This window comes from Lissotriton vulgaris, chromosome 3_1 (assembly GCF_964263255.1).
Source record: "Lissotriton vulgaris chromosome 3_1, aLisVul1.2, whole genome shotgun sequence".
NCBI classification, from domain to species: domain Eukaryota; kingdom Metazoa; phylum Chordata; class Amphibia; order Caudata; family Salamandridae; genus Lissotriton; species Lissotriton vulgaris.
The window spans coordinates 89,527,294-89,599,382 of record NC_141689.1 but is presented as its reverse complement, the minus strand read 5'-3'; the positions used below and the strand labels follow the sequence as shown (position 1 = coordinate 89,599,382).

General features: G+C 46.5%; 1 protein-coding gene across 1 annotated transcript; it reads left to right on the top strand.

Annotated features, from left to right (window-relative positions):
- The first annotated feature begins 12,512 nt into the window (after positions 1 to 12,512).
- On the top strand, positions 12,513 to 67,672 carry TEX261 (testis expressed 261). The gene is made up of 6 exons (XM_086960127.1): positions 12,513 to 12,774; positions 45,821 to 45,900; positions 60,342 to 60,495; positions 64,938 to 65,005; positions 66,525 to 66,627; positions 67,301 to 67,672. The coding sequence occupies exons 1-6, from the start codon at positions 12,705 to 12,707 to the stop codon at positions 67,414 to 67,416; spliced, it is 591 nt and encodes a 196-aa protein (XP_086816253.1). The 5' UTR covers positions 12,513 to 12,704; the 3' UTR covers positions 67,417 to 67,672.
- The last annotated feature ends 4,417 nt before the right edge of the window (positions 67,673 to 72,089 follow it).

Below are 72,089 nucleotides of genomic sequence, written 5' to 3'. Positions count from 1 at the left end.
CCACCAGTAGGAATCCTTCTCCCACGCCCCGTCAAAAACACCAGAGAAAACCCTACACTCGCCCCGTCTCCATCCAGATTCCCTGCTTCCATGCTTCCCTTCGGCATAGGAGTGTCCAGGCACACCACGGCTGCCACAGGTGAGTGCGGCCTACACATAAACAAGCTGAAAGCTGAGACCTGGGGAGCAGTCACCAGCGGCTGCGACTTCCCCAGAACCTCTGTTCGCGCCTGCCGAGTGGAGTGAGTTTGGCCCCTAGCATCAACCTACTACCTGGTTATGGTAGTGTGGGGCAGCAAGAATGGTGCCGGTCCAACTTTCAGTGCATCACTTAAGAGCCTGGTCCTTGGAGTAGATCTGTGGCAGCCGCAGCCTGTTGGTGTGATCTGGTGCTGCAGGGTAGGGCAGGTAGTGGCTCACCGATCGGGGCAGACACCTGCTCAGCTGCATTGCTCAGTAATCATTTTTATTAGGGTCGACTAATCAGTACTGTCTTGGAAATAAACAGCATCCTGGCTGGCTATAATGTGTGCACCTCACTTTTCAGAGGCTTGCCAATGCCCCTTCTGCTGCCTGCGGTGGCTCCCGAGTACTAGGTTAGTGCCCTTCCATTTCTGGTGCTTTGCAATAGTTTTAAGATCTTCTTAGAGTTTCTCGTTGCTGAAATGGGAGTAATTTCTGATGTTTATATGCTGCCCTCATCTGTATTGCTTCTCTCATAGTTGTTGAAATGTCACTCATAATTACCCTGAAATTATGAAAATGTCATACAAAGCAATCTGAAATCTTGGCAGCTAAGCTGCTAAGCCAGAACGTCCGCCTCCCCCTCTTCCGCTCCAATGCCACCAAGATCATCTGCATTGTACCCCAGGTCTCCTTCCTCAGCCCGACACTGTTCAACATCTACATGGCACCCTTGGCCCACATCACCCAACAGCACGACCTCAACATCATCTCCTACGCCAACGACACCCAGCTGATCCTCTCCCTCACCAAACACCCTCAAACCGCCAAAACCAACCTCCATGAAGGAATGAAGACCATCTTCGAATGGATGAGGAACAGCTGACTGAAGCTGAACTCGGACAAGGCGGAGGTCCTCATCCTCGGCTCCACCCCTTCAGCCTGGGACGACTCCTGGTGGCCGACAACACTGGGAACAGCCTTGACACCCACCGACCATGAACGCAACCTGGGGGTCATCCTCGACCCCACCCTCTCCATGACTAAGCAGGTCAACCGCGTCTCCTCATCCTGCTTTAACACCCTCTGTATGCTCCACAGGATCTTCAAGTGGATCCCGACCGAAACAAGAAGAACAGTCACCCAGGCCCTCGTCACCAGCAGGCTGGACTACGGAAACGCCCTCTATGCAGGAACATCGGTCAAGCTCCTGAGACGGCTGCAACATATCCAGAATGTTAGACGGACCGGGAGGGTCGGCCGAGGATAAAGGGAGAGGTCTCCGGGGAGAGCCGTCTCCAGCGAGCGTACAGACAAGTAACTTCCCCCCCACAGACGGACACCACACCCGGATAAGGATTAACGATACTTTATAAGCAATTCTTTAAGTACGGTGAAATGGTACAAGGAGGTCTGGACTCAGGGGTCCCCTCGATTCTGGTCTCTGGGTTGGGAAAAGGGTAGCGGGACAGTCTTGTTACCAAATGGATGGAATAGCTCTCAATCCTCGAGCTCGGCGTTCTAGATGGACGGGCCGCGGCGGAGCCAGCAGGTCCCGAGATGATTGAAGGAAGCGACGGTCCGCGGCGGAGCCAGCTGGTCCCGATGAAGATGGTGGTTACAAACGGTCCGCGGCCACGCCAGCAGGTCCCGACGACGATGAAGGTTCACGAAGGTTGCGGCAGCGCCAGCAGGCAGGACGATAGTTCGCAAGGCAGAGCTACGGCAGCGCCAATAGCCCGTCAAGGATGAGTTCTTCTTTGCGTCTCTCGACTCCAAGATACAACTGCCCTCCTGCTCTGGCGCTGCCCCAGTTATAGGGCTGGTGCCCTTTGATGTCCGGACCCTCGCACTTGGAGGTCGGGGGGTCCGGGATGGAGGAGTCCAGACACCCAGCAGGGGGGTGGAGCCAGCGCCCGGGGAGGTCATGGGCGAGCGGTACCTGGCGGGGGAGAGCCATCGACACCTCTTTCTCCCATTGACCTGCCAAGTAGTCCGCTCACCTCCTGGGTGGATGGTGGTGCCGGGATGTCTGAGGCCTGGCCAGGCCCAGGGTTGGGGTCGACCGGGGGCCACGCGGCCTCGTGGTGGAGGGTCCAAGATGGCGCCCAGGCTGGGGGCGCGGGCCGGTAGTGGATCGGGCCCACGAGGTCGATAGGTTCAGAAGCAAGGGTCCCGGAGGGGACGGAAAACGTGAAGTGGTGGTGTGTGACACTGGAGGGACCGGGCTCGGGCCTGGTCGGGCAGAGGGGGAGCGGCCCTTCACTTGGCCTGTCCAACATGCGTCCCCCCCAGCTGAAGGCGGGGAGAGTCACCCATCCTCTTGGGGACTCTCCTCGTCGAGGCGGAAAAAGCGGGACAGGCCATCCGCGTTGGCGTGATCTGGCCCAGGCCGGTGTTCGACAGTGAAGTCCATCCCTTGTAGGGAGATGGACCAACGTAGTAGTTTTGGGTTCTCCCCCCGCATCTGCATCAGCCACTGCAGGGGTCGATGGTCGGTCTGCACCCGGAAGTGTGTGCCAAAGAGGTAGGGCCGGAGCTTCTTGAGGGCCCATACCACAGCGAAGGCCTCCCTCTCGATGGTGCTCCAGCGTTGTTCTCGAGGTAGGAGTCGCCTGCTGATGAAGGCCACTGGCTGATCAAGGCCTTCAGTGTTCAATTGAGACAGGACCGCCCCAATGCCGTGGTCGGAGGCATCCGTCTGGACGACGAATTCCCGGCTGTAGTCGGGGGCCTGGAGCACAGGGGCGGAGCACATGGCGGCCTTCAGTTGTTCGAAGGCTGTTTGACAATCCGGGGTCCAGTTGACCTTCTTGGGTTGATTTTTGGACGTGAGTTCGGGGAGGGGCCCCACTATGGTACCATAGTCTTTCACGAACCGTCTGTAATAGCCCGTGAGTCCCAGAAAGGCGCGTACCTCGGTCTGGGTGATGGGGGGCTGCCAGGACTGGATGGCGGCAATCTTGAGCTGCAAAGGGGCCACCAGGCCGCTTCCCACCTGGTGTCCGAGGTAGGTTACGGACCCCTGTCCAATTTGGCATTTGCTGGCCTTGATCGTGAGGCCAGCTCGTTGAAGGGCCTGTAGCACCGCTCGGAGGTGGTGGAGGTGGTCGGACCAGTGGTGGCTGTACACAGCGATGTCGTCTAGGTAGGCGGCGCTGAATCCTTCGAGCCCGGCCAAGACCTGATTGACGAGCCGCTGAAATGTTGCTGGAGCATTCTTCATGCCGAAGGGCATGACCTTGAAATGATAATGGCCATCAGGAGTGGAAAATGCAGATCGTTCTTGGGCCCGGGGTGTGAGGCCGATCTGCCAATAGCCCGCCGTCAGGTCGAAAATACTGAGGTAGCGGGCAGCCCCCATGCGGTCGATTAGCTCGTCGGCCCGGGGAATGGGGTGTGCGTCCGTTTTAGTGACCGCATTCAAGCCCCGGTAGTCGACGCAGAACCGGAGTTCAGGTGTGGTGCCGGGAGGGGCTGCTTTGGGGACCAGTACTACTGGGCTGGCCCAGGGGCTGTCCGAGTGCTCAATGACCCCGAGCGTGAGCATTTTGGTTATTTCTTCCTGGATGCAGGCCCGTACCCGATCAGGTACGCGGTAGGCCCGGTGGCGGATAGGGGGGCTGTCCCCCGTGTCCACGTCGTGCACACACCAGGAAGTGACACCTGGGGTGAGGGAAAACAGGCCGGCGAACTGCAACAGAAGGTTCCGACATTCTTGGCGTTGTTCCCGGGTGAGGGTCTCCGAGAGTCGGACCCCATCCACAGAGCCATCTTTCTCCCCAGTCCGTAGGAGGTCAGGGAGGGGTTCGGAGTCTCCTTCGGCTCCATTGTCTGTGGCCATCAGGAGGCTGAGTTCTGAACGTACAAAGTGGGGTTTCAGTCTGTTAGCGTGGAGGACTCGGAGGGGGTTCCGTGAAGATTCCATGTCGATGAGATAGGTGACAGGACCCTTGCGCTCGACCACTTTGAAGGGCCCCGTCCACCTGTCTTGCAAGGCGCAGGGTTCGGTGGGGGACATCACCCATACTTGTTGTCCGGGTTCAAATTCGATGGAGGAGGCATTTTGGTCATACCACCTTTTCATGTCCTCTTGGCTGGCCTCCAAGTTTACTTTTGCCAGCTCTCTGAACCGTCGGGTCTGGTTGCGGAGGGTTAGGAGGTATTTGAAGACATCTGGAGGGTTCTTCAGAGGGGGCATTTCCCAACCTTCTTTGACTAGGCTGAGCGGCCCTCGCACAGGGTGTCCATATAAGAGTTCGAACGGGCTGAAGCCGAGGGACTTCTGGGGGACTTCTCGATAGGCAAAGAGGAGGCACGGCAGTAGCACATCCCACTGGCGACGGAGGGGCTCTTCCAACCCCCCAATCATCCCTTTGAGCGTGCGGTTGAACCGCTCAACGAGTCCGTTTCCTTGAGGGTGATAGGGGGTCGTGAATCGGTAGGTGACCCCACACTGTTGCCAGAGGGACTTCATATACTTAGAGATAAAGTTTGTGCCTCTGTCGCTGACGACTTCTCGGGGGAAGCCCACACGGGAGAAGATCCCCATCAGGGCCCGGCCGACTACCGGGGCTGTCACAGTTCGCAGGGGAACAGCCTCGGGGTAGCGGGTGGCGTGGTCCACCAGGACCAGGATGAACCGATGTCCTTGTCTTGTACGGGGGTCCAGGGGCCCCACAATGTCTATCCCGACCCTCTCGAACGGGGGGGTGACCACGGGAAATGGTTGCAGGGGGGCTTTTAGTTTGCGGCCGTTCTTTCCACTGGCTTGGCACGTGGAGCAAGATCGGCAATGCTGGAGTACATCATTCCTCATTTTTGGCCAGAAGAAGTGGGTCACTAGGCGGCTGTAGGTTTTATCCTGACCCAGGTGTCCAGCCAGGGGGACATCGTGGGCCAGGTTTAGCAAGAAGTCTCTAAAGCGGAGGGGCACCACTAGCACTCGACTGGCCCCCAACTCCGCGATCCTTTGCTCACTGTATAGCAGATCATTGTCCCAGTAAATCCAATGTGTTCCGGAGGTATCCCCTGCGCTCTGGGCGAGGGCTTGTTGGCGGAGTCCCTCGAGGGAGGGACAGGTCTTCTGCTCTTGTCGAAACTGCTCCTGAGTGGGCCCCCCCTCTTGATGCCACTGGTCGAGGCCAGCGAGGTCCAGAGGTGGAGCTGGTTCTGGGGGGACGGCACGGTCGGTGTCTTCGACTGGGGCGACTGGGGGAGGAGGCGCCGGCCACTCGGGTTCCTCCGGTCGGGGATTGGCACGGGTGGCCATGGACCGGGTGGTGACGCACGCCCAGTCCGGGATGCCCAACATCCCCAGGTGTTCTCTTCGTTCTACGGCTGCCCACGGAGAGCTTTCAAGGTCATTTCCCAGGAGGCAGTCTACGGGGGCATCATCCCGGACCGTCACTTTCAACATGCCGGAGACCCCTCCCCATTCGAAAGGGACGCAGGCCATCCGACACAGACTTTCTGAGTTATCGGCTGAACGGACAGGGCAGAGAATGTTTGGTAGGAACTGTTCTGGGGTCACCAGGTGACAGCGGACGGCTGTTACACTGGCCCCGGTGTCACGGAGAGCTTCGGCCTGGCGTCCATTGATGCTCACCCATTGGCTGTACTTCCGGGTGTTAGCGGGTAGGGGGACCCGCGGGACCATGTCTTTCCCCCCTAAGCATGCTAGAGCCATGGCGGCTGGCTCCCATTCTTGATGCTCTTGCTCATATTCTTCCTGTTCCTCAGAGATCTGTTCTTCCCCCAGAGCAGCAGCGGCCACTTGGCGGGGTCTTGGGCTCTGGTACTGCGGGCAATTTGGGTCGTTTGCATAGTGGCCGACTCGTTGGCATCGGTGACACGTGACATTGGCTCTGTATCCCGGACGCGCCGGGGTGCTGCCCCGGTTGGCCGGGGGGGTGGTGCTGGTAGCGGGGGCGGCCGGAGCGTTGTCTCTTCCTCGTCCTTGGCCCCCTCCTCCTCCTCGGGGACGGTGCTGGCCGTTGTTATTCCGGTTCTGTTCATAGGATCCATTTCGGCCCACTCTGGTGATTTCCCACCGGTCAGCCTCGGCTGCGAGCTGCCGTGGATCAGTCAATTTGCTGTTGAGGAGGTGCTGCCGGAGCTCAATGAAGCAATTGTTTGATAGATGCTCCCACACCATGAGGTTGAAGAGCTGTTCGTAAGTTGTGACATTGCTTCCTTTGATCCAGCCCTCGAAGGCTCGGCTAAAATAGTTCACGTAGTCCACCCAAGTTGTACCCGGGATGCGGGTGCAGTCTCGGAACCTCTGACGGTACATCTCGGGTGTGAGCCCATAGCGGGTGAGGAGGGCAGCTTTCATGTGGTCATAGGAGGTCATCTGGTGGTCCGGGAGCTGTAGCAGGGCATCGCGGCCCTCATTGAGGAATCTCCCCCATAGACCGGCTCCCCAGTCGCTTCGATCGATCCGGTGGGCGGTCATAGCGATTTCGTAGGCCTTGAACCATTGCTGGATGTCGTCCTCTCGGAAGTATTCTCGAACGACATCCTTGGGGATGTGTACCTTCTTATCTGTTGTCCCTGGGGTGGGGGGTTGCTCGGGCACCCCTAATTCTTTGTTCTGCTTGCGTAAGTCTATCTCCGCTAACTTGCGCTCGTGTTCATATGCCAGTCTCTTTTCCTCGAGCTCCCTTTGTCTCTGTTTTTCCTCTCTTTCTTCTCGGAGACGCAGGTGCTCTAAGCTCAGTTTTTGTTCGGCCAACTTAAGTTCAATATCCATTTTGAGCCGGGCCATTTCTAGCTCATGTAGCCGTGTTTTTTCTCGTTCCTGGATCTCGTCTTGCGAGAGACCCTTTCTTTGCTCCTCGGGGGCCGTGGTGTTTTTTTTTACTGCTGCAATGCTTTGGTCGGTGGTTCCGACGGCCCCGGTTTCTGCCCAGGACTCTAGGGCATGCTTAAAATCGTCTTTGGTACTTAGACCGGTGGTAGCGATACCTAGTTCGATGCAGAATTGTTTTAATTCACGATGGCTGTACTCGTCCAATTTCTCCATCTGAAATTTCTCGGTGGATCCGCTTTCTTTGGTTGTCATCGTGATTTCGTCGTGGGGTGAGCTACTTTCTGTACGATTATGCGGTGATTCGGATCGCGCCGCTGGCCACCAATGTTAGACGGACCGGGAGGGTCGGCCGAGGATAAAGGGAGAGGTCTCCGGGGAGAGCCGTCTCCAGCGAGCGTACAGACAAGTAACTTCCCCCCCACAGACGGACACCACACCCGGATAAGGATTAACGATACTTTATAAGCAATTCTTTAAGTACGGTGAAATGGTACAAGGAGGTCTGGACTCAGGGGTCCCCTCGATTCTGGTCTCTGGGTTGGGAAAAGGGTAGCGGGACAGTCTTGTTACCAAATGGATGGAATAGCTCTCAATCCTCGAGCTCGGCGTTCTAGATGGACGGGCCGCGGCGGAGCCAGCAGGTCCCGAGATGATTGAAGGAAGCGACGGTCCGCGGCGGAGCCAGCTGGTCCCGATGAAGATGGTGGTTACAAACGGTCCGCGGCCACGCCAGCAGGTCCCGACGACGATGAAGGTTCACGAAGGTTGCGGCAGCGCCAGCAGGCAGGACGATAGTTCGCAAGGCAGAGCTACGGCAGCGCCAATAGCCCGTCAAGGATGAGTTCTTCTTTGCGTCTCTCGACTCCAAGATACAACTGCCCTCCTGCTCTGGCGCTGCCCCAGTTATAGGGCTGGTGCCCTTTGATGTCCGGACCCTCGCACTTGGAGGTCGGGGGGTCCGGGATGGAGGAGTCCAGACACCCAGCAGGGGGGTGGAGCCAGCGCCCGGGGAGGTCATGGGCGAGCGGTACCTGGCGGGGGAGAGCCATCGACACCTCTTTCTCCCATTGACCTGCCAAGTAGTCCGCTCACCTCCTGGGTGGATGGTGGTGCCGGGATGTCTGAGGCCTGGCCAGGCCCAGGGTTGGGGTCGACCGGGGGCCACGCGGCCTCGTGGTGGAGGGTCCAAGATGGCGCCCAGGCTGGGGGCGCGGGCCGGTAGTGGATCGGGCCCACGAGGTCGATAGGTTCAGAAGCAAGGGTCCCGGAGGGGACGGAAAACGTGAAGTGGTGGTGTGTGACACTGGAGGGACCGGGCTCGGGCCTGGTCGGGCAGAGGGGGAGCGGCCCTTCACTTGGCCTGTCCAACACAGAATGCCTCCGCAATTCTCATCCTCGACATCCCCCGCCGCAGCCACATCACACCCCACCTTAGAGACCTGCACTGGCTCCCCATCAACAAAAGGATAACCTTCAAGCTCCTCATCCACGCACACAAAGCACTCCACAACACCGGACCAGCATACCTCAACAGACGACTCAGCTTCTACACCCTCACCCGCCACCTCCGATCCACTGGACTCGCCCTTGCCACAACCACCTGCATGCGGAAAAAGACCGCCACCGGCAGATCTTTCACCCGCCTTGCCGCCAAGACCTGGAACACCCTCCCCACCAACCTACAGCAGACTCAAGGCCTACTGGCCTTCAGAAGACTCCTCAAGACCTGGCTCTTCGATCAGTAGCAGCCATAGCTGCCAAGGTTTCAGATTGCCATGTGTGACATTTTCATAATTTCAGTGTAATTATGAGTGACATTTCAACGACTATGAGTGACACTTTATCACAAGCAAAATCAAGCAATGAAGCGGAGCGAAATATTTAAATTACACACATTTGAGCAACTATAAACTCAACAATGTTAAAACTGCCTCAAAGCAAGCACCAGAAATGAAAGGGCAATGCCTGCACTTGTGTGTCCAGGGAAGGAAGTTGAACCCAGGTGTCGATCTTCCTGGAATTTAACACAGCCAGCACTGGGCGGCAGCAGCAAGTCATAAGGACAATTCTGTCGATAAAGGTACCAGAATGTTAAAAGCAACTATTTGCCACATATTAATGGGGAACAGGTACCAGTGCTGGAACTGCACGCTAGTGCTACTGAGGGCCCCTAATACACGGATTTTCTCTGCTGACTTAACTGATGACAGCTGCCTAAATATCACGAATTAATTCCTTGTAGTTTGTTTTTAATACATATTAGATCATAAATGAAAGAGGCAGTAGTCAGATGACTCGCAAGCCGCCGCAGACAGCAAGGGCATTGGCAAGCCTCAAGAGAGTGAGTATGGGCACCAGTGCAATCAGGACGCTGTAACTTTCTGAATACAGTTGACTTCAGCAATGCACTGCTCAAGCCTAATACAAATCATTCACGAGTCGTGAGTGGTGTCCGCCCTGGTCAGCGCACCGCAACCCAACCTGCCCAGACCCAGATTACATCAACAGACTGTCACAGAGCAAATTAATACTTAACTGCGACGGTGGCCGCGCTGACAGTAATGTGTTGGATGGCACCAGTATTGTGATCCTGCGCTAGCGCCATTCAGTGAAAGCACATTTGTAGGTCAAGCAGAGTGAGAGAGAGTTCACACTCCAGGCTGCACCCACTTTGCTTCGAGGCGAGCGGCAATTATTTGCACATGCCGCCTCATCATGGCATCAACACTCCGCAATGATTCTGAGGCTGAGCAGCTTCGTGAAGAGGCTGGTGTCCTCCTCTGTGCTCAGCAACTTCACAACACATGACTACACGTACGGCATTGGCAGCTGCCTGGCCATTTATTACTTACTTCTATCTGTCTGTCTCACAGTCACACTGCCGGCGGTGAGCCTCACGGGGTTTCCAGACTCTCCCGCAATCATCTCTGGAGGATCACGAAGCCTGAGGCGCGGGCCCATTGCTGAAACTGTAGTGACATCAGTCACCTGTGAGGGTCGCGGCCGGGGGTGGTAATAATATTTAAATGCATCCGCAGACTGAGAGGCAACAGGCACTCAACTCGCTTGTCTCTCTCGAATACGCCGCCGCTTCTAACAACTAGGGACCTCACTTCCTGTGCAGGCAGCCGGACGTAACGAGGTCATATCCGATTAATAAATCATTCACGAGTCGTGAGTGGTGTCCGCCCTGGTCAGCGCACCGCAACCCAACCTGCCCAGACCCAGATTACATCAACAGACCGTCACAGAGCAAATTAATACTTAACTGCGACGGTGGCCGCGCTGACAGTAATGTGTTGGATGGCACCAGTATTGTGATCCTGCGCTAGCGCCATTCAGTGAAAGCACATTTGTAGGTCAAGCAGAGTGAGAGAGAGTTCACACTCCAGGCTGCACCCACTTTGCTTCGAGGCGAGCGGCAATTATTTGCACATGCCGCCTCATCATGGCATCAACACTCCGCAATGATTCTGAGGCTGAGCAGCTTCGTGAAGAGGCTGGTGTCCTCCTCTGTGCTCAGCAACTTCACAACACATGACTACACGTACGGCATTGGCAGCTGCCTGGCCATTTATTACTTACTTCTATCTGTCTGTCTCACAGTCACACTGCCGGCGGTGAGCCTCACGGGGTTTCCAGACTCTCCCGCAATCATCTCTGGAGGATCACGAAGCCTGAGGCGCGGGCCCATTGCTGAAACTGTAGTGACATCAGTCACCTGTGAGGGTCGCGGCCGGGGGGTGGTAATAATATTTAAATGCATCCGCAGACTGAGAGGCAACAGGCACTCAACTCGCTTGTCTCTCTCGAATACCCCGCCGCTTCTAACAACTAGGGACCTCACTTCCTGTGCAGGCAGCCGGACGTAACGAGCTCATATCCGATTAATAAATCCCCCCCCCCCCCCCCCCCCCTCGGCGCCACAGCAGCCAATAGAAAACTCTTCTGAGCTGAGTGAGGGCAGGCCCCCACCCGGGTGTAGTCTCCGACACTGAATCACTCAGTGTGTGTCTTCAGTGATTGACAGCCGCGCAGCGGGCGCGCAGAGGGAATGGGAATTAAAGCCAGGGCAGTCGCAGATTGTAACATTTGTAGCACCTCACGTACTCTAGGAGCCAGAGAGACAGATTTAACTGTTTAACTATCAGAGCCAGCTCTGCTGGCAAGTGAGTCTACAAGGCTGCGCCGGGAAGCAGAGCCTGAACACAACTAGAACGACTTTCTTAGTAGCATTAAAATGCGTGACATTGCATTTCAGTGCGGTGATGCGGAGCACCGCACTGAAATGCGTGGGTGTCACACCTGATGCGTGATACTTGACAGGACTGAGCAGCACCCCCACCCCAGTGCCTTCAGACCATCACGGGTATGTAGTGCGCTTTACAAGTGACTTGATTGATTGATTGACGCCACCAGTGGCAATTAGTGGTTGAGGGTTCACTCTCCTTTGATTAATAAACATACTCCAAGGCACGCAAGACCAGTCCCTGTTGGAAGAAGTCTCCCGAGGAACTGGGCTTTTGCATGCAGGAATGAGGAGGCGGGAGACTAGCCTTGAAATCAATATTCTACTGTCTGAATCAGCAGAGTTGGCATGTCTGGATATATATAATTTTAGTAAAATGAAAAGTTCCTGCTTAACACCAAACTTAAAAACAGAAGCATGTTACTTACAAAATTCATTACAGCTTTTAGAAATTTAGAAATACAGAAATGTCTATTCTCCATGACTATGGAAGTGCCTTCCCAGTGTGTTACTGTGGTTTGAGAGTCTGCCATTTATTGCAGTACTACCCTTTTACCTGTGTTTGGTACTCTTTTGTAACATGCACACGTCACTTTTCTCTACCTCTTACATTTTGTTTGCTTTCGATACTTGTACAAGTGCCACCATTGCTTAAGTAACGTTTGTTCTTGTGTTTGAGTGTCCTCCATTTATTGCATTATTATACCTCTATTTGTACATTGTACGCTTTTGTAACCTGCACACATGTCACTTTTCCTCCTGTAATCCACCGTTTGCTACCTCGTGTATTTTGTTTGCTCAGGATTGTCACTTTTGCCTCATGTAACTTAGCGTTTGCTTTTGTAATTTGTTCACCTGTAATGTTCTCATGTATCAGTTCTGTTCCCATTGTAAAGCGCTCTGACACCTTCGGGTAAAGTCCACGCTATATAAAAACGCATAAAAAATAAATAAAGACATTTAAAAAAATGGTCAAGTGAGTTAATAATTTGATTAACTTGTTAAAAGTAAAATGTATAAATTGGATATTTTGTTATTTTAGTCCAATTAAAAACAAATGTAAAAAAATATGAAAACATTTGAATTACGTGTACGAGTGAAAAACTATTGAAAATGTGTCATGTAACTTCATCAAGTTCGGCTAGCTAGTTTCCTAAATTTATGATTCAGGCATATGAGTATGACTATATACCCCTGTGCTGCTGGGGCGACGGGGTCAGTTTCTTCTATAAGTACACCAGTCCTGCTGTCTAGCCTCCCGCCTGCAGGTGGCGCTGTGGCCTCTCACGGACGCTCTATCGGCGCTGGTCTGGCTCCGGAAGGGCAGCGGCGGCTCTCTGGTTCCGGTGCGAGTTGCACAGCGCCGCAGCGGGAGCCCGGCGGCCGCTTCCAGCTTTGCACGGCGGGGGCGGGAAGGGCGGCCCGGGCCAGGCGCCCGAAGCCTCTGCCGGCTGCAGCATGTGGTTCATCTACCTGCTCAGCTGGCTGTCCCTGCTCATACAGGTGGCCTTCGTGACGCTGGCGATCGGTGAGTGCCCCGGTTCTTTGGGGTCTTGTTCCCCTCTCTTGTTCGGGTTCGTGGAGTATTGTGCCCATGCGTGCCCCAACCCTTTTATGAACCCCCCCTCTTCATTTAAAGCCGGCTCATTACGGCCCCCTTTTTTCTAAACCCCAGCCTCCTCCTCTTTATTGGCGTCCATGTAAGTATAGGTAATTTTGATTTGTTTGAAGTCTTCTTGGAGGTCATTGGAAACCTTTCGACCCCTAAAGTTTACATTCTTTAAAAGCTCTTTATCGGGTCATAGAAGTAACCCTTTATTTTGTCATTTGATTTGGAAGATTAGTATCTCCTTCCCCGCTCATGGTGACGTTTCTCGTGTTCGCCCAGTCATGTTTTTGCTTCGCATTCTGGAACTTTTAGTTCTGAATTTGTAATGGAACACACAGGATTGCAAGTCCCAGAATGAAATGTTGGTAATTAGACTGGGTGAACTACACACGGGTGCACCTGGGAAACTTGAAGTTCTGCTTCCTTGCTGTCCTGGCCTCCAGCCCACCGCAGACAGTGGCGTCGCTACTACGAAACGACGCCCTTCACTTTTCTAGTTTGGTGAGCCCTCTTCCCAGGCCTTCAAAACTAACTTCAAAGTTCTCCTCCTTCAATGACACTTCAAAATTTAATTCACGCCCTTTCCATTATCTGAAGGAAGTCCTTCCATTATAAGAAATTCTATTCTCCATGATTATGGAAGTGCCTTCCCAGTGTGTTCTTGTGGTTTGAGTAACTGCCATTTATTGCAGTATTATCCTGCTACTTGTATTTTGTACTCTTTTGTAACATGCACACTTCACTTTCCCTCTCGAAATGTATCTTTGGCTACCTCTTGCATTTTGTTTGCTTTTGATACTTGCACAAGTGCCACCATTGACCACGTAATGTTTGTTACTGTGTTTTGAGTCTATTTATTGCAGTATTATACCTCTACTTGTATTTTGTACGCTTTTGTAACTTGCACTCATGTCACTTTTTTCTCCTGTAATGTACGGTTTGCTACCTCTTGTATTTTGGTTGCTCACAATTGTCACTATTGCCTCATGTAACGCAACGTTTGCTTTTGTAATTTGTTCACTTGTAATGTTCTCCTCGTGTGTCATTACTGTTCCCATTGTGAAGCGCTCTGACACCTTCCACGCTGTATAAAAATGCAAAAAATAAATAAAATAAAGACCATAAGAAGGCTGGCATCGCGGTAGGGTGGCCTATATCCTGTTCCTTACCCCGCACTCCTGATGTCCTAGAATTGTTCTGCTTGTGGGCTTTTTTTAATCGCCGCTCTGATGCCTGAGGTGCCCCCCCCCCCCCCTCCTCTTTCTGCATTTTCCCTGGTACGAACACCGCCTTCAATGGAGTTTACATAGCCGAAGAATTCCAGTTGCTATTTTTTCCAGCGAGTAACACCCTACTTTCGCTTTCTTTGAGCTCCAGCCCTCCCTTGCTAACTGCTGGGTGGAGCTGCGGCCTGCCCCTAATGGCACACGTTTTGTCCTGTGTGGTGGGCGAAGTTTCATGTGATTTCAACGGATTTCCTGTGCTTTAAACGGCCAGTGACGTGTGACAGTTCATGCCTCCTGTAATCACGGAAACGCACAATCGGGGGCGGGCAGTGGCTCGCACGCCTTCCTTTTCTGTAGACGTGGATGTTATCCCTCAGGCTCTGGCGGGGGAGGAGCTGTGGATGAACAGCACACACCCTAGAACAGGGTCCGGGAGCAGGCAGCCTCGCCTATGGTGGCTCTCCTGCAGTGGTGTGCTGACCCACCCCACAGCAAAAGGCACCCCTTGCAATAACATAATATAGCTTGTAGGGATGAGATCTCCGCTTTCCTTTAAAATGCAGGTTTATTCGCCCCATAAGGCGTACACTGCGAAGTATGTTTTTACAAAGGGCAATGTTATTTCCTCGTAGTCCCTACAGAAAATGTGACCTTCTGTTGCCGACAGCAGATTACGGCTCCTTCCTCTGGAAACACATAGGCAGGCACCTGTAAGGTGTATTAGGAGTGACGCTAATCAACCAGGACCAAAAATCCAAGTAACTCAATCTCAGCAGCGAGAAAGAGACCCTGCAGCTGACAGGGTTCTGTTTTGAACTCTTATGCAGGTCCTACCATGCTGCCGCTAATGTTAAGAAATGCCAATTTAATATACTTTCCTACGTATTTAATGTAATCCATTAACTGAAATCTATGGATCCTTCGGCGATCCTAGAATCACAGGTACGTTCATCTGTGAGATTTTTTTTATCATTCTAATGATTAAACTTGGTACCCTTGCTGTCGCTTATAGTGACACAAACTTTTTTAACTACTAAGGAATCACAAGACTGTCAGTAGATACTATATAAAAGCAATTTCGTTATTGTTAGGTCTTCCTTAGGGCTACCTGAGGTTAAAAACCAAAAACTAGGATATTCCACATACATAGAAGTAGGAAGGACCATAATTTTCCATCGACTGACGGTCACAGAAGGGCAGGTCTGATCCAGCATAAGCATAATATGGCGCTAAGGGCAATTAAATACAATTTTTATGCTCAGTATTATCTGTGTTAGCGTTCTAATCGGGGCTAAAAAAAGAATTCTGCACCGAAATACATTAAACTCTTTTCTCATTAATTATAGTGACTTACTGTCATAGAAGGGGCTGCAACACTTGTGCATTCTGCAAACCTCTAAGCCAGACTGAGAACGCCAAATAAGATCTGCGTTTTACAGATTGCACCATTTGGTCCTTTTAATTAAGCTTTACCTAGCCAAAGGAAGACATTAGAGATCTGAAGTTGCCCCATGATTAGGTCATTAGTCTGGTTGCAATCTGGGACTTGTTGTTTTGAATCTATAAAGGTACAAAGAACTGAAAGTATATTATAAAAGCAGTACTTCAGTAGAGAAATGTGACTGAGAAGAGAAGGTGGTGGAGAGATGCACAAGGATTCATAAACAGATTTGCATTTTCTACAATATAAAACCGAAAGAACACATAAGAGGACCTCTTTTTAAAACTTGGTATAATATTAAAGTTGTGCCAACTTCTATTATTCAAGCGAAAGATAATGCAAACAAGTGTTTTAAATAAATAACCCCATCCTACACCCCACATGTTGCAATGATGCTGAGAGGAAAGCCCTTGATGTTGGGTGTCAGGAGAAGACCTTTTCAGAAGCTGATTTGCCTCTTTAACACCCTGCTGTGCTGCTTCTTTGAGAAAGCACAGCAGAGGAGTCTTTAATAAAACTAAATTGATTATCTTTTGTCCACTCACTGACTTAACACGAGGACTGGTGGAAATGTGAGCCTGCACTCGATATTTTAAATCTAATGTGCACCCTTACCCAACCCTCACTCCCAAACTGGGCCATTTATTAGTTTGAAGTAAAACCGTCTGGCTTCCAGGGCAAACTACGAAAAAACAGGACTTTATTGGAAATCGGGGCATCTGGTCACCTTAGGCTACAGACATCGCAAACAGCGTTCGAAAGAGCCATTGAGGACAATACCAATACATACAATGGGAGTTGGGTAAACCCATTCCTTATCCTTGGATGGCTGTCTTGCCATGTGTGTTCTTGCTGTTTCCACTCTTCATATCCCTGCTCTGAGTTCCTCTTCCACCCACTTACCTTGGTCTAAATAGCGTTTTTTGATTGCCCCCCCACACACACATACACACACTCTTGCACCCCAAAAAAGTCGACAGTGCTATTTTCAGTGTGCAACATGTGTTTGCTTTCAGAAGCATTGGTCGTTGATGAAGATGGGGAGATGAGAGCTGCCACATGATAGTTCTGCTTTTTAACGTTTTTTAAGAGCGGTGTTTGGATGTGGAGGCAAGTGCTCAGATGTAATCCAAAAGAAGTCCAGAGGTAGCCATGTAGTAGGTTGCAAGTAATAGTTTTATTAAGCTCGGTACAAGTCAGATCTAGATACGTTGAATGTATAAAGTTGAGCCCCACCAGGAGCAGCATCCTTGCTACTCAGCATACACACTCCAACCGTCTCTCCACTGCACAGGCACTCTTGCATTCCACCACCTCATCAGGCATTCTAACATTCCACACCCACAAACGCATCACATTCATACTTGCTGAGCAGATGAGAACAGGTATCTAAGGGAAAGGATGTAAAGCAACATTACAAGTTACAACATATATCCTTCCCTTAGGGAAAACAATTTTTACAGCAATGTATATGGAAGTGCACACCATTTGATAACATCAATATGAAAGAATATACAATTTACAAATAAATTGCACATTTGAAAGAACTCAGGATAGGAGGATATCCACTTTCCAACAATACTGAATAAAAATTACTCAATGGTAATTGTTAGAAATGGGGATCGCAAGTTTGCAGCGCTTGGCACTGAGGTCTAAATAGGGATCCTTCTTCTTAAGTCAGAGTAAGGGGCTACACCCTTTGATAACCCCTGCTCAACCCTGTGGTAACGTAGCACGAGCAAACATGCCTATCTCAGAGGCAATGTGTGAAGCATTTATGACCATACACAATAACGCAGGGAAGACGCTACAAACGGACACCACAAGCAGTTATAGAAAAATAGTTATCTTTATATAGACTGAACACGAGGCTTAAAAGCGCTCAAGGAGCCACAATGCACATAATTACAGATTCCCTTCAAAAGCAATAAAGGCACTTACTAAGCGTGTGGAACAAGCTTAGTTCGAGGCTGGGATCCACGCGACCCGGTGGGGCACAATGTACCTGAGATTTATAGGGGCACGGTACGCAGCCTCACAAGGAAGCTGCGGTGATGTCAGGCGGACTTGCAAAGGCCACAGCCCCCCCAGCTGTAGCGGTCCGTGGCGTGTACTCACGATAATCCTGGGACGGGGCTTAAAGGCTGGCACCCAGTGGCACACGCAGGTGGTAACAAGATCCTCGAAGTGGGGACTAGTGCCGGCACTCAGCGGCACAGCTCCTCAGCTGCAGCGGGCCACAATAGCGATTGCGATGCTTCTCGTGGGACGGCAAATGCAGGCACTCTGCAGCACAGCTCCTCCGCTGCAGCGGCCCACAATAGCGATTGCGATGCTTCTCGTGGGACGGCAAATGCGGGCACTCTGCGGCACAGCTCCTCAGCTGCAGCGGCCCACAATATCGATCACACTGACTTTGGTAACACAAGCAAATGCGGGCTCTCAGCGGCAACCGCTCCTCAGCTGCGGTAGCCCACAATAGTGATGCTATGACTTTCAGCTAGAGTTCCCCGCAGTAGAACCAGAGGCTCTGGAATTCTCAACAGAGGCCTCATCTACGAGTAGAATCCCCCTGAAATAGGAATCCGGACAGCTGATGGGTGAAGTGTAATGTCCCGTTTGCCGAGTGCTTGATTACGATGCCTCGCAGCTAAATTTTGCATTTTAAATCTCTGTGCACTTTTAAAAACTGTTACTTTGCGCTCTTGCACAAGCTCTTAGCTGTCGCACGCTTTCCCTGCCAGCGCCCCGGTCCACCACAGGTTTTCCAGATTGCTGTGGAGGGCACCGGCAAACAGTTGCTGTCTCTGCCCTCATTGGCCTTTGCGGGTCACGTGGGGCGCGACACTCAAGCCCAACCCTATTTAGAGCTCTGTGGCTGGAATAGCGCTTGATTGTCTCGTTTGCCGAGTGCATGATTACGATGCCTCTCAGCTAAACTTTGCCTTTTAAATCTCTGTTGTGCACTTTTAAAAACTGTTTTACTTTGCGCTCTTGCACAAGCTCTTACCCGTTGCACGCTTTCCCTGCCAGCGCCCCGGTCCACCACGGGTTTTCCCGGTCCACCACTGGTTTTCCCGATTGCTGTGGAGGGCGCCGGCTAACAGTTGCTGTCTCTGCCCTCGTTGACCTTTGCGGGTCACGTGGGGCGCGACACTCAAGCCCAACCCTATTTATAACTCTATGGCTTTCTCCCCCTTAGTTGACGCGCTTAGCGAACGCGCGCCAAAGTCTAGCCCGTCCGCGCTGAGTTTGCGCCAGGGGCCAGGAGGGGCTGGTCCCCGGTTTCTCATACATCAAGCAAGTAATCTGTATTCTACCCATACCCTACTGTCCCTCAAACCTTCCAGGAAATCGTGTCATCACTCTGTACCCCCCCGACACCCTTCCCTATTTACATTGTGGTATTTGTCATCCTGTCCACCGTAGGAAAGGGAATGTCAGGACGGTGTCCTCGGATTCCGGTGTGTTTAAATCTGCTCCCTCTGAGATTGAACTTGGCTTTCTTGTCAATGCAAGATCACGGATTAAAAATAACATCGCCTTTACGGACTTTGTGTCATTGCGGAAGCCCTCCTGGGTTTTCATTACCGAAACCTGGATCTCGGAATCCTCCGACCCGACCTCGTAGAGGCAATTCCTACGGGTTATGCCTTGACCAGGTTGGATAGAACTGGACGAAGAGGAGGCGGGTTGGGTATACTACACAAAGGCTCCTCCATTTGCCGAATTGAACATCTTTCTTCCCCTGCTGATTCTTTTGAGGCTATGTACTTTTCCATCAACTCTACTCCTACAGTCTCATTCTCGGGCATCCTATTCTATAGACCCCCTGGCCCTAGATCCTCCTTTAGTCCAGATCTGATGAGGCTTTTGGAACCCCTTATTGACAGACCTAATCTCACTCTCTTGGGTGATTTCAATTTTCATTTAGAGAACCTTACTTCCAGCGATACTCGGTCTCTGATCGAAACTCTGCGTGCTTGTGGCCTGATTCAACTCGTGGATAATCTACACATTTAGCATGCCATATACTAGATAGTGTTTTTTTCTAATGATCCCAGGTTAATGATTGGTACACCTATTCATTTGGCTTGGTCAGACCATTTGGCAGTTCCTATTGAGCTTAAAATCCATCACAATGCTCCTGGCCGTTCGAACTCCAAGACATGGGAACTTAGAAGGAACCTTATGGACATTAACAATGAAGCACTTGCGCCGTTAATGAATAGTCTCAGCCCCCCTGCTAATAAGGATACCAATTTAGCTGCAGCAGATCTTTTTAACACCATCACTGAGGCGGTAGATATCATAGCCCCCACCAAGCAACATTACTCTGCTAGAAAGAGCCCTTCTGCACCCTGGTTCTCTGATAAACTGAGACTGAGACAGGGTTGTAGAAGGCAGGAGAGGCTCTGGCGCGCCCATTTGGATTCCACTGAAAATAAACGACATAAATATCTCCTAAAGGAATATAAATTGGCTATTATTGAAGAAAAAATATCTATTTCCTTAATTTGACCACCTCATTGAACTCCTCCAGGGATCTTTTTAAGATCATTGATTCCCTCTCTGTTCCTCAGAGGGTGGATACCATTGTTGTCTTAGGAGCTATGTAATAAAATCTCCTCCTTTTCCATTCTAAAATTGCCGATATTTATAGTTCATTGGAACTCCTCAACCGGGAATTAGACCCTTCTCCTTCCCCGGCCACTGTAGTGCATGAGTTTGCAGAACCCAGATCTAGCCTTCTCTCTTTTCCTCTTCTCACCCTAGAGGAGACAAACCGCCTCCTTGATAATATCAAATCTGGTTCCCCATTGGACCCCTGTCTGTTGAAAATCGTGAAGACCTGCAGGGAGGTGATTCTGCCCCCCTTCTAGAGGTGCTTAACCATGCCATTACTGAGGGGGTTTTCCCCTCCCCTAGAAACTGGCAGTGGTTAAACCTCTCTTGAAAAAAGCCTCCTTGGACCCCGGGGTCTTAAAAAACTTTTGACCTATTTCCCTTACTTCCGGCCCCAATCCAAAATATTGGAGGCCCATCTCAATCACCATCTTACCACCTTTCTGGATGACTCGAACCTGTTGGACAGTTCGCAGCATGGCTTTCGACGAGCCCATAGCACTGAATCCACCCTTACTGTGGTGACCAATAACATCCGCTCGAAGGTCGACAGGGGCCATATTACTCTTCTGGTCCTACTCGACCTGACGGCTGCCTTCGACACCTGGTCTCCCTCTGTCCTGGGGTCCAGGCTCAGGGAGATAGGTGTGGGTGGCCCGCCCTCAGTCTTGTAGCCTCCTTTTCTCCGTCAAAGGGAGCAGAGAGTGAAACTGGGATATTTTCTGTCCCCTTCTATACCTGTGCAATGTGGGGTCCCCCAGGGATCTTCTTTAAGTCTCATCCTTTTTAATATCTACGTGGCCCCAATTGCCAGGGTAGTGAGATCTTATGGGTGTGAGGTACTGTCGTATGTCGACGACACACAAATCATGGTCTCCGTAACAGTCGGTGAATGACGCCGCCCTCAATTTTAGATCTTGCATGGAGGCAGTATCCCACTGGATGGTCCAAAACTTCCTTAAACTTAATGGAGAAAAGACAGAGGTCCTGATCTTCGGGGGTGGCCAGGACATCTGGTCCAAAGATTGGTGGCCGGACTCTCTTGGGGACTGCCCTCTCCCCTCCAACTCTGCCAGGAACCTGGCGGTCCTGATTGATACCGCTCTCTCCTTTGACCGTCAGGTCAGTAGGACAGTGTCCACCTGCTGTGGTATCATCAGGATCCTCAAAGATTGGATCTTATCTCTCTCCTGAGGCGGGGAAGCAGGCCCCTGTGGCTCTGGTCTCTTTAATACCTTGGCTGCTAGAGGTTTTCCCCTCCTGTGCTGCATATGCATGATCCCCATTGTTCATGACGAGCTCAGCTCGTCATAAGCACACGACCAGTGTACTGCATGACGAGCTGAGCTCGTCATGAGCAGCGAAGGGGTTAAGACTTCATTACTGTAATGAGCTGTATGCGGGTATGAACAAGAGTCTTGTTCACCTCCTACAGATGGTCCAGAACGCCTCAGCTAGGTTGGTCCTTAATCTTCCTAGGCTCTTCTCAGCCTCCCTGACCAGGAAAGACCTTCTCTGGCTTCCCGTTCAGTCCAGGATCACCTTTAAGCTTCTTTGTCTCGCCCATGGGGCTATCTATGGTTCTGGACCAGAGGGCATCAGGTCTCACTTAATTCCCTACCTCTCCAGCAGAGCCCTTCGGTCCTCCACCAAAAATCTTCTTCTAGTTCCTAGGTTTGACAAGGCAAAATGGGGAGGCAGGGCTTTCTCCACCCTGGTCCCTAAGCTCTGGAACTCCCTCCCCCTGCTCTGTTAGGACAACCATCTCTGGTTCATTTCCGAAAGGATCTGAAAACTTGGCTTTTCCGAGAGGTCTACTTATAGCCATGGACCCGGTGATCTGAGACTTTATACTTTGATACCTGCCTTGTCAGGCGCCTTGATGCCCTTGAGCTAAGTCGCGTGTTATAAATACCCATTCATTCATTCATTCATTCATCCTGAGACTTCGGCAGGAGGCAAGCTCAAATCAGGCCCTTGGGTACTTGCTTCAGCAAGAAGGAGGAAAATTACAGTCCTTTCCCTCTAGTTACACATACAGAGGTTTGTCTTGACATCCAGAAGTAACACCCAGTGTAGGGGTTTTTGCACAAATCTTTATACCCCAAAAGTCTGTGTTCTCAAAAAGCACAAATCTCTGAACCCAGCCAGAACCAGTTTGGTGTCGTCCTAGAGCACTTTGTTTACAAGGCTGCATCCTGCCTTTCAGGAAGAGGGGGTCTGCCATCAGATGCACAGTGGGAGGTGGAGTCATCATTCACCTTACCAGGCACAGCCCTGCTCAGACCAAAGGGTCACCCCTCCCCATACTCCAACTGCAGATCTCTCTATTCAATCCAGGTTAGCAGAGCACACAGGAAGGTTTAGGCAAGAAAATACCTACTTCCTAAAAGTGGTATTTTTAATCACAGAATATAAAAATAATCGTCATTAAAAGATGCACTTTAATATTCGGATCTCACGCATACTAAATTCAACTTTACTATAATGTTCCTTGGGTCAATTAGGATTATACCAATTCATACAGTCATTTTACAATAGGGAGCATTCGCTCAGTGGCACTGAATGGCAGTGGCACAGCGCCCAGAGCATCTAACACCAGCAAACAGAGGAGACCAAAGAGAAAAATGGAAGGGAGACCCACGCCAATGGTGCCAGGTCTAACAGTAATATTACTCCCGTCCGCGCTGAGTTTGCGCCAGGGGCCAGGGGCTGGTCCCCGGTTTCTCATACATCAAGCAAGTAATCTGTATTCTACCCATACCCTACTGTCCCTCAAACCTTCCAGGAAATCGTGTCATCGCTCTGTACCCCCTGACGCCCTTCCCTATTTACATTGTGGTATTTGTCATCCTGCCCACTGTAGGAAAGGGAATGTCAGGACGGTGTCCTTGGATTCCGGTGTGTTTAAATCTGCTCCCTCTGAGATTGAGCTTGGCTTTCTTGTCAATGCAAGATCACTGATTAAAAATAACATCTCCATTAGGGACTTTGTGTCATTGAGGAAGCCCTCCTGGGTTTTCATTACCGAAACCTGGATCTTGGAATCCTCCGGTCCCGACCTCGTAGAGGCAATTCCTTCAGGTTATGCCTTGACCAGGTTGGCTAGAACTGGACGAAGAGGAGGCGGGTTGGGTATACTACACAAAGGCTCCTCCATTTGCCGAATTGAACATCTTTCTTCCCCTGCTGATTCTTTTGAGGCTATGTACTTGTAGTAGCACAACAGGGTAAACCGGCATCATGTTGTAGCCACAAGTTCATAAGATCCCTTGTAAGAAAGGTCAAACGCCCAGGGTAGGCTGTCGGGTGGTAAAAAACACTGTTGGGGCGAGCGGCTGTGTTCTTTTTCTTCAAGTTTCAAGCTTCTTTACCTCAAGTTTCCTTAGTAATTTTCAGTACAGTTCATTTTCATCTTCTTTTAATTTCAAGTATCTTCACCTCCGATTTTTCAGTAGCTTCAGGTACACTTAATCTTTAAGAATACATAGGTTTTTGTTTCTCCAAATCGACGCCATTGTCACACTCCTAAAGAGGTCCAAAGGTAGCCATATAGTAGGTTGCAAGTAAGAGGTTTATTTAGCTTGGTTAAGGTGTGATCTAGATGATGAGTATAAGGTATAAAGTTGAGCCCCACCAGGAGCAGCATCCTTGCTGCTCAGCCCATACCCTCCAACTGTTTGTCTGTCTTCACTACACAAACTCATCAGGCATTCTATCATTCCACACACACATCACATTCATACTGGCTGAGCAGCTGGAACCTGGTATCTAAGGGAAAGGATGTAAGGCAACATTACAAGTTACAGCATGTTCCTGTATTCGGGGTTAAGTTTAGCCCCAGGATTGAGATTTCTGAAACTGAAGTTCTTGGTGGCATTGCAAGAGTTCTCACTGTCTGCTAGTTGTACGAGAGGTTTATTTGTTGCTTTAAATGCTTCATATAACTCTATTATTCCTCCTTATTTTAAACAAAATGAAAGAAAAGCCTATGGGTTCCTTGGGTGAACAGTTTGTGAAAGACTGTTAGAGGGATGGTTACTGTGACCTGGGCGTGGGAGATGGGGTAATCATAATCCCCAGGTAGATCACATTGTCTCCGGTGTAATTGAGCTTAGGAAGGTTCTATCATTGTAAATGGTAAGCGAAGTCCGTGTATGAAGAGCAGAAAGGCAGTGTAGTGGGTTGACTAAGTCCTAAAATGAGAGCCCAGAGCAGTGTGAGAAAACCATCCTTAATGTCCAGAATTGAGGCTAGAACATTACTCCGTTTTGGTGGATGTTTTTGTCCACTCAGAAGTGACTTATGTGGAATATATTCCCTAGGTTATTGAAAACGCTTGCCAGTTTAACCCAAGTGATTTACAGGGGGTAGAGCAGTTTATTTTGCATCTGGCATAATTGTATTATGTATTTGTAGGGATACGCTGTACCTAAGTAACATAGATCGATCAGGGAATTGTAAGCGCGCTACTCACCCGTGAGGGTCCGAAGGCCTAGGGCATCCTAATGCTTCATAGGAAGAATATAAACATTTACTCATGAGCTCTAAGGAGTAAAGATTACCTTTTGTTTGTGACTCTAATGCATGATAGTAATGCCTGTATGCATGATTACATTTAAAGTAGTTATAAGGCACAACCTAACTGCAATGCTTAAAATCCCTTAGAGCAGTGTTTCTTAACCTGTGGTCCAGGGACCTCTAGTTGTCTGCGGAGTCTTCTCAGGGAATCCACGAATACTTAAAATTCAATATCAGTAGTTTAATAAAATGTGTATGTATAATAGCTAAATGTAGAAGTGAAATTTTGGAAGCGTTCTTTAAATGTGAAGGAATGATAGTATCCTCAATTTGTGGGAGCAATACAAATGCATCAAACATGATAGTATAGACTATGAATGGCTTTAGTTTAATTTAGAAAAACCCCAAACTTTTTTTAGGTCTCGCTAGAGTCCGCACATGTGGAGTGGTGTGGCTCACTGGTTAGAGGCGGCAGACCCGGAAGCAGAGAACGGCCTGGGACCAGGGTTCAATTCCCGACGCGGCAGGGTCGTGGACCAGGGTCAGCGGACTCAATAATTCTGTCCTCAGTGCCTACTCTAACCAGGGATCACACTCGGCCACTCTGGGCATTAGCTTGCCTCATCTCTACAACGGCCCCCCACATTCCCCGGGGATGCCTGGTTTCACCTTGGAGATACCCAGTAGGGACCGTCTCACAGGGATAGCCAGGACGGGTTCCCCAGCGGTCTACATCGCTCCGACGCCTCAGGGCAGCAGTGCGCTTTACAAGACACATTACATTACAATCTCTTGCGAGTAATTTAGTAGGTGGCTGAATAGTGCTACCCAGGTCGCCCACCAGCTTGCTATTACACGCACAAGCGTGCGCGACGTGCACAGTCACGTGCGCACAACTCGCGTCACCACTCGCGGGTTTTTCTTTTCATTTCGCGGCCGCACGGCCAATGCTTGTGCTTTATGTGGTCCTTAAACTGCGGTTAAAATCTGCAGATATAGAATATTTACAGCGGTCTATTCTCTACAAGAAGTCCAGCGTAGTGTCTGGCGTGATTCTGGCTTAGTGACTAAATGGCCATATGGACTCACGGATCAGAGCGTGACGTGTGCCGAGCTCCTTGCTGATACAGTTACCCACTCTGGCCAGCCTCTGGCTTTTTTCCAGCACTCTGCTTCATGGAGGAACTTTGAATCATATGGGCTCCGTAAACAAAAAAGTAAAATTTTCAGTCTCACCCCGCTCACCAAACACAGAGCGTTCCTAGATGCTACACAGGTTACACTATTCGCACGGTGCTCCTTCGCTCCGACACTCCGCGACTCCTGCAATCGGTTGGGCATGAGCTTTTATTTACCATCTTGTCAGTTTAGTTTCCTTCCCATTCTAACTATCTTGCGTTCTTGTGCTGCTATCATCACCGTGATATTTTGTGCTTTCTCGTTGATTTTGTACTACAATTACGGTACGGAACCAATGTCAGCGGGCTCGCTAAATCTCGCCTCGGTGCCTCTCTAACCATGGGTCCCACGCTGCAACTCTGCGCAATAGCTTGCTTAATCTCCACAACGGCCCCCTCGCTGCCGGGGATGCCTGGCTTCACCTTGGGGATGCCCTATAGGGACCATCTCACAGGGAAAGCAAGAACGGGTTCCCCAGCGGTACACAGCGCCAAGAAACCCTGGGGTGAACGTGCGCTCTACAAATTCATACTAACGTAACACAATTTGGATTACTGCACAATGGTAAATCAAACAAATTTAGAATAAATAAGCAATAACATCGCCATCAAGCTTTTTCTTTTAAAGAACGTTAACATATGAAAAGAATCCGCAAAGATGTTACTAAAAGAAATGCAAAACAAACTTATACACAGGGTAACTGTGTTTGAGTCTTGACCACATTACTGAAACGAAAGTAAAGTTAATTACAACCCTTTCACAAGCGCTAAGTGCACACTCTGCTAACCTTTCTTATACTTAAGCAGACATTTGGGGCCTTATAAGTGTTTAACCATGCAACAGTTAATATTGTTGCACCAAGGATATTGTGCTGCATAACTAAATACTTATAAGGTCCCTAAAGCAAGACCTATTGGCTATGCCAATGCAGATTCCGTATTTGTTATGTATTGTTTGCAGTAAAACACATTGAATATACTTTGGCTCGGGCCCCCAGTTTCCAGTAACGACTCAGTGTGGGTCTCTGGCTTCAAGTAATGATTAATTGGGGGATCCTAGGTTTCTCTAATGATTAAGTGAGGGTCCACAGAAGTCATTAGATTGAACTATAGTGTTTATGCAATCAAATGCAAAAGGAGTTTCATTTTGGGAGGACGCAGGGGCTTTATTCAGAAATTAAAGATGGAGAGTAGTATAAAGCAGATTTTAATGTTTTACTTGGACAATGCCACATGGATGTTTGTCTTAGTACTATGCACTGGTTGGAAGCCAAACTGGAATGTGTCTAGGTTAAGAGTAGCCTACTTTTCTGTGGTTCCATCAGGACAGTCATTGGGCATTTAAGAATATACTTTTATGTTTAATAGTCATCATTTTATGTTAATTGTAAAATGGTGCTGGGTATTTGATAAGTGCAAGAGTTGGCGCACAAGTCAATACCGGCATTGATGTTTGCAGGTGACACCCTCCTGCTTTCTGTATCTCCAATGGGTATTCAGAGAATCCTTGATGGGTTCTGTGAGTTTTGTACAATTAGGGGGCTGGAGATCAACATACAAAAGACAAAATACATGGTCTTCAACCCGCCCAAACCCGCACATGAATGGTATCCAACTTGAGCAGATATCTGTTTTTGACTACCTAGGTCTCACCCTAACAGAATAAATGGACTGGGGGGCCTCAAACGTATAAATCAAATCTCAAGTTGACCCAGACTGCTGGTGGGCTGGCCAGTTTATACAGAAACTCTTTTCATAATCCTCTAGGACCGGTTATAGAGATCTATTAAAACCCAATTAAGGAGTGCTGTTTTGTATGGGCCTGAACTCTGGGGGCATCACCTTCCTAAAACCGATTACATTTTTCTCAGACAGCGGTCTGGTTTACCGGAGAGCTCCCCACTAGTTCCACTGTGTTTGGATCTAGGGGTGAGAACCATCGCAGAGGAAATTGGTTGTAGACCCCTATTATTTTGGCAGCATTTTTTGGGTGACCCCTAAACTGGCCAAATATAGGTCTGAGCTTCAAGAACAACTGGGACTTCCTGGTATAGGTAAACTGGCTCGGTTTGTGCACATCAAGGAAGGTCTCCATATTATAGGTAGGGACACTCTATTGAGCAATCTGGAGATAGCTTGTGCTGCAATTGCGCACTAACAATTAGTTAGTAGCTATGGGGGGGGGGGTGTTTTCGCCCAACTCCATAAACTCTGCCACTGGTTTTCTTGCAGCTAATATATTGATAATAAAGGATGCAAATAAACTGGATCTATGCTTAGATGAATTGCAACTGGCCCTAGCTAGGAAACTGTACATACAATTCAGGCACCGCACTCTCCCAATGCGTGCATTCACTAACAAATGGTCTGGCAGTTCTCCCCTGGGGTGCCCAGCTTGCAGTGGGGGAGAGAAAACCGAACTTCATGTATTCTTTTTCTGTCCTGGATATAATAAAATTAGACCAAGATGGTTGGTACAATTGTGCAGGAACCTAGGTACAAAACGCTATGCAAAAGCATTTAGGCTCCTAAAATGTAACGCTCAAATGCCAATTGTTTATGCTGTATCCCTTTTTAGGTCTCAGCTAGTGTAGGCTGCCCACATGCGCAGTCTCACTGGTGAGACTTAATGTCTTGGAGTGAGCTCACTAGCGAGGTTAAGCCCCGTCACCGTTCATGCTAAACGGTGGCCAGCCATTGGAAAAGAGGTCCCAGTGACTTACTTCTTTCTCTTTAAGCCCCGTCCTTTTCAGACTGGCTTACTTGACTTGCTGCTGTTGTAAAAGGTTTCTTATCTTCCTTATGGGGCGAAAAAGATGGCCCCATAAAGAAGATAAGAAACCTTTTACCACAGCAGTAAGCTCTGAAAGAGAAAAGGCTGTCATTTTAGGACTTGTGCCCTGGTTACTTTTACCTCCATGCCTGACTCTTCTCAATCATGCCTCAGCCCGGCGCTGGAAGGGTTGCCTTGCGTCTAACAAGCACCTAATTCACTTTAGGCGCGCAGGACGCCGCCCACCTGCACCTCCCCCCATGCTACTACATCTAGACACAGAACGCTTCCTGTTACACGTATTTATCGCCAACACGCGACATGGCATTTTATGCAAACAAATGAAAGCACGCTGCCTCGGGTGGGTAGATATCACGTTCTCCTAGCCGGGATAAACAACAATTGTGCGCTTCTGATTTACACAAGCGATGCTCGTAGAGGCGAGCTATTTCAAAGGAGCGAGGCAGAGACCGGATCGCTGCTCAACAATCCCCAGCCTCATCATATCTGAACCACCGGTTTAAAACAACGTCCTACGTCCATAGCGCCCCCACCCCACTCACAAACAGCGTAAGTAGGGGCAGGCAATCAACGCTCTTCGTGTCGCAGAATCATTTGAGCGGAGGTTTAGGACTTCATTGACTTTGATCGGAGAAGCTCTAAAACACCACTTCTTAAAGGTCAGATCAGTGGAGCTGTGTGGTTGTGATGGTGAGCCTCAGCAAGGTCTACCAGTGCCAGGGGTTCTCCCTTCTCTGCAGAGTCCTCAGACCATAGAATAGAAGTTGGCACAGAAACTGGATTCGAAAACACAAGATTTATTAAACCTGATGAGGTGGAACTACATTCACACAACACCCTTCGGTAATGTATGAAGTAGCACACTGAATGTAAGGAGCTTGGTCCTTTTATACCCACACAGGGGCTCAAAGGAAGGCGGTACAGGTACAAAATGCTGGTTTTAAGTACTTATATGGTCATACAGAAAATGCAGTCAATAAGTGGGAGGAGCTAACATTTGCTAATTCTGGTGAACACATCCTGACAGTTACAGACTGGGGACAGCTGCAAGGACAGCTGCAAGCTTAACTGAGCATATGCGAAGCAGAAAAAGCTAAATATATCATCTCTAGGCAGATTTCAAGAGCAGTTAACAGGAAGGTAGGACAGAGCTCATGGCAAACAAAATGGCTGACAGAAATAAAAAATGGAATCCACAAAACGGAAAAGATAGTCTCTAAATGCAGGATGGCTTCTGCTAATGCTAACCTAATCGCTGCCAAATTACAACAGACGACCCTTTTAGCATTAGCTGAAGACAGTCGTTCATCTGAGGTGATCTAGATATGCATACTGTACATTGATGCTCATAATCTCAATGATCTCTTTATTTAGCATTTGTTGTGCTTTCATTTCTGCAATATTTCTCTTGGCAGGTGTACAAGGAGTGATGTACATGGAGCAAAGCATAGGACCACATTGTATACAAGTACAGCATGTAAATAATATCGCTAACAGTTTCCATCCCCAAGTAGCAAATAGTGTCCAGAACCAGGTAGAAAAAGTCCATGTACCAGTCTCTGGGTGAATCTCTGCAGCAATCTTATGCAGTTTTGATATTGCGTCGTATACTGAAGGTTAGTGATCTGGTATAAATACGCAGCAACTGCTACAGATGATGCGACATGCACCACCTCGATCAGCCAAAATCACATCAAGCACCATTCTGTTTTGGAGTGCCACAATCCTTGCAATTTGCAGTTCCTCTGTAATGTTCCCAAGTGCCATTGCTGTCTGATTGGTAACAGCTTCCACAACACGAAATCTGCTTTAGCTCTGGTCATAGAAATTACAAAAGGTCCATTGTTTTTAATGGGTCTCATGTTCGTGAAGACATATGGTGTCGAAATATTGTCAGGTTGATACTCTTCCCATTCCCATTTAGTCTCTTTAGCTTGAGGAAAACCATCTTTATCTTGATAGCATACTTTATTCTGACGAAAGTTAACCCCACCTACTGAAGGCTTTCCAGAAGCAAACAAAAGTGCATACCAAGCTTGACATAAACCATTATGGGAAAACGGCAGAGGAATAAAAGGTGTTCCTCCTTTCTTTTGGTGTGCAGGTATCATCCCATACAGCCAACAGTTGGTGATATTCGTGGCATTATGTGTATGATGCAACATTTGAATACATTTGTTGTTTAAGTAGGATTGTCGATGCTTCTGCTCGTGTTAGGGAAGCGTGAAGTAGTGATGTTTCATTGGTACTGTAGTAGTGGCAACAAAAAGCTGTCTAGCAGGAGCCACTTTCTCAAAAAACCAAGTGATTATTGCCATAACACCCAGAGCAACAACAAACCCTACAGCACAAATGATTCTTTTGTTATGCATTTTTAGCAACAGTGATAATTGATCTTTCTACAAGCTCGTTGAAACCATCTTTGGATTATCCCTGGGCAGCCGCTGATTTCTTCACCACGGGCCAAGACGGGTGTCGCTGCACTACGCAGGACTCATCCCCCTCCCCATGTCTCATCGGCGTTCTGTTTCACTAACCCGGGGCGGTAGCTCAACCAGTCTTTTCCGGCAAAGCAGATTCTTTCCTTGGTCTCAGCTGATATCTGGATTCTCCAGCGATCGTGTGGTCCAGGAAAACTTCCACAGATTCATCAGGTGAGATAGCTTGACCTTTCTCCGTCTCCAGAATCTCTTGATGGTCGGTCAACACAGCAGTTTCCACCAAGGTAGGTAGTACTCTCTTGTGGTGAGTACTATGGACCCAATTCTTTCGGTTTGTCACTCGAACTGCAGTCCGTGTCGCAAGGAGCACTTGCTCTGGTCCTCGCCACCTCGGCTCCAAGCTGTTCGATCTGTCGAAGACCTTGACCATCACGTGGTCGCTGGGACTGAATTCATGGGCCTCACCTGTAGATCTGTCAGGAAGAGCTTCTCGAACCGGTTTATGAACACATCAAACTGTCTGTTAACTGTGCCAAGTAATCATTCATCAGAACACATGGAACATCATATAGGGGGCATGGCTTGGGAACTCCCCAAATGTTCATTGGTCTCCCAAAGACCACTTCATATGGGGTAAGGTTGGATCGTGAATGTGGCACAGATCTTATGGACAACAATGCCAAGGGTAGTGCGTCTGGCCACTTCAAAGACTTGGAAGCTAGTATTTTTGCCAACTTCAATTTCAAAGTAGCGTTGTACCTCTCCACTAATCCTGCTGATTGCGGGTGGAAGACTGCATGGAATTTCTGCTTGATCCCTAATCCTTTCAGGACCTGCTCAACAACTTGCCCAATAAAATGAGATCCGTTGTTACTCCACAAAAGTTTACAAACACCATATCTAGTTAAAAACTTCTTTAGAAGCACCTTCGCTCTTGTGAGAGAAGTATTATCCTTTGTAGGGTATTCCTCTATCCATTTACTGAAGGCACATACCACCACTAGGACGTATTTCAGACTATTGCAGTGTTCAAGTTGGATGTAATCCATCTGCAAAACTTCAAAAGGTGCGGCTGGTGTAGCAAACCCTACTGTAGGAGTCCGTGTCCCTTTACCAGTATTATACTGCCATAAGATCAAACAGGACTGTACTATTTTAGCTGTGCTGGCATTTTCAGAATGCTCCCAAACTTGCGTAAGCAATTTAGTTATTGCTAGAGCTCCAACATGTGCCAGCCCATGTGCCATTTGAACCATAGGTTGTAAATAGGCTGCAGGCAATTTCCATTTATCCATGTCTGTGCGCCATCATCGTCCAATAATCTTTATCCCATTGCTCAAGTTCTGCTACAGAAGCAGATCTCTGTACATCGAATACTTCCTGTCTAGCATCATGCCATCGGTCAGCTTGAGACTTCACTACATACATAGAAGTAGTGCTTTGTTGCAGTCTCACGAGCTACGCGATCTGCAAAGGCATTACCTTGTCCCATCTTATCTGTAACTTTCTTGTGTGCACTACACTTCACAATCGCTACCTTCTTCGGATACGTCAGTGCAGTCAAAAGGTTATGTACTAATTCTCCATGCATTATCTGCATCCCGTGGGGTGTAAGAAAGCCTCTTTACTTCGAAAGCAGGCCAAAATCATGGGCCACTCCAAAAGCATAGCGGCTATCTGTGTAGATGTTCACACACAAGTCCGTGCTAAGCTCACACGCTCGTGTCAAAGCTATTAGCTCAGCTGCTTGAGCCGACTTCTGAGGTATGTGAGCTGTTTCCACCACTGTCTGAAGTGTCGTAATTGCAACGGTGATGGATCAAGCCCTGATCTTTGGACTGGGTAAGAGTGGTCTGCTTAATTCAGACACTCTGTTCATCACCACCCCTTTTCTGAATCGTAATTGCATATGCAGCAGAGGTCATGCCATCTGGTAACTTCAAACAGGACCCGTCAACCCACAGTTCCCCATCTATATCTGGAAGGGGCGTATCTTGCAAATCGATGCAACCCTTTGTCTGTTCCTCAGTAAGGAATATACAATTGTGAGGCTCCTTTGACTGAGACTGAGTCGCAGGATATGGCATCAAAGTGGCTGGTTTCAGTGTTGCGCATCTCTTCAAGTTAATGAGGTGCTAACGGTGTCAATTCATATCCTGTCAGGCGAGCACTAGTTAAGTGTTGCCTTAGTCTGATTCAAAAGGGCATCTACAGCATGGGGTACTAGCCCCAACAGTTTGTGTGACACAACTATCCCTTCACTCTGACGTATGGACACAGCTGTTGCTGCTACTGAACGACAACACCCAGGCAATGCACGAGCAACAGGATCAAGGACGGCTGAAAAATATGCAGAGGGACGCTGCTTGTCTCCGTGTGTTTGTACTAGAACTGTACTAGAACTGACAATGCACATCCATCTTTTTCGTGTGTCGGCGGAGATGGAAAGAAAGAAGAGGAGACTCAAAGCAGAGATGGAGAACATCCTGCAGCGAAAGAAAGATTTCGAAGAAAAAATGAAATCTTACACAATTCCTTCGAGGCCCAAGTCACCAGTAGTACAATGGTCGAGGAAGAATTCTAGGTAGAACAAGCGTCGGAGAGCTTGGAAGATCTGGCATATCAGGAAGATAACGCCTATTACGAGGAGGAGAGATGACGAACAGAGGGTGTATCAAGAATCGACATACTCTGATACACAGGAGGTAGAGTGGCAGGACGTCGAAGCTGAAAGTCCAGAAGAGGGAGTGGACACATATCCACCGAGGCCCTCGCCACCGGACGACATTGGACTCTACAATGAATGCATCAAGAACGCAGCAACAGCGTTCAGAGTCAAGCTCGAAGAGGAGGTGCCGAAAGGGGATTTCCTAGTAGAACCACTACTTCCAATGCACACTAGGAGCCAGTACCTGCAAATGCTTGAAAGCATCAAAGGGCAAGGAAGAGAGGCATTCAAGGAGCCGGCTACTTGTAAACCCGTCACGCCAAGGACGGAGAAAAAATACAAGCACTCCTCAAAGGACTCAGCCTACATACAGGGGACGGTCGCTGCTGTCTCTATCATCACTGCAACAGCAAGAAGGGCCAATGTGCCAACTACTTCGGGCCCACCCCCTGATAAAGCGAGCAGAAGGATGGACCTAACAGGAAGAAAAATTGAAAGGAATGCCGCTATGCACTGGCGCATGGCTAATTCCAGCGCACTGCTCAACAGACACCATTACCAAATAATGGAGGAACTGGGGCGGTTGGTGAAACACCTCCCTCAGGAACACCAACAAAGGGCTTCGCACCTAGTAGAGGAAGGGAAGAACTTGGCAAACTCTTGCCTAAAAACAGCACTGGACGGGGCAGACACGGCCAGCAGGCTTATGATGCTGGGCTTCACAGAAAGAAGACAGGCCTGGCTCAGAATATCAGGCTTTAAACCGAAGGTGCAACACAACGTCCTGAACACTCCGTTCAACGGTGAAACACTGTTCGGAGCACCAGTGGACGACAAGCTCTCACAGCTCAAAAAGGATAATGACACCGCAAGATCCATGGGGGGCCTTGCAATTCAGGGGAGCAAGAGGGACCCCGTCACGGAGACCACACGGGAGAGGGGGGAACCAGCCGGGAACGTCGCATCAGTCCTTCCAACATTCCCACCAAAGCGACACCCATACACCACATGGCCAGCAAAAACAGCAGTGGCAATACCTACATAGGGGCCAGTCCTTTCGCGGGAGTTCGAGTGGACGTGGAAACACCAGGAGGGGTGGACAGCAAACCACCTCCAATTGACTCGGCCACATTGACAGTGCACACCCTACAAAAAACTCCAAGGGTGGAGCACAAAAACAAAAAAACAGGAGTCTCATGCACCGAAACACCACGAGCACATAACACCAGTGGGCGGAAGATTAAAACTTTTCCTCCAGGAGTGGCGAAAGATTGCAACAGACAAATGGATCATCAACACAATACAGTACGGGTACTGCATAGTTAGAAAAGACACCACCGAGCAGAAGACCAAAGGAAAAGAGCACTAACAAAGAAGGAACTAGAGCTTCTTCAGAGGGAGGCAGAGGAACTGCTACTAAAGGAGGCTATCGAGCCTGTACCTCCCATGGAAAGGAACAAGGGGGTGTACTCTACGTACTTCCTAGTACCCAAGGTAGACGAAACCATGAGACCCATCCTGGACCTAAGGTTCCTCAACAAATTCATAGATACAAAAATTCAAAATGACATCCCTGCAAGAAGTACTTCCACAAATTCAAACGGGGGACTTCATGGTCACCATAGACCTAAAGGATGCCTACCTACACATCCCAATGAACAGACTGCACAAACATCTGCTACGATTTGCAATCCACTCAGACCACTATCAATTCACGGCATTGGCCTTCGGACTAAAATCAGCACCGAGGGTGTTCACAAAGTGTCTGGCAGTAGTCGCAGCGCACTTAAGGAGGAAGGGGATACACGTATACCCTTACCTAGACGATTGGTTCATAAGGGCAAAGTCATACAACACGTGCAAACAGCACGCTCAGTGTGACAGACACACTAATGGCCCTGGGTTTCTCCATCCATTGGAAGAAATCCTCGATAAACCCAGAACAGGTCAAGATATTTCTGGGGGCACAAATCAACACCGTGCAGGGGAACGTATTCCCCAGCGAGAAGAGAACGATTGCGCTGTTGAAGGAGGCGCGCCTCTACCAGAAGGGGCAAGCTCTGACAGTGAGGACGGTGAGCAAGATGATGGGCATGATGGCCTCATGCATCCACATAATACCAAATGCCCGACTACACATGAGACCACTCCAGGAGTGGCTGCAGGACCAATGGTCACAAGCGACAGGGTGTTGGGAGGACCTAGTGGTTGTAACGCACGCAGTGCACGAGGAGATATCATGGTGGAGCAAAGGAAACATAACAAAGGGGAAGCTTCTAACACCACCAACAGTGACCATCACCACGGACGCATCCCTAAAGGGATGGGGAGCACACATGGAAAAACTCAGAGTGAGGGGTCTGTGAACACAAGCGGATGCGGTCAAGCACATCAATTACCTAGAACTAAAGACCGTTCTCCTAGCTATGAAAGCCTTCCAGACGAAGTTGTACAATCAAACCGTGCTAATCCAGATGGACAACACAACAGCGATGTTCTACATAAACAAACGGGGAGGAACACAATCAGCCCCGCTGTCAGAACTAGCGCAGGAAATATGGAAATGGGCAATACCACTGAAAATAGATCTACTGGCGATACATCTGCCAGGAAAAGACAACGTGGAAGCGGACTGGCTCAGCAGACAGACATCGGCCTCACACGAATGGGAGCCGAATGCACAAGAAACAAAGACTGTTCGACAGGTGGGTAACACCGTCAATAGACCTGTTTGCAACACACCAGAATGCAAAATGCCGACACTTCGCATAGAGACAACCAGGGGAAGGGTCCCTGGGGAATGCCCTATGGATAAGCTGGTCAAAGACATTTGCCTACGCTTTTCCGCTGATTCCCCTGATACACAAGGTACTCGGCAAGTGCGGGGCAAGCAACATGACCCTGATACTGGTCGCACCCCAGTGGGCCAGGCAGACATGTTACTCGCAGATTATGGAAATGACACCGTGTGCACCACACAAATTTGGGAGAAGGAAAGACCTACACTCAATGCAAAACGGAGAGGTGTTTCATCCAGAGCCAGAAAGTCTCATTCTAGCAGCCTGGCTCCTGAGGACATAGAGTTCGCACACCTAAAGCTACCTGAGAGCACCCTGAGGGTACTTCGAGAGGCAAGAAGACCAAGCACACGTAAGTGTTACTTGGCCAAATGAAAGAGGTTCACATTATGGTGCAGAAAGGAGGGTCTGCACAACAAGATGACAAGAGACTCTACAGTCCTTAAGTACCTCACGCACCTGCTCGAGACCAACCTGAGCTCATCATCGCTAAGGGTACACCTAGCAGCCATTGTCGCCTACACTGGAGGGGAAACAGGCAAAAGCTTCTTTAGTTCTATGATTGTAAACAGATTCTTGGAAGGTGCAAAAAGGATCGCACCGCCTAAAAGGTTACCAGCACCGGCATGGAAATGCAATATAGTGCTGACAGAACTCATGAAGGCACCCTTTGAACCAATGCATAAAGCCTCACTACAGATGCTAACGTTAAAAACAGCATTCCTAGTGGCAATCACCTCGCTACGCAGAGTAAGCGAGCTGCAGGCGTTAACGCTACAGGAACCCTACATACAAATTCACAACGATAGGGTGGTGATGAGAACGGACCAACACTTTATGCCAAAGGTAGTGTCCAAGTTCTACATCAACCATACAATTCAAATACCACGTTTTTTCCAGAAACCAACAACAAAAGCAGAAAGGGCACTGCACACTCTGTACGCGAGACGTGCAGCCATGCATTACATAGAGAACTAAAGATCACGGAAAAAAAAATAGTTTTTTGTATCCTTTGCTGAAAGTTTCATGGGAAAAGCTGTTACTAAAGGGACAGTTGCACGATGGATCGCGCAAGCTATACAATTCTGCCACAAACAAGCTGGACAAGAACTAACAGAGGGGCCACGGGCCCATTCAACAAGGAAGAAAGGAGCTACAATAGCCTTCTTGGCAAACACTCCCCTTCAGGACATATGCCTGGCGGCAACATGGGCTTCTGTGCACACGTTTACAAAACACTACTGTGTGGACATACAAATGAACAAGGAAGCACAAGTGGGACAGAAGGTGCTTCAGCACATATTCAAGAACCCAAGCTCATCTTCCACCCAACCGCCACAATAACAAACCGCTACAAAGTCTATGCACAGCATAGTGAATCCAGAAAGATTCACGCTGCAAAACGAATAGTTTCTTACCTGTCGGTGTAGTTTTGCAGCTTGAAGATCTTTCTGGATTCACTAGCAAACCCACCCACCTCCGCCAGAAAGAGGAGGCTGGAGAAAGTAGGTGGTAAACAAAAAAAAAAAGACTTCATGGAACTTTAAGGGAAACAGCGTTAAAAGGAAAAGATATAAACATTGCCATACAATTAGGAAACAGAATACAAACGGAAAAGAAAAAAGAATCCGAAGATGGCGCCCAAGGGTGGGAGCTTCCGCATGTCACAGGAAGGACACCAAAAGGTGGGACGTCGACGCTCACTTGGGCTACAAAAAAAAAAAAAAAAAAAGACTAGGATTCCGGACCCAACCACTAGACCGCGGAATAATGCACAGCATAGTGAATCCAGAAAGATCTTCAAGCTGCAAAACTACACCGACCGGTAAGAAACTATTCGTTTCTTTATATTGTTATAGATTCTTTATTCCTTGTAATACATGGTCACACCATCACCTTTGCCATAAAACTTATGTCCTTGGGGAATAGCTCTTTCGTAGAAAAAGATTTCCAAACATATTTGTTGAAAATAATATATTCTAATCTGTTTGATTTGCCTTTAAAAAAAAAAGGCAGCATTGATCGGAATGTGTAGAAACATGCAGAAAGATTCTAACCTTTTTAAAACTACCTTAGGAGTGCAAAAATAAACATGTTGCCATAAATATCTAATTTCTTCTTGTCCCAGCTAGACAGAAACTGAGCAGAAGAAAGAAAAGCCACATTTTTGTTCCTATCCTTTAAACTACTGCTTTGATTATGCTTAGGCACCGGACGTATTCTCTTCAATTGCTGGCTCTGATTGTGACATCCGAACTGAATAGGTGACTGAGAGCGTCACATGTCACCTATTAAAGCCACTGAGGAGTTCAATGACCATACAACCTTTAATGAGTTTATGGAACTCCGAAGTGACTTGCAATATCCCTATCATTTGCGCAGGGGATACTTTATTCCTTAGAATACATGGTCACACCATCACCTCGTACAAAACACTTGCATCTTTGGTGCGTAGATCTTGTAGATCAAAGAGAGCATCTTTGCAAACATGAAGAATAAAAAATAGAATCTGTAGTGCAAAAGTAAACTCATTTAAAAGCGTTGCAAAAAGATTTAAAGAGCAGTTTAAGACCAGTTTAGTTTTTGTGAAAAAAAGAAGAGCGTAGTTTGAATATGCATGAAGTCTTAATTTTTCTAGAATTACCCAAGGAGTGAAAAAATAAACATGTTACCATAAATATCGCCTTTCTTTTTTGTCTCGCACCTGGCGACGCAGCGCGAAACGCTGTCGCCAGTGAGACTTATAGTCTCCGACTATGCTTTCAAGGGTGACAGGAGATGGGCACGCGCAGCCTGCAGGCCAGATCGGATCTGTGGATGCGCGCGTTCACCGCGTACAGTTACACGCTGTGCCCATCTCCTGTCTCCCTTGCAAGCCTCATGCATTTCTCGCATGCAGTAACGGCGCACACACACACACAGACTCCCTCCCCCCCCCCCCCCCCCCCCCCCCCACTTTCGCTTTGCGTTACTTAGGACACACACACACACACACCATCGCCACCCCCAGTACAACTAAGCCCCACTCACTGCATTGGTGGCCTCAGCCGCCACTCCTGACTTCTGCAGCCTTCGCGGGGCTCTCCCTCAGGCATGGGAGCCCCGCGTCACCACTGCTCCTCTGGGCCAGGCACTCCTTGGGCGCGGGCTTCCCGCAGAAGATGGAAGTCCTTCCCCGCGACAGGCGTGACGCTCCCGAACTTCCGGTTTCGGGATGTGCACGCTCACAGCTTGTTTAATTCTGCAGTCAGGCTAAGCGACAGCTGTGAGTAATCGGTGTGCTTTGAACATTTTATTTATGGCACAATGCACTTTATGCCTTGCACACTCCCTATGTTTATTCATTGTTGCTGATGGATGTGTTTTGTTAACCAAAATGATTCCCCCCCCATGCCTGGCCATGCTTGTTCATACAACCCAGCGTGTCACCCGCAACAGTTTGTTTTCTGCTGGGCGGTATCCGCGTCAAACGTGCACAGTGACTCACTTTAGTTATTGCTTGGTAACCCTCCGGAAATCTTGGAGAGATGCCGACCTCTTACGGAAATGTTTGCAGGGAATGCTAGAAGACTACTGAAGTGCTAATCGCACATGCCTGGTAAACCAATGGTATTGCACGTAGAGACTAGGGGCTTTGCCAGCTACAGGTATCCGTCCCCGCTGTTGGTATTCCTCTCCTTATTTAACCGTCCTATCTAAGGTTCCACTCTAAGCTGTGTTGAGATGCGATCTCTAGGCAAGCCGGAAGGTCAAAGCTTGTTTACAGACATGGCACCACGTGTACGGCAAAAAATTACACCCAACTGTCCTGCCGAGAGCTTAGAAATACAACGCATTGTAGATAAAATAAGTGCAAGTTACATCTTTAGTCTCCGTCATTAGCGAGCGCATTGCCCACCATCTTCCAGAGGCTTCCTTTCATGTCGGAATATCCCAGGGTGCAGTAAATAGTTCCCAGCGCTGCCTTTGTGTTTCATTGCAAACAGCTGATGTGAATATCTCGCACCTCCTTCTCTCCGCAGTGATTCACCTTTTTCATTCTTCCAGAATAGCTCTTGCACTTGTGTCGTGGCTGGTGTGAAGGTGGTATATTCAGCTCAGAATCAGAGCTAGCACTGCAGTCTCTTATAGGGAGCGATGGGATGACATATTAACGGTGTTTATTATTATTTCACGAGGCTGCACTAGTCACCTTGTGCACCTGTCGCGGAATGTGTGAAGGTGGTATATTCAGCTCAGAATCAGAGCTCACACTGCAGTCTCTTGTGGGGAGCGATGGTTTTTTCTCTAAAAACCCCAGACTCAAAACAGCTCTCTAGCATCCCTCCCACTCCCCATCCACTGCCTCTCGCTCCTTTCTACCTCCTGTCTCTGCGCCTCTTCTGTTATTTCTTAACCTACGCTTCCTCCCTCATTTCTTCTCCGCCCTCCACTCTCTCAATGCGTTTGCCTTCATCTGCCTCTGGTGATGAGTGAGTCCTGTTATTTGTTCTCTCCCACTCACTGGCGTCGCCCTCTCCTCCTTGGACTCTCCATTTACACCCCTCCTCCAGCTCCCTGTGTTATCGTGTCCACCTTCAGAGTGGGACGAGGGCTCTCTCATCCTCTCCAGCCTATGCTTGTTACTTTGCATCACTCTGTCCTTTTCACCCATCAATGCCTCCTCTCTCCCCCCACCTCTTTTCACCGAGTCCACCCGCTACTCTCAACCCTTCCTTTTCTTTTCACAACCTGCTATTCCTTCTCCCCTCAACCTCTCTCCGACCCCTCCCCTCTTCTCTCAAGCCTTCCCTTTTCCTCCCTTCGATTCTCTTCCAGTTTCAGCCCTCCCCATTCATTTCTCCTTATAAGCCGCCCTCTTCCCCCCTCTCACCTATTCATTGTCTCCTATTGATCACCCACTTCTGCCCTAGCCCCCACCACCCAATGAATGACACACATGAGGTACACTCCCTCTGTGTCCCCATCACCTCCCCCCTTCTTAAGTTTGCCTCCCACTCCGACACCACCGCCGAAAGCGAAGCGCACCCACTCCCCCAAACTTACATGGTCCCATAACTGCTTGCAAAGTGCTTCGGGGCTACACGTCTAGCATGAAGTACTATATAAACGTACTCATCCACGCCCTCTGTGCCCTCCATCTGCCCCGCGCCCTTGGTGAGGGGCACAAGTGGAGTTTACTCCTCAGAGGACTAGGCACACAGACTCAGGGCATTTTCTGGGTCCACGCGAAGGCCTTGGTCGCAACAGAAGACGCCAATACAAGGCTGGGCAGGGAACAATGTATGGTGGCGAGTAAAGCGGTCATTGTCAAATCGCTTTCGCCTGCTATGTCCCATTGTACATTGCTTTTAGCGGTTCTATGAGCAAAGAGAAGGAGCCTGGCAGACCTAACCTGGCACACAAATGTTGACTGGTCATCTTTCCTTTGCTTATTGCTGCATTTGGGTGTTAAATTGGTACCATTAAGGTGACCTCTTTCCCCAGACAGCATTACAAGGTATAACGAGCATTTGCAATGCAACAAGGTCTCGCATTTACGCAAGTTTGAGCTCTTAGCATTGTAAATTACAATACCTTTTATTTAGGTTTTGGTTTATAAAACATAAATAAAAACGCATTTTCATTTACAATGCCAATAGCTTAAACTCTCGTAAATGCGAGACCTATTTCATTGCAAATGCTTGTTTCAATGTGCAGCTATAAAATGGCTGAAAAAAAATGTGTTTTTTTAACTGCTTCTTTAACTATGCTTTGATCTTGACTGCCTTTCCCCTCGGCTGCTGTCTCTGGCAGCAGACATTGTGACATCAGAACTCAGCTGTAATAAATTATTACATTTGAGTTCTGATATCATTTCTTTATAATCGGTGACTGGGTGTATCAAAATTCACCAATTTTAAATTTGTTTTTATACAGAGATTTCAGTGCTGTTAATATATTTGAGTAGGTATGAAGTTAAACAGTAAAAAAAACGCATGAGGCACAATAAATAGTGCAATGATAAAACCAGGGTTCCAAAGTATAAACAGTATATACTAGTCGCAATTCATAAAGCAGTGCTCACAAATAGGGTATGCTCTAAAATGAGAAAACACAACAGTAACCATAAAGTTACTGTTAAAATGGAATGGTACAAGCATTCACAAACTAATGCCGTTTGTGATCACTTGGCCAACTCAAACCTGTATTGTCTCTTTCGGTCCATGCCCTTTTAGGTCTCATCTACTGTTGTCGGAAGTTGCTCCTTTATCTTTGTTCCTCCCCTACTACAATTTATGGAACTGCTTTTTAATTCTTTTGATTTTTTGTAAAACTAGTCTGTGTATGGGGATACATTTATATTATAGTATGTTTTTTCTTCATCCATTGGTCTGTCCTGTTTTTCTTCCGCCCACTACAGCATGTGGTGATGGGTCATTTCAGTATTTGACTAAATTCAGTGAGTGACATCCTGGCCTTTCACAAGGGCACATCTGCGCAGAAAGTAGTTCACTTTAAAGCCAGGGACCCCTGTGGCGATGTGTGCTTTAAAAGAGCAAAAATGTTTTTGCTTTCAACCATTGTTTATTTCTTTATTTTTTTATTTTCTATTTTGGTGAGGAACTAGCAGCTCTCTCAACAATGTTTCTCAAAAACCAGGACAAAACTGACTGTCAAATAGTTGTCAGCAAATGCAAAACCAATTGCATTTGCCAATGCTGGTTTCTTTTTCTTTCAGCTCTGTGCGTTTGCATGTTTTCTTACACTTTCTTTTGTGTACCTCTTCGATACTGAAGCTCATCCCCTATCTGCGCTCTGTGATGCACCTCAATCACCTGCCCAGCTCGTCTGTTGCTTTGTATCCTCCCTCTGTGTTGCTCCCCATTTTTTCCCTGTACTGCTTGTTTATGTTTTTTTTCTTTGCTTCCCCCCCCATATCATTGCCTGCCTCCCTCTGTTCCCTCCACCAACACCTTTTTGCCACCCACTTCTCAGTCTTTAAAAAATAAAAAATGTAGGGGGTAGGGAAAAGCGGGAAGCTGTCCAGGTTGCTCCTTTGTACATAAATTGCTACAGCTCACTTTCTTGGTTTTTGCACTTTTTGTGTTTTTATTTACTGCTCAAAAGTGGTTGTCCACCATCTTGGAAACTTATCATTAATAAGAACAAAATGTCTGCAGCTTCATGACACCTGATTTTATGAACTCCCTAGACCTAGTCACGAATTTTAAAGTGTCCCATTCCATGTCCATTGGCTCTGTTAGAGCAAGGAAGGCTACATTCTACTATAAGAATATGGAATTAACTAAGGTTTCTGTCTTCCCGTATTTGGGAGTTCTCTTTGACGACCGACGCTTGTGGATTATGCAGCGTATGCATAAAAGGAACACCTTAGCCCGAGCCTCGGGGGCCATTGTGGAATTCGCTAAAAGAATTGTCTCAAAACCTCTCCCCGCGCTCTTGAAAATTTATATTGCCAAGTGTCTTCCAATGGTGACAAATGGGAGTGATCTATGGGGCTATCTAGAGTAGAGTGAAATTCAGGCGGCTGAAAATGTTTTTTTTTTTGTAAATTACTGTCTGTCCCGGCCTCCACCCCTGTTTGTAATATCCATGAGTACCTTGGAGCTGGCTTAATCTCGGATCAGATTGCGGTTGCCCCATGATGTGCTGGCTGAGAATTTGGGCCCAACCGTTCCCTAATCTAAACCAGCTGATCATCAAGGACTGCGTCTCGTTAGACAAGGGATTAGATATAGCCTGGGTTCCCTATATCAAGTCTCGAATGGCTATTCCTGGATGCCCTGACCAATTTTCAAGCCCTAGAGCTCTGGGCAAAATAGCGATTAGAGACTTGAAGCGGCAGTTCCTGAATAGATCTATACTGTCTAGGGAGGAAAGGGAGTTGGTGAAACCCACAGTGATAAGTTTTGTCATATTGAGTATAGGTAGTCAGATGAAACCATATCTAACATATATAAATGGGCCCTCTCACCTGTTTGAATTAGTTAGATTCAAGCATAATATGGTTCCCTGGCTACTGGCCTACCCAAAAGGGTTTTTTAAAGGGGGATCCGTTAGACCCTGTCCCTGCGACAACTTCTCAGATCAAAATATTCTTCATATGATCTTTTTCTACTAGTTTTTTACGTCTCGTTATGCAGGAAATTCATCATCCCCCTCCTAAAAGGCCTACATTTTGGTAAAGTCAGACCAGTGCTGGTATATTTACAAATGTTGGCATCACCCATGGTGTGTTTTGGGGTTGCCAGCTACATAACAGGCGACATTAGGTGTAGGAATAGGCTGATAGCATAAATGGGACTATGTCTTAAAATGAATTAATTTATTTAATATCAGTATTTGTTAACAATATAATATGTAAACATGAGATGTTTTGGACAATTGTAGTTTTATTACAAATTCATTGACTTTGGATTTATCGTGTTGGATAGGATTGCGTTGCATATGATGGCTTTTTAATAATTTGTGTAGTAGTGTGAATTTTTTGAAACAATAACCCTTGTAATAACGAATTGATTGATTTATAATAAGTTTTTGGGTGTGCACTTTGATGGTTTTAATGTAAATGTAAATGTACATGAATTTATATAGCGCAAATCACCACTGGTTTATAAGCGCTTGCTTAGGGAACCCGTCCTGGTATTCCCCTGTGAGATAACCCCGGCAGGGTATCCGCAAGGTGAAAGCCAGGCATCCCGCCGCGAGGGGCCGTTGTGGAGATTAAGCAAGCTATTGCCCAGAGTCGCAGAGTGTGAACCCATTAATCGAGTAGACACCGGAGCGAGAATTGTCGAGTCCATGGACATATTGGGACTCAAGACCCTGCCGAGGAGGGAATTGAACCCTGGTCCCGGGCTGACCTCTGCTTCCAGGTCTGCCTCCTCTAACCAGTGAGCCACACTTCTCCTAATCTAATCGAATAAAGTTGTAATTGACTTGACACCTGCGCATTCACAAATGGTGACACTAGGACTGTTGATCATCATGACGTTTATTGACAGATGTGTGATGATACATGAGCATGTATGCATAATGGTCACCTTTTTAATAAAAAAAATATATTGTCAAAGACGATAGCTCTGTGAAGGCAGGACCTGTTTGATATGCCAGTGCTTGTTTGTTCTTACGTCAGGTTATTGCCCAGTTCATTCATTGGATCTCCTGCTTTGATGTATACTTATAAAACAGCAGTGATGCATAACTTAAACGCAACTTTTAAATTTTTTCCCTGTTAAAGTATTGTCCCTTTTTTGTCTCCTGCTTAGCGGCTGGGCTATATTATCTAGCAGAACTGATCGAAGAATATACAGTGGCTACTAGCCGAATTATCAAATATATAATCTGGGTAAGTCTGGGTGTGTTAAATGTTTCTGTGGTCTTTGGCTGTATCTATGTGTGACCTAACATACAAGGACCCACAATTAAGTGTTGCACTGGGAGCAGAGCTAATCAAGTTGTGCTAGCAGTGTCCTATTGTTTGATAGTTGATCAATTGTTTGGGTTATTTGTTTCTTTTTATGTTGTATTATTTTGTAGGTCGAGCTACAGCGATTGCGCTGTCCGCAAGACCTGCTGTAATCAATGCTGCCTCCTTATTCGTTGTCTTTACTCATACGTCACCTGCCTTCAAGGCTGAGGCGCACTGGTAAAGTACAGTTTTGCAGCGTGAATCTTTCTGGATTCACTATGCTGTGCATTATTCCGCGATCTGGTGGTTGGGTCCTGATTCGTAGTCTTTTTTTTCTCTCTTTTTTTTTTTTTTTTTGTAGCCCAGGTGGGCGTCGACGTCCCACCATTTGGTGCACCTTCGTGACGTCGGCACGCTTCCTGCGGAAGCTCCCACCCTTGGGCACCATCTTCAGATTCTTTTTTCCGCCGTTGGGTCTGGATCGTCGCATGAAGCTCCGGAGAAGTTTCAGGAGAAAAGAAGGAAATACACAAGTTTTTGAGGAAAAAGGACCGAGGGAAGTCGGAGAAGAAGACCTCATAGAGCCAGAACGAAGGAAGAGGAAAAATCCTCGTGGTACTCGACGGCCAAGGAGAAAGCGCGCGTAGGGGGCCCCCTGAGCGAGCACATGGACAACACCCCATTCAAGTTCTGCCGTAATTGCCACCACAAGTACGCGCAGAAGGACCAGCATCCGGTCTGCAACCTCTGCCTACCGATCGACCACTCCTGCGAGGATTGCAACGCCTGTTCAATCTTAACGCCGAAGGCTCTGAGTTCGAGAGAGACAGAGGGTGGCCCACCACACGATGCAAGGGAAAGGGACCACGCCGAGCCTCTACCAGCTGGGTGCCTCCTCCGACGAAGAGGAGAACATCGCAGAGGGACCAGATGACTTCACGGTCGTAGAGACCGATGTGAGACCTTCAAAAATGGTCGGAGAGTCTACGACCCCGAAAACCCAGACAGGGCCGAAAAAGCCTGAGGGAGAACCCCGAAAAGCAGAGGCTAAGTCCTCGAAAGGAGCGCCGGCGACGAAAGTTTCGACGTCCGAAGCCGCATCCTCCGAAAGGCCCAGCGGATCCTTCGAAAAGGACTCCCAGATGGCAAAGACCAGCGAAAAGCAAAGGTCGTCGAAGCAGGCCCTCGGGAAGGGACCCTCGAGCGAGAAGACGCCCAGAACGGCCTCGACGTCGGAGGTACCGTCGAAGAGACCTGCAGAAAAGCTTGACGCCAAGCAAGCGGCAGAGATGGAGAAAAAGAGAAGAAGGCTCGAGGCCGAAATGGAGAGTATGCTCCAGAGGAAGAGAGCCTTCGAGGAAAAAATGAAGAACTATACGATTCCCTCGAAGACCGCTGCGACTGCCGAAGAGGTAGAGGTGCAGGAGGACTTCGAAGCCGAGGAGCCGCCGAAAACTCCAAATCCCGCAGATGAGGGAGAAGAGGAGGATTTCTACCGCTCGGAAGGAGATTACCTCCGCGAGAGCTACTACTCAGAATCCTCGGCGTCGCTATAGGAAGAATGGCAGGATCTCGAGGCCGATAACCCAGAGGAACCTGTGGAGACATACCCTTCGAGGCCTTCGCCGCCAGACGACATCGGGGCTTACTATGAGGTCGTTAAGAAGGCTGCAGCAGTCTACAAAGTTGGAGGAGGAACAGACAAAAGCTGAATTCCTGCTAGAGACTTTGCTCCCCTCACAGACGAAAAGCAGCTTCCTGCCCATGCTGAAGAGCGTCACGACCCAAGGGACTGAAGCCTTCAAGGAACCGGCCACATGCAGGTCAGTGACCCCGAGGACGGAGAAGAAATACAAGTTCTCCTCCGAGGACCCCCCCCCCCTTATATCCAGGGCACCGTGGCAGCTGACTCCATAATCGCGGCAACGGCCAGAAGAAGGGCCAACGTGCCAACCACATCTGGGCCACCACCTGATAAGGAAAGCAGGAGGATGGATCTCACTTGAAGGAAAATTGAAAGAAATGCCGCTATGCATTGGAGGATGGCAAACTCCAATGCACTCCTGAATAGACACCAATATCAGCACTGGGATGAGATGAGCCAGTTGCTGAAACACATGCCTGAGGAGTACAGGCAGAGGGCAGCCCACCTCGTGGAGGGGGGAAAGGACATAGCAAACGCATGCCTGAAGACAGCCCTAGATGGGGCAGAAACATCTAGCAGGCTGATGGCCATAGGCATCACTGAGAGAAGGCAAGCCTGGCTCAGAATATCAGGCTTCAAGGCAGAAGTGCAAAATAACATCCTGAACACCCCCTTCAACGGGGAGACGTTGTTCGGGGCATCAGTAGATGACAAACTGGCTCAGCTGAAGAAGGACAATGAGACAGCAAAATCGATGGGAGCCCTACAATTCAGGGGGATGCGGAGAGGCACCCCCACAAGGAGACCAAATGGTAGAGGGGGAAACCAGCAATCACATTCGCAACAGTCGCACCACCATGGTCAACAGAGTGACAACCAATGGCACCAGGGTCAACAGAGGCAGAATTGGAACTCTCAATGAATAGGGGCCAGTCCTTTCGAGGGAGAGGAAACGGACGGGGCCAGAGACGGAGAGGTGGTGATCAACCCCCCCCCAAAAGTGACTCCGTGAAGGAGGCGCTCACCCACCCAAAGCCTCAGGGGGGAGAGCACCAACAACTAAGGGGAGGCTCACACGGACACGGCTCAAGAGAACACACAACACCAGTAGGGGGAAGGTTGAGATTTTTTCTACACGAATGGAGAAAAAAACCCACAGACAAGTGGATACTAAACATTATACAGCACGGATACTGCATAGAGTTGGAAAAATATCCACCAAGCAGAAAGCCAAAGAGAAGGGGTCACAAGGGCAAAGAACTGCAGTTGCTCCAAGAGGAAGCTCAAGAACTGCTCCTCAAAGAGGCCATAGAACAAGTCCCGCACAGAGAACGGAACAAGGGGGTGTACTCAAACTACTTCCTAGTACCAAAGGCGGACGAAAGCCTAAGACCCATCTTGGACCTACGCTTCCTGAACACCTACGTAAAAACTCAAAAGTTCAAGATGACTTCCCTGCAAGAGGTCATCCCACAAATAAGGCCTGGGGACTACTTGTCCACGATAGACCTAAAAGACGCATACCTGCACATCCCCATGAACAGGAAACACAAACACATGTTAAGATTCAAGGTGAACAAAGACCACTACCAGTTCACAACCCTGGCTTTCGGGCTCAAGTCAGCGCCAAGGGTCTTTACCAAATGCCTCGCGGCGGTGGCCGCACACCTACGAAGGGAGGGTATACACGTGTACCCCTACCTGGACGACTGGCTCGTGAAAGCAAGCTCTTACACGAGATGCAAAGCCCACGCAGAACAGGTCACAAGCACGCTCACGAACCTGGGCTTCTCCATCCACTGGAGGAAGTGCTCCATGGACCCAGAACAAGTGAAAATCTTCCTGGGAGCCCTGATCAACACGGTCGAATGCAGAGTGACACCCAGCGAGAAGAGAACACTCAGCCTGCTGAGGGAGAAACGTCACTACCAGAAGGGGCAAGTTCTGGCAGTGAGGACGGTGAGCAAGATCTTGGGGATGATGGCGTCATGCATCCACCTGGTCCCCAATGTTCGGCTAAAGATGAGACCACTACAGGAGTGGCTGCAACAGCAATGGTCACAAGCAGAAGGAAGTTGGGAAGATCTAGTGGTTGTTACGCACAATGTGCAGAAGGAGATGAAATGGTGGACGAAGGAGAATATAACGATGGAGAAGCCTCTAACGCCACCGGACCCAACTGTGACCATCACCACAGACGCATCCCAGAAAGGATGGGGCGCACATATGAACAGGCTCAGAGTGAGGGGTCTGTGGAACCCAGGAGATGCGGTCAAGCACATCAACTACCTGGAACTGAAAACAGTGTTGCTGGCCCTCAAGGCCTTCCAAAAGCACCTTTACAACAAAAGGGTGAGGATACAGACAGACAACACCACAACAATGTTTTACATCAACAAGCAAGGGGGGACTCAGTCATTCCCTCTGTAGAGCTTGGCTCAAGAAATATGGAGATGGGCGATCCCACTCAGGATAGACCTGCTTGCCATACACCTGCCAGGGAAGGACAATGGGGAAGCGGATTGGCTCAGCAGGCAAGCATCGGTGTCCCACGAATGGGAACTGAACAACCAAGAGACAGAAAACCTGTTCAGGAGGTGGGGCACACCAACAATAGACCTGTTTGCAACACGCCAGAATGCAAAATGCCAACACTTTGCATCGAGGGAACAGGAACCAATGTCCCATGGGAATGCCCTATGGATAAGCTGGTCAAAGAAATTTGCCTACGCTTTTCCACCGACGCCACTGATCCCCAGAGTCCTGAACAAGTGCAGGTCGAGCAACATGACTCTCATCCTGGTGGCTCCCCAATGGGCGAGGCAGACTTGGTACACTCAGATTATGGAGATGTCGCAGGGCAGAGCACACAAGTTCCCAAAAAAGAAGAGACCTTCTCTCCATGGAAGGGGGACAAGTTCTACACCCAGAACCAGAAAGCCTGTGCCTGTCAGCGTGGCTCCTGAGGACTTAGAGTTCGCACATCTAAAACTACCAGAGAGCACACTTCGGGTGCTGAGAGAAGCAAGGAGACCCAGCACGCGGAAGTGCTATGGGGAGAAATGGAAGAGGTTCATGCAGTGGTGCCATAGGAAAAACCTGGAGAGAGAACTGACTAGAGAGTCTACAGTACTCGGATACCTCACGCACCTGATCAAAGCCAAACTAAGCTCGTCCTCGCTGAGGGTTCACCTGGCAGCGATTGTGGCATACACAAGAGGAGAAACAGGGAGAAGTTTCTTCACTTCCAGAGTAGTGAAAAGGTTCTTGGAAGGAGCGAAGAGAATAGCGCCACCCAAGAGGATGCCGCTGCCGGCATGGAACTTGAACGTGGTACTGACGGAACTCATGAAGCCACCGTTTGAACCCATCCATAAAGCGTCACTACAAATGCTGACAATGAAGACAGCCTTTCTAGTAGCAATAACATCGCTACGCAGAGTGAGCGAGCTACAAGCTTTGACGCTGCAAGAACCGTACATACAAATACACAGTGACTGGGTCGTGATGAGGACAGACCCGCATTTCATGCCCAAGGTAGTATCTAAATTCCACATGAACCAAAGTATCCAGATTCCTAGCTTCTTCCAGAAGCCCACGTCAAACGCGGAGAGGGCGCTCCACACTCTGGATGCAAGGCGGGCAGTAATGCACTATATAGAAAGGACGAAAGAACACAGGAAGACAAAACAATTCTTTGTCCTTCGCAAGGAGTCTCCTGGGTAGAGCAGTGCCTAAGAACACCATAGCAAGATGGATTGCCAAAACAATACAGCTCTGCCACATGCGAGCTGGTGAAGAGCTCACGGAGGGGCCACGAGCCCACTCAACCAGAAAGAAAGGGGCAACGATCGCCTTCCTGGCAAAAACGCCCATCCAAGACATATGCCTGGCGGCATCATGGGCTTCAGTGCACACTTTCACTAAACACTATTGCGTAGATGTGCAGATGAACAAGGAAGCACAAGTGGGCCAAAGAGTGCTTCAACATATCTTTAACAACCCACGCTCATCTTCCACCCAGCCGCCACATGAGTGACAAAACCGCTATGAAATCTATGCACAGCATAGTGAATCCAGAAAGATTCACGCTGCAAAACGAATAGTTTCTTACCTGTCGGTGTAGTTTTGCAGCTTGAAGATCTTTCTGGATTCACTAGCGAACCCACCCACCTCCGCCAGAAAGATGAGGCTGGAGAAGGTGGAAGGACATGGAGCAAGATAGGAACGTTTAACAAAGACATATATACCTGAAGAAGTTTACGTTGAAGGAAAGTTTAATACACATAGCCATGGATTCACCACAAAGGAGAAAAGAAAAAAGAATCCGAAGATGGCGCCCAAGGGTGTGAGCTTCCGCAGGAAGCGTGCCGACGTCACGAAGGTGCACCAAATGGTGGGACGTCGACGCCCACCTGGGCTACAAAAAAAAAAAAACAGAAAAAAAGACTACGAATCCGGACCCAACCACCAGATCGCGGAATAATGCACAGCATAGTGAATCCAGAAAGATCTTCAAGCTGCAAAACTACACCGACAGGTAAGAAACTATTCGTTTACTTACATTTTAGGTCTTCAGCTGCAGGGTGTGAACTTTTATTTTTACATTTTTAGGGCTCGCCTGCTGATGCGCTTGCGCATAGCTGGCGAAGCTCTATAGTGGCTTATCCAGAGTTTAACCACTGGCGATTCCATGCAGTGCATGTGCTTTTTAGGTCATTGCGCAAGCTTTAAAAAGCACGTGCACAATTCCACCAGCCGCCTGCCTGCCTTCCTCGCATTAGCAAATCAAAGGCAGCCCAGCCTCCCTCCCACAGCTTCTCTAATTATTCACGGCCCGCTGGCCGTACTTTCAGTTTCACGGCCGCCAGGCCGTGTCTCCTTTTTATGCTCTCTGATGCTTTCATTTTTACATACAATGGAAACTAAAGTAAGAGTTGACGTCAGATATGGAAACTCAAATAATTTACAGGCACAATACTATAATTCATGTTCATATTTAAATTGACAAAGTTACAACTAAGTACTCTTCTCCAGTAATAGAACAAATACCATGACTATCAAAGAAAACAAGCTTTGTTTGAAGCTGTTTTTATTTTCTCGCATTTACGTCAATGAGTCCTATTTTCTCATGGGGCCGACCAAGACAAGAAAACTTGTATGCTTGTATACTTATATATTTATAGAAATACTTTTCTCTGTTTGATGCCACTACGATGTATTAACATCAGTTTCCTCAGAGAGATCAAGGTCGTGTTTAATGGACAAATGCATGTACTATTCGGGAACAGTCCAATTAGCACATCTAACATCAAAAACCTCATTAGCGGCCGCATGTGAAATGGCTCGAGGTATCTTGCGAACTGGGAAAGTACTGTAACTGCGATGGATGTAGCGCTTACTTAAAATGGAGCCAGCTTTTGCTCCTTTTGCAAGCATTACTTTCAACCTTCAGAACTCTGTTTTAAAAAACATACCTAGCTTGGTATGGACCGTAGACTTTTTCTATTGGGTCTCAGGTGTTTTGCGTTCAGTGAAATTCATCAATACCCAGAATGCACCGAGGCACGCAGCTCCACCGAGGCACCCACCACGCAGCTCCACCGAGGCACCCACCACGCAGCTCCACCGAGGCACCCACCACGCAGCTCCACCGGTGCACCCACCACGCAGCTCCACCGGTGCACCCACCACGCAGCTCCACCGGTGCACCCACCACGCAGCTCCACCGGTGCACCCACCACGCAGCTCCACCGGTGCACCCACCACGCAGCTCCACCGGTGCACCCACCACGCAGCTCCACCGGTGCACCCACCACGCAGCTCCACCGGTGCACCCACCACGCAGCTCCACCGGTGCAGCCACCACACAGCTCCACCACACAGCTCCACCTCACAGCTCCACCCATGCACCCAGCTCCACCCATGCACCCAGCTCCACCCATGCACCCAGCTCCACCCATGCACCCAGCTCCACCCATGCAGCCACCACACAGCTCCACCGGTGCACCCAGCTCCACCCATGCACCCAGCTCCACGCATGCAGCCACCACACAGCTCCACCGGTGCACCCACCACACAGCCCCACCGGTGCACCCACCACACAGCTCCACCGGTGCACCCACTACACAGCGAAACCCCAGCATCACTCAGCGAAACCACAGCATCACTCAGCGCAACCACAGCATCACTGGTTCAAATATGTTCTTTAGATGTTTGAAGCTGTTTTCAAGCTTTCATGCTTTATTACAAATCACAAAAAGATGTGAATATTTGACTTCTGTTCTTGGATTTTCGTAACAATAAAAAACACTGAGCATAATCTTCACTAAAGTTATTTACAAAAGTTTAAGCTATTGCCATTAAAATTAAATAAATTAAGTATTAATTATTTAAAAAAATTAAAAGCCATTGTTATTTGTAATATCAATACATGTAAGTCACGTAAATACAAAACATGTGCATTACAAATGCTATAGGTGTTTGCGAAAGTTATAACTATTGGCATTGTAAATGACAAAGCTATTAATTTAGCTAGTTTAAAAAATAACACATTAAAAAAAATTCATTTATAAGACCAATAGCTCAAACTTTCCTAATGCGAGCCCTATTGCATTTCCAATGCTTGTTTACTTTATGTTGCCGTGCCGTTCCTCCGCCGATTCCTTCTCTCAACAAGGCACCCACTTTACTATTATCAACCCGGGTGCCCTGCTCTATGCTGCAGCACTGCTCCGGCTTTCGTATTATCAACTTGGCACCACACTTTAATAAAGCGCGGCGCCTGTGTTAATAATATGAAAGCAGGCGCCGTAGTTCAGCATCATTTCATTAAGTTTGTACTTCAGCACGGCGCACGCTTTCATGTTATAAACACTGGTGTAATGGTAAGCTTTGTATGTTCTCTATGCCTATGTTTCCTAATGGAATACAGAATTCTGTGCATGTAACGTTCCTGGCACAGAGAATGTTGATCGTGAATTCTAGGCAGTTGGAGCTGGAGCTGTTCGTGGATGAGGCTAATAAATCCTACCTGTGGTTCATCATACTTTGTCTTGCATCTTTACGTGGTAAACACCACATATATTTGGCGACGATCGACAAGCCTCTTCTGCCTCAACACGAAGCCTGCTCGCCTTTCCCATTACTCCTCCAGCGGCTGTTAAATTTACAAGGAAGCATTGTCTTCCCTGCGGCTGAATTGCTTTCTTTTCCGTGTGAAAGGAGTATAATACACGGTGAGGAGTGTGGTGGGAGGCCGTAAAAGGGCTTTAATTAAACTTGTTGGGAAACGTTTGGTGAAATCAACCCAACTGCTCTGCGCGCAGTTAACGTCTTGCTGTGATCGCGTGTGCGTTTCATAAAGCACGAATTTCCTTTTGCGAGAGCGTATGCGTGTCAGTGACACGCTACGCGAACAGCTTGTTGTCAGACTTTGACGCACTACGTTTTTAAAAAAAAAAGGAAATCCGTATTCACGGAGAAGAAAAAAACAACGTTCCCTGTGTAACAATGGTACACTCATCGTTCTGAAGGAAAACATATATTTCAAAACTCTGTTTTGCAAAGATTCTCTCATTGTTTTCCTTGTTGATGAAACATTCTGGTATTCTACTACTTGCTAAAGGAATGTTTCTACACGATTTGTGACTGATTAAAGCTATAAGGCCAATAGAGATATAATAAAAAAATATATAAATAAATATCTTAGTTTGAAAAAATAGAAGTATAGAATATGTTAAATTAACTTTCTCTTACAATAGGGTTAAACTTAAAAAAAAAAGAGGAAAATAAAGGAAGATGCAGAATGTAACACAGCCAGCATTTTTCCTAACGAGTTCAGGAGAGCCAAATGTAAAGTGGCAGAAGTGGAAAAAAAGATTTGCAAATTATGCGAGGGTATGTGGCACGAACTGAAGTGCTGAAAGAAAACATTCTTTATTGCTACATTGCTTGGGAGATGAAGGTCAAGATGTATTAGAACATTTACCGGAACTAACTGCATCTGAACAAAGGAACTTAAATGAATATGAAGTTGCTATTGAACAATTGGATCGGCATTATCTTCCCAGGTTGAGTACCATAATGGAAAGATACCATTTTGGTTTGAGAGGCCAGAAAAAAGATGAGTCTGTGGAAGACTGTTTCGGCCTAAAGGAAGTTGGCCTCCTCTTGTAAATTTGGTCAGACTTTGGAAGAAAGAATAAGGGATCAATTTGTTTTAAAATGTGCACATGACAGTATCCGGAAAGAACTTTGGTTAAAGGATGAACCCCCATTGGAAGAAGTTTTGGTCATTGCGAAACAAGTTGAACACATGACTAAATGTGTGGATTAATTAAAAGGGGAAAAAGAAAAGACGACGGGCTCAGAAAATAAGAATAAACCTAAAGTTGAAGTAATTTGTCAAGTAAAAAAGAGAAAGCAACTATTGATAAAAATGATGCTGGGTTGAATAGTTCCAATTCTAATGTTACAAATGTTAACAAGCTTTCTTGTTTTAGATTTGGGAATATTGGTCATCTGGCTAACTCTCCTATTTGTCCTGCTCTGAAATCTGTGTAATAGTTGTGGTAAGAGGGGACATTTTTCGAACTGCTGTAGAACTAAAATTAATAAGAGGTAGTGTGCTAATAGAAAATGGTCTCAACCTCCAGTGAAGACATTGACTTTTCAAATTAATGGAGGTCCATTAGAACACCCTTCACATTTGGTAAAAGTTGATGATGCATTAATTGAATTCAAATTTGATTCCTGCTCGCAGATTACTATGATTGATGAAACTTTGTTGTATAAGAATTTTGGAAAAAATGTTAAACTTTCAAGAAGTGACTGCCTTTGGGTTATGGAAAGAAACCTCAAATTATTGGGTTATTTTGTGGCTACTATTGAGTTGGGAAGTCGTATTATTCCTGGTAAAGTCTATGTTGCTAAACAAGGTGATGCTCTACTTTGTTGGAGACATCAACGTGACCTAGGGGTTAAACTTAATCCCAATGCTTCACCACAAGTACAGATACAAGAGGTGGGGGGATTTGTCTTCAATGTTTGCAGAAAAATTTCCAGGAGTATTTAATGAGAAGCTAGGATGTTTAAAAGGTTACAAACATTGTATAAAATTAAAGAAAAATGCAGTTCCCATAATAGCAACAGTGAGGAGAATTCCTTTGGGTGAACAAGAAAAAGTACAGAAGGAAATTGATAAATTAAGAATCAGATTATAGAGCCTGTAGAAGCCACAGAATGGTTGGCACCCATTGTTATAGCTAAATAACCATCTGGCGAGATTCGCTCATGCATAGATTTACGTGCCTTGAATAAAGAGGTTCTCGTGGACAGGTTCCCTTTGCCTAATATCGATGAAATTGTAGGAACTTTGGAAGGAGCAAGGTATTTTACCACCTTAGATTTAGCTTCTGCCTACCACCAGGTAGAAGTAGATGTGTCTTGTCAAGAGTTGACAGCCTTTATAACTCCAATGAGCACATTTAAATTTAAAAGGATGCCCTTTGGGCTAATATCAGCTGCTTCAGTATTTCAACGCATTATGGCATGTATACTCAAAGGTCTTCGTGGTGTAAAGTGTTATCAAGATTTGTTAATTTATGGAGCTAACATGTTTCAGCATAACAAACGTGTGTGCAGTATTAGAGAGGTTGAGTGAAGCTGGCTTGTCACTTAAGAAAAAAGTGTAAGTTTGGTTTGGAGGAAGTGAATTATCTTGGGCACTGTATTAAGAGTGAAGGTGTTTTTCCAAAAGGTGAATTGGTTGCATCTATTGATAATATGGCTGAGCCAATTAATAAGGAGGAGTTGCCGTCTTTCCTTGGTATGGTGGAGTTTTATGGGAAAATCATCATTCATTTTGCAGATAAAACTAAGAATATGAGCAGACTTCCTGCGAAAAGTGTGGTTTTCGAATGGTCAAGTGAATGTAAGAAAGAGTTTGAAGAAATTAAAGAGGAATTGAAAAAAGCCCCATGTCTTCAGGCATTTGTTCCAGGTTTGCCGGCCTATGTATTTACTGATGCAAGCGATAAAGGGCTTGGTGCGGTTTTAGTGCAAAGTAAACAGGGTAATGATTCTCTTATTGCTTGTGCTTCAAGATGTCTTAGGGGACCAGAGCTAAACTACTCTGTTGTTGAGAAAGAGTCATTGGCGATTTTCTGGGCTCTAAAAAAATTAAAAGTAATTTGGGGCACTACATTCATTGTTATGTCAGATCACAAGCCATTAAAAGGTTTTTTGCATGAAAGGGTTAGATTCTATCTCTTCCAGGATTAGGAGATGGATTATTTCTTTGCAGGAGTTTGATTTTGAAGTACGGTACATACCTGGTGTTTCTAATAAGTCTGCAGATTGTTTTTCTAGACTGGTGAAAAGAGATCTGTTTGCTGAGGATGTGTTTTAAGAGGAGGATGATTGTGTTAACGTCTGTGAAATTACGGAGGGTGTTGTTGAGGAAGATGAGTGGAAGAATGAACTGCAAAAGGATGATGTGTTAGTTAAGGTGATGGGTATGTTGAGAGAAAACAGGCGTTTGGATAAACCTTGGTCTCTTGTTTCTGAGGAATTATCTATAACTGATGGCATGTTGACACGTGGATTGAGACTTGTACCACCTTCTGGTTTAAGAAAAAAATTGTTATTACATGCACACTCTGGTCATTTAGGTATTGTAAAAACTAAGGAGATGTTACGTACTCCATTTTGGTGGCCTGGAATGGATTTGGAGATAGAAAGAATGGTTAGAGAGTGTGCTGAATGCTGCGCCAGTGATAAAATTCTTAAGACTAAACAAATGCCTATGGTTTGTAGGAGTTTACCTAATCATCCGTGGGATGAGATAGCTATTGATATTTTGGGCCCTCTTGCTGGTGTCTGACACTCCTTATTTGATTGTTGTGATTGATTTATATTCACGGTGGATTGAGGTGACTGCAGTTAGTGACATAACGTGAGATTCTGTTATCAAGTTTTAGTCTGAAATTTTCAAGAGGGAAAGCTTTCCCAACAGATCTTATCTGACAATGGTCCACAATTTTGTTCTGGTGTTTTTGACTCATATCGGAGTAATTGTGGCATTGTTCATAAGCGTTTTTCTTTGTATCATCCTGAAACTAATGGTGCTGTTGAGAGAGTGAATAAAACGTTAAAAGAATGTATTCAGCTTGCAAGAGCTAATGGTTTAAATTGGAAGGAAGCTCTTAAGGAAAGGATTGATGCCTATCGGAGTTCTCCCCCACTGGTAGATCTCCCTTTGAGTTATTCAAAGGGCAGGATTCCTAATACTATGTGGTGTCCTGGTTGGATGAAATTGAATAAAGGGTTTGTGGATAACCGTATTGGTGCTTGGAGGGAGAGGGAGTTAGAAAAACAAGCTTGTAGGAAAAGGTATTTTGATAAGAAATGTGTCCAGTTCCAGGAGGTCAAGATAGGTGATTTGGTCAAGATAAAAGCACCTGTTGGAAGGAAATCTTGGTCTAAGTACACAAATGTTAGACCTGTTATCAAAGTTTTTAAGAATGCCATAAAAACACAGGATGGGAGGATTTGGAATAAAAGTTGGGTGGTTGTAGTGAAATACAAAAATTGTGTTCAAAATGATTTGGATGCTGATGATATGTTTGGTACTGTTAATATTCCTCCACTTTGTTCTAGTAATTCTACTGGAGTTTGTGTAAGGAGTCAAAGAATACGCAAGGCTCCTGCTTATATGAAAGATTGTGTAAACTCCTTTGTGTTTTCCATTTCTTAGAGTTATTATCTTGTTTTCTCTCCTTTATTTTTTGCTGTTTGTTTTTTTTTCTTTGTTAAGAAGGGAGATGTGTAATGGTAAGCTTTGTATGTTCTCTATGCCTATGTTTCCTAATGGAATACAGAATTCTGTGCATGTAACATTCCTGGCACAGAGAATGTTGATCGTGAATTCTAGGCAGCTGGAGCTGTTCGTGGATGAGGCTAATAAATCCTACCTGTGGTTCATCATACTTTGTCTTGCATCTTTATGTGGTAAACACCACAACTGGCTCCACACTTTACTAAAGAGTGGCATCTGTACTAATAATACGAAAGCGGGCGCCCTTCTGAAGTATAAACTTTATGAAACGTTATTCTGTAGCATGGCGCCTATCTGCAATGCAATAGGTCAAGCATTTAAACGAGTTTGAGCTATTGCCAATGTAAATGCCTTTTATTTGTTTTGTTTTTTAAAACCTAAATAAAAGGCATTGTCATTTACAATGCCAGTAGCTTAAACTCTCGCAAATGCGAGGCCTACTCCATTCTGAGTGCTTGTTTGAGAATAGTGGGGCATAGTAACGAACAGGGGTTGAGCGCTTCACAAGTGTGGGATTTCTGATAAAGTTTCTTATTGATTGTAAAATTAATCTTAAATCCAAGTCCCGTGACTCATGCTTGTCCTCAGCTTGGTTCTGAGAGGCTTTTTTAATATCACTGGGTATAAAGCCTAAACTCATGAGTTAGTCGCCCTTGCTCGATCAAATACAGCTTTCAGTCTGGAAGGTAAAGGCGCTTTTGAAAGATAAAGTCAAATCCCCTGGTGGTACATTCGAGCACCAGCAAGACATGGAACTGGTCCTAAAGCAGCATTGTGACCATTTAAAGTGTGTTGAAGGAAAAATGTTCAGCAAAGATATTCCCGAAAGATTTGTACTTTGTTCTGGAAGAATCTCATGGATTTCCTCATTGAAAGTATTTCTCTTCTTTGCAGTTTTCCACAGCAGTCCTCATAGGCCTGTACCTGTTTGAAAAATTTCCTGCGTTGATGGTGGGCGTTGGCCTCTTTACAAATTTGGTATATTTTGGTTTGCTGCGGACTTTCCCTTTCATCATGTTAACGTCTCCAAACTTCATACTATCATGTGGTAAGGTTCAACTAATGGCTCGATCAAAAGATATTGCAAATTTCCACAGCAGATTGAAAATTGCGTTTTTTTGAAATTGGAATTATAACCATAAATAGTTGACGCAGAAATTGAAATGTTTTTCATTTATACAGTTACATTTCATTTTTTATGGGAATATATTTTTATTGCAGAAATCCTTACACATATTTATGCCGGTTAACAAGTATAGAATCATCATTTATAATCGATGGAGACAATAAAATTCTCATTACACAGCCATTCAGCCCACAACCCGGAGGTCGGGCGGCAATAATCGACAATGTGATATGCTTGTGTGTCACAGAATCATAACTATGTCCGGCCAACAAAGGGTTCTTGCATCTGCTTTTCCCTTATCTCAACATATAACTATAACTACCCCTTGGAGCTATACTGAATGATCTCCCCTACTATTCCTAGTGTTCCCTGCTTCCATGACCTGTTTCCAATCCTTCGTCCCCTGAAAACGTATCGCAACATATACGGCAATCAGCTCAAGAGGAAATGTATCCGCCATCATAGCCAATCCCCGCCAGCAGGAATCCCCCTGTTCCTGTAATCAGCCCCCCTTTCCCTCTCAGTCCCCTCCCCCCTTACAAAAGTGGCGGTGTGGGCGCTCATATATTCGCTTAACGTATTTCAACGGTGTTACCAATGGGCTAGCAAAACTACGTGCTATACTTAGTAATCACATAGACGTGAAACTCACTCCTCCTCTTCCGTCAACTGTTGGTCCTTCAAGGATTGTACCATAGCTTCCCATGATCGAGCTACCTCAGCGCTTTATCATTACCCGAGCGGGTAGCCTGCCGGAGCCTCACTGCATATTCAGTTACATTTCATACGCAGCTTAAAAATGTTGCTACTTGATCTGGGTAATTTTTTTCCTGGAGTACTCAGGAAACTTATGAAAACACATCTTTTTTCAGAGATTATCTTCTGGAACTGAAGAAAAATATTAAAAGCAGGAGGTATCCTGCATCTGTCTATGGACAGATGTCAGACTACTGGTCAGTATGCGAGTAATAGGTAGTTCATCCTAAAGTATTCAGATTGGCTGACAGTCCCAAACAAAATGCTCCCAAAATCGGGCCTTATTTTGTTTTGGTTGAAATTGTGGGCAATCAGATTGCTGAAAATTGACCAGCCTTTCAACCAGTCGGGAAAGGTTTGTATTATGAGCATCAATTGTCCTTTTACATAATCTGGGTAGGTCTTGGCATTCCCTTGATAAAGTGTCGCCTAGGCTGTTTATGTAAAGGGTAAAGTGGAGGGGTGCTAAAACGCACCTCTACCTGACACCCTTCCTAACAGGGAAACTAGGACTGAGTTCACCAGTTCTACCATAAAGCACCCTAGCCAGAGCGTCTAAATAAGACTGTTTTAGGAGGTTGATTAATGACGTTTCCACCCCCATGACCACTAGGATGCGCCACAACTTTTAATGATTGGCGCAGTCAAACGCTGAACTTAAGTCAACGAAACCTATAAAAAGGCTCCCACTTTTTGTCTGTATATATTTACCCATTATACGGTTCAGGTTCAAACTTCGTTCCACAGTACCAAGACCTTGATGGAATCCGTACTGTAGTTCTGAGATGACACCTGAATCCTCCACCCACAACTGCAATCTTTTCAGGACTACATGTCCAGCCACTTTCACAGGGGAATCCAGCAAACAAATGGGTCTGTAACAGGCAGGGTGACTACGATCCCCGTTCTTGAAAATAGGAATGAGAATGGATTCTGTCCATCTCTGGGTTAACCCTTGTGTGCAACAAGCCCTTAAAACCATGGTTAAAAGTGGGCCCCAAAGCAATGGGCTGGATTTATATAAGTCGACAGTAATGCTGTTGGGTCACGGAGCTTTTCCCCCTAAACTTGCATTAATAGCCAGGATCACCTCGCCCACATTGAAATCAATGCAGATTGGGAGGTGAAATACAATGCCTGGTGCAGTGTCCTCTCTGGTATTGCGTTGTTACAGTAAAGGCCGGAAGAGTGGGACACCCAAAGGTCCTCCCCGATTCGATGAGAAGTAAATAAAATTTAAAACTGTCTAAAGAACCCGGAGCAGTCTGGTCATTTTCCAGGATAGCTATTGTAATAAATGAAAAATGATTGGAGGAGCGAGACAAAAACTGGAAAAAAAGACTTGAAATACTATACAAGTTGCTAAGAACAAAAAGACTATACTGTTACAAAAAGCAGTAAAGTATTTTGACAGTTATTTGCCACAGTTTGTAACAGACTAATTTACCCTCTACAGTTGTACTAAGGAGGGGGAGGCTGAAGAGAGTACATGTTTAGGATGATTACGGACTGGGGACTACTAAATCTTTTCTTTGGGGCGAAAAGTAGGCGGGTGGTTGAGTCAGCAAGAACATCTTTCCATACCTCAGTGGAACCAAAAAACAAGGTATAGGGAAGTGTGCAAGTGAGGTGCACTGGAAAAATCTGCTAAAATCAGTACTACTTCTCTGATCATGAGTGGTGGTATTGATTCAAATTAAATTTATAACCTAACACAGAAGGGACAGGAAACGCAACCAAGTAAACATAATAAACTGCCACAAATTGTACAGCATGTTTGGCATTAAATTCGGTCAAAAGCAATGTGTGAATATTGTATAACTGATATATTGGTGTAAGTATTGACTCCAGACAGATATTTACTTTTCAAAAGGAATATTATATACAGTAGAGAAATTAATACTACTGGTTAGAAAATAGAAATATTTAAGATTCTCCACGTCCGAATTGTAAGTGCAGCTTGTAATATGGGTAAAGTGTAATGTAGTGTGATATATATATATATATATATATATATATATATATATATATATATATATATATATATATATATATATATATATATATATATATATATATATATATATATGTGTATATATATGTATATATATACTCACTCACTCACTCTCAATTTAAAACCTAGCAGCTGAATTGATAAAGGACAAAAATGTAGTAAGATACATTTTTGACATTTGGTGCAGTTTTAGGGTCCGTTACCCAGTCAGAAATTTTGAAGGCCGTTCAAATGAGTACTTTTTAGAGCGCAAACGTCTAAGGCCCAGAGGGAAAAGCACTTTTCCATTACAGTGGCTTTCCAAATACACACTTTAAAATGAGATTTTCCAAATTCAAAATGACTTCGCCTATAAAATAGGTGTTCAGGAACATTGTTCTCTGAAGCCAATTAAACAAAATCCCAGAGTGAATTTTAAACTGAGAATCAAATAAATAATTTCCCCATGGGGACAGGTTTTAGCATTTGAAAAAATGGACACTGCCTCTTTAAAGAGTTCAAGAGACTGCACTATCCCATCCTACACCACAGTTAGCCAGGCAGTTTCTTTCATGTTCAGAGAGCAAGGATTCCAGAACACTGCAGCTTAGTTTAGGGAAGGTCTCTCACCTGTAAATTCCTTTATTTTTGGGGGTTTAGGTTGGTTTTACCTGACCATTCGATGGTTTCTACTTGTTTCTTAGAGATAGGAGCTCTTATCCCACTTTTCTGTTGAGGTATATTCTCAATTCCCCTGTTCAGGGATCTAGTTAGCACCTCTGTAGGAGCTAGATACACCAGACAACCTGGGAGTCATGCAATGACCAGCAGATACACCTCTGCTTCTTCTGCCAACTCAAAGGTATGACCGGCCTAGGCATGAGAAACCAAGACCAGGGTAACAAAAGACCTGTGTGGAGGCACGCTCTGCAGAGAGATGGTCTGGAATTCCATTGAACATCCAAATCACATTAGTTTGCACAGCATGTCTACTGAACTCCAAGGTAGGCAAACACTGTGGCTGCCTGTTAGATGAACATGATTGGGCGTTAAACTACTTTGCTCTGTCATCTTCATATTATATGGTCCTAGGTGTAGTGGTGTACATGAACTTTCAAGATGCTGTACAGTTTTCAGTTGAGCTGCTGTGAATCACGTTTGTGATCCTAGTTGAGTCCTGTAAGAACAATTAGGGTCCTGCATGAATAGGTCTGTGACCCAACTAGGATCACAAACGTGATTGACGTTTGTATGCGTAGCCCAGTATGTCATTGGTAGAATTTTCAAGTTTGCCTCCCTGCTACCTTACAAGTTATTAATTAAAACTACTCCAAGTTAACTTATTTACCCCACCGTATCCCTCAAATAAAATCTAAATGTCCTTTTAATGTGTTTCTCTCCCTGTCTTTTTAACCTTTGTAATGCCTTGCCTTTTTTAAATAGGGTTGAGATCATCAAAGTTTTCATGGCGCAGGTAAAACTACAGAGCAGTATCTAGCCAGTTTAGGGACAAAACCTTTATGGTGCTTTTCGCTGCTAGAGACTTAAACCAAATAAACAAATGTAGGCCTTAATCCTTTTGCCTCGTAATTTAAGATTCGTTTTTGTTTTGCAGTGTTGGTTGTGGTGAATCACTACCTAGCCTTCCAGTACTTTGCGGAGGAATACTATCCGTTTTCAGAGGTAAGGCAAATTTACCTAGGAAGCTAATGTTAATGAGATTAACGTGGAACTTGAATGACAGAACAAGAATATCCTTGTGTGTCGATGACGTAAAACAGGCTTTTTCATTTTGTTAGTACATCATTTGAATTTCCTATTCAGTTAATTTTCTATGAAATTAACAAAAACCCTTGATTGTATGGCTGATTGCTGGGCTTCCTTTTGGAGCATCATGCCAGGTCGAGGAAAGGTGAGCAATGGCCTGTCTGGGTAAAAACGTAACATGCAGAAAGGAAACCAGATATGAAGTAGTCCTTTCAAGTTTAGGCCTTTTGGTTACTTTGCATTAACTTGAACAAGGTAGAGTTGTCTTTGCAGTCTGCACTTTGTCAACTATTACAAGGAAAGTTATTCAAATCAATGAAAATATCGCCGATGCATTGCAAGCCACCTGTGTTTCTTATATCTGGCTCCCATTGACTTCCATAATCCTCAAAGAACTGCCCCATCACTAGACCGCCACGCTCTTAAATCTTAAGCTACATACCATCATCCCTTCTTATAATTAGTTGCCACCATTGCCCCAGTTAGTATTGGTTATGCCCTTCATCACCCCTAACCACTACGGTATTTGAGTTTAGATCACTGTAGAGATGGAACAGGCAAAAACCGCCTCCATGAAATTTTGATCTGTGGGTTGTCATTGAATTAAGCGAAGTGGTACATGTGCATTTTTTTTGTCGAAGGGGTTTCTTGGCCACAAAAAAAACTATCCCCGCACCTTTTTGAAAAGTGGAAACTCGGGGAAAGTATAAGCAGGGCCACTGGAATTGGTAGTTTCTGCAGCTTTCTTCGCATAATTATGTATTTGGCACATAATGCATCCTCTGCTGCATATGCTACAGATTTTAACAAAAAAAATCTGATTCTAAGTAAAAGGGATCTAAAGTTGCCCAAAAAGGTGACGTGTTTGCATGCAGTGTAAGGCGCTGCACTAAAAGTTAACTGGTTATCATTCAGTTGCTTGTTTCGGTATATGGTGGTTGAACTGGTACTAATGAGGGAACTCCTTTGCCCTGTCAGTATTACCATGTGTAAAAATGCCAAAAATTGGAATATTAAAAGCTGTGCTGTTATGCCACATAATTTGCCTTTTCTTGGCACATGATTTAGTCAACCCTGCCGCATAATTCCAGTGGCCTTGAGTATAACTTCCAAGGGCAAACATCCCACTAGCAAGTGTCCCACGTTTCTTTGGCTTAAAAATCGTGTCTTGCTTGTGGGGGTAGGTAGGCCTATCATGCAAGACAGGAAGAGGACACTGCTGAGTCTGGTGAATTCCGCCATTTTTTTTTTTTAACCAAGCCACACTACTTTAGGTTCCCTCTCATTTCGTACCCACGTGCCACAACAAACAAGTTTTCACATCAAATGCCGCCATTTATTTTGAAATTAGGCTGTCGCATTTATCCTGTGGTTTATACGAATAGGAGTAATGTTTTTGCTTCTACCCATTCATAGTGCTCTTTCTTTTTGGCAGGTTCTGGCATATTTCACATTCTGTTTGTGGATAACTCCATTTGCATTTTTTGTGTCGCTTTCTGCTGGTGAAAATGTCCTTCCATCCACAGTGCAGCCTGGAGGTAAGTCCAGGACAATTATTGTTTTATAGAGTAAACGGGTCGATGTTCCAAATTTGCAAATCTACATATTTACCACTGCCTTCATAAATGTAATATCCAACATTATTTTTAACACTCAAATTGATGTAGCGGCAACATGATTTTTCTCATACCGATCGTGTTTTTTTGTTTTGTTTTTTGTGTGCAACTCATTTTCATGTTGGCTCTCATAAAATATTTTCACTTTGAAGCCTCTCAATGGTAGTACATTCTTGTGAAGTACTGCCTTTCTGCATGAGAAGTTAAAGCAAATTAGTATTACATTGTCTTGCTGGAAATACTTCAAGTATGAATGCTCTGTGTTTTTGTAATATTACTGACAGTCGATCCCAGATGTAAAAATAATTACAGTAACCATGCCGTGGGCGTTCTTTCCTGTCCCTTTAAACACAATCAGAATTATGTTTTTGATTATGAAGTTTGCGGGTTCCGATTTATAGCAAGCGCTGGTAGAAGATAATCTGTATAATGACTTGGGGCTTGATTTCTCATACTTTTATAATGGGAATTGCGAAGGTCAACAGTGTTTTGGCTTTAGTGCTTCCACTGTTTAACTTGGTTTAGGCAGTTGGCTCTGAACAGAAATTCACTGGGTTCAGATCTTTAAATTACCTACATATCTCTCTCTTCACAGATGATGTTGTATCAAACTACTTCACGAAAGGAAAGAGGGGTAAACGCTCTGGAATCCTGCTCATCTTCTCTTTCATCAAAGAAGCAATTTTGCCCAGTCGACAAAAGATGTTTTAATCATGTGGCTCTGCACACCAAAGGACAAACTCACCTTGGTCCACTGTACTTGATGACTCCAAGGAAGAAGACCCAGTGTGGGACTTTGGGTCATGTTGCGTTGCAGCAGTGCACACAGAAAATGACTCGTTGAAGTGTGGACATTACTACTTGAATACACGTACAAGCCACAGAACTGACTGACTGACTAATGGAGGGTTTTGCGTAATTGGCCTGTGCGATTGTTAGAAAGAATAAACCGAAGGTTGTCTTTTTATATTCTGACTTGTGCGACTTGCTTATGGGAACATTTATCCTGTTCACAGTATATCACTAAATCAAGTGGTGCAAATGGATGTCTTACAGAAGTCTTTTTTTTTTGTTGCTAAAACCAGAAATACCGCCCTGCTGAATCTACTCCATTTTGTTTTACAGATTGAATAGTGTCCCTATCACAAGAGGAACTCTGCTTGTTCAAAACCCACAAACCGAATGAGATAGATTTACGTATGCAGGTCCACATAAGTGGGTTTCAGCAGGAAATCCTACATGAGACAAGTCTGATGTAGTTGTATGGCAATACTATAAAAAAAAATTGGAATGCCAAAATATATGGTCTCTGTGGCATCCCATTCAAAGGATGAGATATGAAGGCTGTACACAATTCTTTTTAGAAAGTATTTTGCCTCTGGTATTATCTCATGTCCTCCTAATGGGTGGACTGACTCTTTTCTGTAGTATATAGGAGAGCGTCACTAAGCTGATTAGGAATCTGACCAAATGGGTATCTTGGCTTCGTACATAGGGAGTCATTGAAAGAAAGTGAGTTACTGTCTCGCACTGATACTTATTCAAGCATCTCCCTGGTACCAGATTCCATCTGTCGTGGGTTCTCAATGTTCTACTGATTACAGTAGTTTTATTCTTGAGTTTCTCAAATGTTGGACAAGTACACTTCAGCTTGACTGGAAAGCAGTGATCTTGCACAAATATTTGATTGCTAAACCATGCTTTTTGAAACTGATCTTTGTTAAGTGATAAAGTGTTCCAGATAAAATTGGCGCAAACAGGCCATACCCATATAAAAGTAAGCAGTAGCTAAGTTTAAAATGCTGCCCAGAGTAATTACCCTGGCATAGCCAAATAGTTTATTGAGCATGTGAGTGGCAATCCCTTTGTCTAAAGAGGCTTTGCACCACATTAGCGACTAAGCTATTTCCAGACAGTAAGTTTAAAAACTGCCTTCGCTTTCTCTATTCTGCTGCAGTCATTCTTTCATCTAACCACCCAGTGATCCTTGTTTTAATGTTATGACCAGGGACCTCCCTATTAGTGTGTTGCTTGCATCCCCTCTAGCACTTAATGCTTACAGGTGCACTCACAATTTGAATGGACTGTGCCTGGCATACTTCACAGTACTTTCAGATTATAAAAGTATTTCATGTTTCATGTGTGTGGACTTCAGATCCATACTGACTGGACAGGCTGCGGGGAGGGGAGAGGAAGGAATGGCTGCACTCTGACTCGAATGGTTAATACGAGGAGATTGATTTTTACTTGCCTACAAAAGATGCTTGTTTGCCCTGCAGCTAAAGGTGATACAAGTACTCTTTAACACCATTCCTTCTGAGGTTTGCTGCTTTCTTTTTATGCATTAATTTAACCGGAACAGTGGAGCTCAATAAACAGCATTCGCATTAATGCAATAAATTATTTACACTGCTTCTCACAATTGGAGAATTTTTAGGTTTATAATCTATTTTGAGTGAAAGCTAGTGTTTGGACAATTGTGCTTTGTTTTTGTATTGAAACTACCACTGCCTCCACGGAGGATTCAAAATCTCTTCAATTTGTTTGTGCTGACCTGCACTTCCTCCCTTCAAGCGTGAAGCACTTTTGCTATTAACTCCATTTGTAATCCTTTTACTCCCACTAAAACCACATTTTTGAAAACAATATTTAAGTCGAGATTTGAAACCTCATGTGGCAGTGATTGCCATCCACATAGAAAAAAACTTCTTAGCTGAACTGTTTTTGCCGAATGTAATTTGGTTTCAAGGTGTTCACATAATGTTTGCCAATAGATGTATGATTCGTCTATCTTGGCAATGGGAATGATTTGAAAGTGCCTTGCTCATGAAACTGATTATTTTATTGGTGCAAAATACTATTACAAGTGCAATCTGACATTAAAAGCTGGTAAGCCATTGTGAGGCGCTCCATTGCCTCTTGCCTTTAATGTATATCTGCAGGTAGGAAGCAAGGCTTGAAACATTTTGTGGCACTATTGATAATGCAAGGCACCATACTGTTTTGTGGTATCAGTAGACATTTAGATTACATTTTTCTTCTGCCAAAGTCTTGGAAAGTCTTGGATTTAAAAACCTAGAACCTTTTGAACCTTCCATTTCTCACTTCTCACATTTTAGTTCATTTTAATTCAGCTGTAATAACGTGTTTCTTTGTCTGCTTCAGATATTTTATTTTTTCCTTTTAACAATGTTCTGGTACTAGTATCTTCTGTTTTGTGATTGCAACACCTTCAAGAGTTAATTGGAAAGTTATATGAAACAGTCAGTTGAGATCAGCGAAACTGTTTGCATCCTGTCCCTAAGACACTTGCAAATCGTGTGATAGTAAATCTGTGAAAGGGCAAGTGAGCAAGTAAGTGGATCTGTTAATCAAATACTCTGAAGTGAACATTGCCATAACCTGGCCCCAAAGGTAGTTGGCTCTCCTGCAGTCCACAAGATTAATTGATCAAGTTCCGTAATCAGGGCTCTAAGCTCAAAAGGAACTGATGTCCGGTGTTGCAGTCAGACGCGGATGTGAAGGATTCATTTCATAGGAGGAATTCAGATCCTAATAGGTTTGCAATTGGAAATCCATTTGACTAATGGGGGAAGTGTACCATGAAGAGATTTACTGATCATCGTAAATTTAGATTCTGCTGTTAGCGCAGTGAAGCATTTCGTGTGCAACCGGCATGTGATCTCTGGATATAAAGTCACAGTTCCTCCTAACCTTAGTGTTTCATACTTTTTAGGAGACACCAGTTGGATGAGACCAGGATGTATTAAGTACAGCATCATTTTTGTGGATGTTTCCTGTGTGATTCTGCCTTATGACGATTTCAGGCTATTCTGAGATGCATTTTCAGTGTAGATAATGGATTTCAAAGGCTATGGGCTAGGCGTAATTTGAGTTTAAGAATCTTTAATCCCATTGAAGTCTATGCTGTGGAATATTCATATCAGAAGTTTGTGCCAGAAGAAACTCCTAGATTTGGTGGTGTACTGGGTAAAAAGGGATGGACACTGTGGAGCTAAAGTAAGAGGACAAAAGAACAGTAATGACTGGGAAGGTTATGAATAAGTTGAAGTAAGCTCAAGACCTTCCTGATGCATATTGAAGAAAACGAACCCAGCCTTTCGTATTGATGGGGGGAGGTTGTCTGAAGGAATCAAAGTCTTTATCATGTGTAACATGGAATGTTGCGTTAATGAATACTGTTAGGCGAGTGTGGTGGTTTTAGCTAAATAATAATTGTGCCACATTGGAGCCTTTGGGAACCAGACAAACAAAGCTGGTGGCACGGGTCGATTGTGATAGTGGGATTGCTCTTAAAAGACTTATTAAATTGCCTAAGAACCGTTTTCAACACTCAGGCTGCCCGATGCTACCTATTCAGCAACCCCTGGCCCACGTTACTAATGATACTCAGAAATCCATTGGAAAGAGAATTCACCGCCCTTCTGAAAAAACCCACAGCGGACCCCACCGAACTCAAAACTACCGCCCCATTTCGCTCCTTCCATTCCCGGCCAAAGTCATCGAGAAAGCTGTGAACAACCAGCTCGCCGCTTTCCTCGAAGCCAACAAATCCCTCGACTCCTCACAATCCGGCTTCCGAGCAAAACACAGCACTGAGACCGCCCTCATCGCAGCAACAGACGACATTCGAACTCTACTGGACAATGGAGACACAGTCGCCCTCATCCTCCTCGACCTCTCTGCAGCCTTCGACACAGTCTGCCACAGCACCCTTCTACAACGCCTCAATAACATCGGAATACAAGGAAAAGCACTTGAATGGATCACCTCGTTCCTCACTGGAAGAACCCAGAGAGTCCGCCTTCCACCATTCAAGTCCGAGGCCACTGAAGTCATCTGTGGCGTACCACAAGGATCCTCACTCAGCCCCACCCTCTTCAACGTATACATGAGCCCCCTCGCGACCATCGCCCGCCAACACAACCTCAAAATCATCTCTTACGCGGATGACACTCAACTAATCCTCTCTCTCACCAATGACCCCAACACCGCCAAAACTAACCTACACGAAGGAATGAAAGAAGTTGCCGAATGGATGAAACAAAGCCGTCTGAAACTGAATTCAGACAAAACAGAAGTCCTCATCTTAGGTACATCCCCCTCTGCATGGGACGACTCTTGGTGGCCGGAAGCCCTTGGAAAAGCACCCATCCCGACAGACCACGCTCGGAACCTAGGCTTCATCCTGGATTCTTCACTCTCAATGAACAGACAAGTCAGCGCCGTATCCTCATCCTGCTTCAACATTCTTCGCATGCTCAAAAAAACATTCCACTGGATCCCCACTGAAACCAGGAAAACAGTCACCCATGCTCTGGTCACGAGCCGACTGGACTACGGAAACACCCTCTACGCAGGTA

What these genes read in the sequence shown, in the direction of transcription:
- TEX261 (XM_086960127.1), top strand. Translation starts at nt 12,705, where the DNA reads ATGTGGTTCATCTACCTGCTCAGCTGGCTGTCCCTGCTCATACAGGTG. An exon ending in CTTCGTGACGCTGGCGATCG is followed by an intron (nt 12,775 to 45,820) that starts GTGAGTGCCCCG and finishes TCTCCTGCTTAG; the next exon opens with CGGCTGGGCTATATTATCTA. An exon ending in TTATCAAATATATAATCTGG is followed by an intron (nt 45,901 to 60,341) that starts GTAAGTCTGGGT and finishes TCTTCTTTGCAG; the next exon opens with TTTTCCACAGCAGTCCTCAT.